This window comes from Haliotis rubra, unplaced genomic scaffold (genome assembly GCF_003918875.1).
Source record: "Haliotis rubra isolate DU_JTF1 unplaced genomic scaffold, ASM391887v1 Scf917, whole genome shotgun sequence".
Taxonomy (NCBI): Eukaryota; Metazoa; Mollusca; class Gastropoda; order Lepetellida; family Haliotidae; genus Haliotis; species Haliotis rubra.
In genome coordinates this window covers 284,400-356,488 of record NW_025767654.1, presented here as the reverse complement: position 1 = coordinate 356,488, position 72,089 = coordinate 284,400, and the positions used below count along the sequence as shown (strand labels likewise).

The window sequence follows — 72,089 nt, the reverse complement described above, 5'->3', positions numbered from 1 at the left end:
ATCACGGAAGCACCACCAAAGCGATTCCTCTCCAAGACACAGGCCTGTGCATAACGTTCTCCCACGCGTCTATAGGCACATTGACGTCCATCACTATGGGAAATGTTAAACCTGGACTCATCTGTAAAAACAACATTTCTCCACCAAAACAAGGGTCTACTGATATGATTTCGGCACCACATTCGGTGAGCTTGTCGATGACGTTGTGTCAGGATAGGCCGTATGGCGGGACGTCGTGGTCTGATCCCGTGATGACGTAAACGTTTTCAAACTGTGTTGGGGTGGATACGGCGAAGTCCTAGGATGGTCCGGGCAGTCATCACTGCAGTCTGAAACCTGTTGCGAAGATGGGTCACCCTTATCCATCTGTCCTGTCTTGGCGTTGTTACACGTGGACGTCCAGAACGTGACCGATCGATGACGTCATTGGTGTTTTGGTAGCGTCTCACCAGTGCAGAAATGGTGTTCCGGTGGCAGTGGAAATGTACAGCCACTTGTCGTTGAGACATTCCCCCACGGACCATCCCAATGGCCTCATGACGTTGTGCAGACGTGAGCCTTGGCATGCTATGCGTTTCAATAGCCGTTTAATTTTTTGAACGATCGCAAGGGCAGGGGTTGAGCTTTCCAAAGTGACAGTATTGTGTGGCATTCATTTGCTCTGTTTCTCTTTCCCGGACTGCACGTGCAACAACGTCTTGCACGTCTCAAGGACGAAACCACTGACATCACAGAACGTGGCACGTGCATGCATGTTGGATACATATCACTAATCTCTGACTTTAAATCCTTATGTGTCTACACAGGTTTGATAAATTTAGTTTTTAAATTTTTGTATGCACAGTTTCTTTATGTGCCTAGTATAATAAACATGGTGAATCAAATGATCTGTATACAAAAATACACACAAATATACAGCTCAAAACAATGAATTTGATCTTTCATATTACTAAACTGAATATATATAAATACAGTAACGAGCAGAAAAAATGCGACTTTTCACAGAAGTATTTACTGATAAATTCAGTTATATTTTTCATATATCCACTCTGGATACTGAAGTTTACATTTATGCAAGTCAATAGTCTGTTAGTCTACCGTTTCTCTCGATGCACTGCTGAATACGGCGTCCCATGCTGTCAATCAAATTGTCTATGTTGTCCTTGGGTAGGTCCACCCATATTTGACTGATGAGATTAGACCACTCAACGACACTCTTCGGTTCCAACTTGTCTAAGTTGTCCTTCATAATTTACCACACATTTTCAATTGGGTTCAGGTCTGGTGATGCCGCTGGTAATTTCTGTAAAGTCACGTGACTCGTTTCAAACCAGTTACAGGTGTGTCTTGACTTGTGTACAGGTGCATTGTCCTGTAAAAGTTTGAAAGGTATTCCACTCTGTCCTATATGGGATTCCACTATGCCTCCTTGTATAAGTTGACAGTACTTGCGTGAATCCATCCTTCCTGTAATAGTTAGCAGCGGCGTTACCCTGAGTTTGCCTATACCACCCCAAACCATGACATGGCAATACACTGGGTGAGAACTTCGGAACCATTTTGCAGCTACGTCCAGCCTGTCGCTCCGTCCCTAACCCTGCGTCAAATTTCTTCAAATTTCGGTAAACAGAGGCCCGATGCAGTCCCGTCAGTTCCACAAGTCTAGTTACGGATGTAATACCTGCTTCATAATATGCCAAGAGTCGATTTCTGTTGTTTTGTAACGTCATGGCAAAGCTTCGGTATCGTCTGCTAGCAACGAGGTCACGTGATCAAGCCATCCCTGAACCCAAAGGAGATAATTCCATACCAACGAGGCAAGCTACTGGCGGCTAGAAACAATGTATTTCGGCTTTTTTGATAGTAGGATCGAGTCTACAGAATAAAGTTTTGTCGCATTTTTTCTGCTCGTTACTGTACATGGTATGATCAGTATGTTAATACATTGGTAGAACATATATGTGAAGAAGAACTTTTTAGACAGATTAACATTCCACTATTTGTGAACTGTTGAATTAAGGGTATTTTTAACAATGAAACCTGTCATGAGAAGTGTAGTTGTTATGGCTTGAAGCCAGTATCAGAGTATACATTTGCTATTGATTTTGCTATTTTGCTATTGATTATTTTGAGCATGATAACCCTGGTGATATTAGAATCAATCTGATAGAAGTCAATAATCATATAATTTGATATCATCAATTATTCAGTCCGATAGCAGTTAACTAGTTTGGTAAATGCTGCTATGGACCCCTTGCTTTACTTTATACTTTACAGCAGCGCATGCATGCATAGATCAACACACCATCAGTGATTTGGCTTTGTATTGTGGAGAATTTGCTCTTTACTTGTTGCTCGGTTCACTGTTGTGATTTTATTTTGTTTAAAATCTAAATTTTATGGTATCTTGAAATTGTGTCTTCTATAGATATTTGGGTATTGTGTTAACACCTAGACTTATTTGGACTAAAGCACTAACTACTCTTGGTGCACACAGTAAAAAGGCTGATATGACAATGCACAGATGTCAAAAGATAGTTAAAAATATACCATGTCAAGATTAATTATGAAATTTGATGCTATGATTGTTCCTACAGTGCGTAATGGTGCAGAATTACAGGGAACCTCATATTGTAAAATTATTGAAGATGTACAGCATAAAATGTGTAAACGGTTTCTCAAAATGGGTAAAACAGCAAACAATGCTCTAGTTTGGGGAGAATGTGGCAGAACCCCTCTCCAACTTGTGCACACCACACGGGCTATTAGGTATTGGTGCAGGCTACTGTATTTGGATGAACACAAACTGACTCGCCAATGCCGTACCACATGGCTCCTCATATTAAAAATATTCTGTTTAGACTTGAATTTGAATATGTGTGGTTAACACAAGATGTGAAGATCTCTGTTCACCTTTTGAAACGAAGATCATTTGACAACCTACAACAATCATGGTGCAGTTCTATCAACAGTTTATCTGATTCCTTCTATTAACATCATTCTAAATCACTGTTAAATGTGAAAACCCTATCCCTGTACACCTAAGACTATTCATGGCTCTTTTTCAGATGTAGTATGTTAACATCCAGTCGATTTCGGAAGATACACAAAATGAATGTCCCATACACTGAATGACTATGTAAATATTGTATATTAAGGGGAAGATCTTTTGTTGAAGATGAATTTCATATACTGTATTGCTTGCATGTGAGCTTTACTAAGCCCTAAGAATTATGTATCTTAAACAATTATATATAAAGTCCTACACTGTAACATCTTTTATCTGATCAATGCTTATAATAATAATGATAATAATAATTGATTTATAGAGCGCCTATTTCCAAAAGATATTGCTCAATGGCGCTATGAAGAGAAAAGATTGTAGACAATGTCTATGGAAAAGAGAGTTTGAACAGATGAGTTTTGAGGGCAGTTTTGAAAGCATCTGCAGATTCTATTTCTTTTAGGGTGAGTGGTAGAATGTTCCAGAGATAGGGGGCTGCAGCAGAGAACGCTCTTGATCCCATGGCTGTTTTGACGTGAGGCTGTGTAAGCAGTAGGGAGTTTGACGAGCGGAGCAATCGGCTTGGAACATGGAGATGAATGAGGCTTTTAAGATATGCTGTTGATCACTGGATTGTCTGGTCCAGACTCGATTATTTACCGATCGCCGCCATATAGCTGGAATAAAGCCGAATGCAGCGTTAAACAACAATTTAACGGTCTGTCTATTGTGATTTTAATACCAACAGGTTCCAAAACTGAATGTTGTGTCTGTGTGTGCTTCACACAAGGCACGCTTTCCTTTGTAGGCGGTGGGGTAGTCTAGTGGTTAAAGCGTTGGCTCGTCACGCCGAAAACCCGGGTTCGAATCCCCACATGGGTACAATGTGTGAAGCCCATTTCTGGTGTCACCCGCCATGATGTAGCTGGAATATTGCTAAAAGCGGCGTAAAACCAAACTCAGTCAGTCAGTCAGTCCTTTTGATGAGTGGGCTCTTCCAGAACAAGCTGTCAAGATCACATATCATTTGGTTTAACTGTATGTGCGAGATGTTATTGTGGTTGAACTGTATTTGGGGACGGTGTAGTATAGGAGTGCGGGGAAAGAGTGCAAGGTATGCGAGACGTGTGAGGATGACGGGTATACACGTTAAGCGTGCGGGTTGTTTTATAAGGAGGAAGGTGGCGAATACTGAGAGGTTGTGTCAACGGAACGTTGGTTTATAGAGAGGTTGGTCGTATCATGGCGTGAGTTGTCAATGAATTATTTTATATTTTTAGGTAGGGTTGATATTATCAAAGGGTCGGCGTGGTACATGTAACGCTACTGTGTAAGTCTCCAGAATTAATCACAAGTAATATTGTTTCATAGCTGGCAGTCAGTTGTTTGTATGGCAGTCAAGGGTTTGTAATACATCGTGCTGACGATGTCGTGTTCAGATGATTATTGGCATATCAATTATCTGTGTTGGATAACGATGGTTGTTCTAAGTGAAATGTATACTAATCATGCTGAAAGTATAGTCATTCGTGAGTATGCAATACTCGTGTTTTGAATGAACATTGTATTATCATTCGTGAGTACGTAATACTCTTATGTTGAACGGTTATTGTGTAATCGTTCTGAGTATATAATACTAGTTGGTTTTATGAATGACTAGTATATCAAATACATCATTTGTATAGTGCCTGGGACCTCAGTGGGACCCGTATGTAAGGGACAGAGGCCTCGACCGTTTGACGAGCCAGTGCAACATCCGACTGACCAGCCAGTACAGTGTCAGGATGACTGACCAGCCAGTACAGTGACAAGATGACTGACCCGATGGGGATCATACGCCTTAGTTCAAGCGACGACAGATCCGCATGACCGTTGACCAGGTGTGACCTTGGCATGTGGTATTCTCATCTTGGACTGAGACCAGCGTGACCATACTGGACCCTGTGCGTGTGACCCACAAGTTAGACGCTAACTCTTGGGGAGGACTTTCTATAGTCACAATGTGGCAGATTATGTACCTAGCGTATATGCTATAGAATTCACTATGTAAAGATGTAAAACTATTGCTCATATATGTGTATGTATGTGTATGTGTGTATGTATATGTATATGTATATGTATAAGTAGTAGTATGATGGTGGTTCTGCGTCACTTCCTCCTAGGGGGTTATTTCTATGTAATGTTGCTCCCAGCGTCCATTAAAAATAATGATCCCCGAGCGGAGTCATCGTTCTATGTCCCGACTAGCTGTCCAGCCTAGGCCCGTTAAATTCGCAAACAAGATGGCGACCGAGCTTGGCAAGGGTGTGCCGACATTGCTAAGCTTTTTCGTCATGCAATTAACTCTTTCGTCGTCGTAAATATACAACACGTTAATTTGTTGTTTTAAAGGAGCTGTAACTACGGATACGGTTAATTGAGGGATTGTCGAAATTGCCATGCTACTAAAGCATACGGACAATATGTCGACGACACGGTCGTGAATCGATTGGGATAATAAAAGGGTATGAATGTCATTGTCGTCGATTGATTCTTTATACGGGATTAATTTTCCGTCGTCGTAAATGGGTTCAGTTTTATTATAAGCTACGTAGTACGAAAAACGTTAACCGATGGAATTTTCGCATATTTTAATAAACGCGATTGGATTAGGAAGTAGTACGCTGGGAAATTCAGCCGAAGACAAAGCTATACGTCATTGGATAATATTACATATTTTACTGGAAGAAGACACTAACGCGTATTTGGGAATAAGCTTGGGTAATTTATCGGCACGATAATTAAACATTTTAACGACAGAGTGAAATGCTTCAACTAAACATTAGAGTAACTGAAATAAATTGATTTCGACTCATCAGGTGATAAATAGGTTTGCCCTCCGCATCGAGCATATATTGTAGCCGATCATCCGTAATGGGTTTTTCTTTCCATATACGAATTTGCATGTTTATGTTACGATCCGATCGTTTTTTAAATTGATGTTGGGGATATTGTTGCTGAAGCTGTGCTACAGACGCATGTTTGGATCGATAAATCACCAGTGTTTAGTCGTTGAAACGGCATTTTAGTAAAAATTCTTTGGATTTCTGGTTTAATGCTCGGATTATAAGTTGATGGTCGAAATCGCATCCATTCGAATTTAAATACGCTATTCGGAAAAGAGTTTCCTCGTTTAGCCAAATACATCGGTCGACGTTTTTCTTAACTGTGGGAAGACGATTCATTATTGTGTTGGATATACTCAATAATGATCCCTATAATCTAATTGGACATCGCTATCGAGCGGAATTTATGGGGCCTGCCATAAACTCCTCGAAGTAGGCTAAGGAGTAGGTTGAGTACGGAGCCTAAAAATAGACCAGCCCACCAGCTTAGGTATGTTAAATTCGACGTGTGTCTGACAGCAGTCCCGACAGTGTCATGGTAGTTACCCTAGACTGGCCTAGACACAGGGGCGTGTCACGCTTAGAAACAGCGTTAGAAAGACATATAGGTATATAGACCCTACCCTCTAATTGCTCTTGGGTATACAACTAAGAAAATCACAGATGTTACACGCGCTACACAAGCTGTCAGTGAGATGTGACATCTATGACACTTGACAAATACCTTACGTGATGGGTGACCGAAGGTGATAGTTAAGAGTTAAAGTATCCTAAATATCCGTGTATACAATTGATTGGAGGAAAACATGACCTGACAAAAATGTTATGGATGTGGTAACAATTAGAAATTATTTTGAATACGTTGTGTGCCCAGATTTCCAAGAATCAAAGTTTGACTCAACAATTAACATTTTATTCTATATATGTCTGGTCAAGTGATGCAAAATGCATCTGCGTGGCAGTTGAAATTCAACAGTGTAAGGAGGGGAGTTCACATAGTGAGTGATTTAAGATTTTAAGTCACATCGGCAATATTTCAGCCATATCGTGACTAAAGCAAGTTATAAATATATCAACAATTTAAGTGAAATTATAAAATTCTGCCGACGAAGGACAGTAAAATAACTAGAGTATCACAGATATAGATAAAACTAGTAACTAAATCTAAAACATTTGAAGTATACAAGACGATACAATATAAAAAACGGGCTATTGATCGCCAACAACTGAAGGTAGATCACCATACTAGGGACCATGGGGACTTACAGTACATTTGCTTCCTGCATGGACACTAGCTGGATTTACACCATCCCTTCAGCCGTTAGCAATTTAGCAAAACTAGCCATACATTAAAAGAACAGGTATTCTACGATTAAAAAAGTGGAACATTTTAATTTACTTCGAATGTTGTGGGACTTACATACCCTCTCAGGAGGACAATAATTTTACAGTACTTTAACCCCCCTCGTGGATACAGCCACTAACAATCTTAGTTACTAATTTCAAACTTCCAATCTTAAAAGATTTATGTATTTACAAATCATTTAACAAATCTAATTCTTTTAAAAATGCAATAATTAAATGAGAACTGATACTATTAAAAAGATCCTTCATAGTTCGTGATTTAAAATATTTATCCCTTGTGATGGAATACTCAACACAGTCAAGCAAGATATGCTTGACCGTGATTCTTTCATCACAAGGGATACAAAATGGAGGATCCTCACCTTTCAATAGGTATTCGTGAGTATATCTTGTGTGGCCAATACGACATCGTCGCATAATGACCTCTTCAAATCTTGACTGACAACCCAAGTAAGTGTAACCGATATAGGGTTTTATTTCATGTAATTTATTGATACCTACTTGGGTATGCCACTTCTTTTGCATCAGATCACGGATATAAGATCTTATAGCAGCTTTGTAATCAGAATATGGGATCAGAAGTGGTGTCACAGATTTGTTGAGTGCTGCCTTAGCAGCAATATCAGCCATTGTGTTCCCAGAAATGCCAACGTGGCTGGGTAACCAACAAAAGACGATGTCGCATTGGCCAGTAGCAAGTTCATTGTACAATTCAATAATTTCTAATAAAAGTGGATGTTTGCAAGAAAGATTTTTAATAGCCTGAAGACACGAAAGAGAATCTGAAAAGATGATATATTGTTTATATTTACGCCACCATCCTTGGATCCATCTGTATATAAGGATTTATAGGTATTATATTTATTTCTTAATTGACTAAATTCTTGTTTATACTGTAAATCATTAGTTTTGGATTTTTTTAATGTGGTTAATGTTAAGTCAACTTGTGGCCTCACCAATTGCCAAGGAGGAGAAGAAAGAAGACGAGAAGGAGATATATTCTCCAGCTCAATGCCAGCAGCAGAAAGGAATGGTTTAATTCTGTGCCCAAAAGGCGGAACAAGAGAAGGCTTTTTGTTATACAAATCCTCATAAAGAGGATTGAAGACACAGTTAAATGCAGGATTAGATTCGTTTGAATATAGTTTGGTAATATATTGTAAAGATAATTTAATACGGCGTTGGGAAAGAGAAGGCTCATCTGCCTCAACATAGAGACTATCAACTGGAGAGGTTCTAAATGATCCAAGACAGAGTCGTAGACCTTGGTGGTGAACAGAATCAAGTAGTTTAAGGTTGCTTTTGCAGGCTCCACCATATACGATCGAACCATAATCAAGTTTAGATCGTACCAATGATCGGTATAAGTGAAGGAGCGTAGTTTGATCCCTTCCCCACTTTGAATTGGAGACAACCTTTAACAAATGGAGTGCCTTCAGGCATTTAGCTTTAAGGGATTTAATATGTGGCAGGAATGTTAAATGGGAATCGAAAATTAGGCCCAAGAATTTGGCCTCCTTTACAACTTTGATGGGAGTGCCATTTAAAGATAGTTCTGGGTCCTTATGAGGCTTATATTTACGGCAGAAATGTATACAATTAGTTTTGGATTTAGAAAATTTAAAGCCGTTTTCAAGACACCATTTATTCATTTTATTTAAACACAACTGCATTTGCCGTTCAATAGTATGCATATTTTTACCGCGACAAGAAATATTAAAATCATCCACAAAAAGTGATCCATCAATTGAATCGTTTAAAACCTTGGATAAACTGTTAATCTTAATGCTAAATAATGTGACAGACAAAATACTTCCTTGTGGAACACCCTGATCCTGATTATAATGGTCAGACAGGGTAGAACCCACTCGGACTTGAAATTGCCTGTCATTTAAAAAGTTGGATATAAAGTGAGGCAAACGGCCTCGTAATCCAAAGTCATGTAAATCTTTTAAAATCCCATGTTTCCATGTTGTGTCGTATGCTTTTTCTAAATCGAAAAAGATCGACACTGCATGCTGTTTATTAATTATGGCATTTTTTACAAAAGACTCTAAACGCACTAAATGATCGATGGTACTACGGTTTTTAAGGAAACCATATTGGATATTAGTTATAAGGTTATTGGTTTCCAAGTACCAAACAAGTCGATTGTTGATCATACGTTCCATGGTTTTGCAAACGCAGCTAGTCAGTGAAATTTGTCTATAATTAGAGGGATCAGTATGATCACGTCCAGGTTTAGGTATGGGAACAATAATAGCATCCCGCCACGACGAAGGAAAATTTCCAGATGTCCAAATGTCATCAAAAATATGTAAGAGCGTCTCTAAACATGATTCAGGTAAGTGCTTTAGGAGTTGATAATGTATGTTATCAGCCCCTGAAGCAGTATCATGTGCCTGATCAAGAGCAGTATGTAGCTCATGTATCGAAAAGGTTTCATTGTAGTCTTCCCCATTATCCGAATTGAAATTAAGAGATTTCTTTTCTTGCTGTTTTTGATACTTTTGGAATTCAGGTAAATAATTAGATGAGGAAGAATGTTTGGCCAGCGTCTCACCAAGTTTATTTGCAATATCTGATTTATCAGTCAATAACTGATTCCCATCTTTGAGATGGTGAATGCTAGACTGAGAGCCCTTACCCTTGATTTTCTGGATCATATTCCACACCTTTGATATAGGTGTGCGCGAATTGATTTTTGAGACATAGTTTCGCCAAGAGTGGCATTTATTTTGCTTGAAAGTACGTCGTGCTTTAGCGTTTAAAATTCTAAATTTGTCTAAATTGTGGACCATACGATGGCGACGGAAATAATGCTCAGCTTTCTTCCTTGCCTTCCTTGCCTGTTTGCATTGGTCGTTAAACCATGGTTTTCGTACGTGTGGAATTGCAGAGGACTTTGGGATACACTCGTCAGCTATGTTGTTAAGTTCATCAGAAAACAATTTTATAGCATCAGGAACGTTAATAAAAAGTTCAGGTTTAAGTTTGTCAGTACAGAGAGTTTGTCATATAAAGGCCAGTTGGCCTTTTTAAAATTCCATCTTGATGATGGAGGAACATCAGATGGGTTCACGGGGTTTAATATTGTTGGGAAATGGTCACTTCCACAGAGATCATCGTGGACTGACCATTCAAATTCACTCAATAGGTTGGAATCAGTAATTGACAAATCAAGAGCTGAATATGTTCCTGTGTCAGGATGTAAATATGTCTTTGAACCGTCATTATAAATACATAGATCATTGTTTGAGATGAAATCCTCCAGTAACTTACCTTTTGGTGTTTGTATTAGTACCACCCCAGAGTGGGTTGTGGCCATTTAAATCACCCATAATTAAACAGGGTTTAGGTAATTGATCATAAAGAACTTGTAGATCCGTCAACTGGACAGCAGATGAAGGTGGAACATACAATGAACAGAGAGTAAATGCAACTTGTAACGTAAGTCGCACTGCCACGGCTTGAGATTTGTTTTAAGTGTGACTGGGCTATGGATAACATTTTGGCTTACCAGGATTGATGATCCACCAGTAGCCCTATCACCTGCAGGAGAAAAATAGTGATATGCCTTAAAATGACGTAGGTCAAAATTATCCGTCTGCTTAAGATAGGTTTCTTGAATGCAGAATGCTGACGGTTTAAAATCTTGGACTAATAATTGCAAATCGTATAAATTAGTCCTTAGTCCTCTACAATTCCACTGAATTATAGGTGGAGACATTATTTCTTGGGTGGAGGATGTACAGGAGATCTACCCCTTACCTTCCTTGAGGGCGACAAGCTATGTGTCCTTCCATGGCTGTGGTCGGACACATCCATGTCCTCAAGGGTTCCAAACCTATTGAAGGTTTGGATCGGATTTTTTTCCCCTTTGGAGGCTCTGCCACTTTGATTCTTTTTGAATGTGTCATTATTTGCTTTGCTTTTAGCAACTGGTTTCACAATTGTTTCCGAGTTTGATGAATGTTTCCGAGATGTGGATCCATTTCGGAAGATGTCTTAGGATGGTTAACACTTGTAGATACAGTGATAGTTTGTGAACTGGAGCACACTTGTGGAGGCCTTGCCTTGACTTCAACAGACAGCAGGGTAGGAGCAGAAGTCCGCGCCCACGTGTAATCTGTTTGGCAGCCAACAGTAGTACATGAAACATTTTTCGGTTTTGAGGCTTGGATTGAAGCAGAAACAGTGGTAGAATATGTAGGACCACATTGTTCTTGGGCAAGTACAATTTTCTTTGCTTCAAAGAAGGAAATGTTACGTTGATGTTTTACTTGAGATATTTTTGACTGTAGTTTCCAAGTGGGACATTCTTTGGAAGAAGATGGATGGCTACCGGAACAGTTCACACAAGCAGGAGGTCTTTCACAAACAGTACTGTTATCACATGTTCCAGCACACCTATGGCAAGCAGATGCATTATGGCATGATTTCGATCCGTGGCCATATTTCTGGCAGGTGTAGCACCTTAAGGGATTAGGGATAAATGTATCCACCCTTAAGTTGCAATAGCCAGCTTTCAGTGACTGTGGATGTGTGGGAAGACAAAATGAAAACAGATATGTATTTGATTTTGTGATTTCATCATTCCTTTTAACGGTAAAACGTCGGACATCAGTGACTCCTTGTGAGCGCAATTCTCTGACGATGTCAGTCTCAGTCATGTCTGAAAGGCAACGACCGACATCACGGACGATGCCCTTACTGCAATTCAATGTCCTGTGAGGGGAAACCTCAACAGGAACATTTGCTAACAGTTTAGTTGAGAGGAGAACTTGAGACTGGATCTGTTTCTTGCATTCGATCAACAGAGAACCAGATCGTAGTTTTTTCACTTCTTTAACTTCACCTGCCAAACCTTCAATGCCCTTTGCTATTGCAAAGGGATTCAGTTTAAGTGGACCACCGTCAGGTGAAGACATGACAACGTAACGTGGCCAATTATCAGAATTAATGAGAGCTACAGGAGCCTCATCCTCCGATGAGAACGAATCATCAGATTCGTGCGATCGTTTTAAGTGGGGGTGCCATGGTAGAAATATATATGATTCACCCTCCTAGCTCCCCACCCACCATGGAGTGTCAACAAGGACGATGCCACATGTCTGTGGGTCTCCTGCAGACGGCACCAAGGATACTAGGAGGGTATACTCAAGCAGGATAATATCTTAAAAAGAAAGATCCTACCAGATTGGCCCATGAGCCATCGCCTTCTGGACATTTAGACTCTAGGCAATATAAATAAGATACGTCAAATAAAGTTATGTTAGATAAACAAAAGAAACCGAGACCTAAAGTCAACAATAGAGTTCAAAATAGAATTTGTGCAAATGCAAGTTATGCACAGGGCTCGACATGACCAGCCGATCGATAGAATCGGGCCCATTCTACCTCCCGTCTAGGTGAAGTAAGGGTCGAAGTGGTGTATTGGGCAAAGGAACGCTGTTCCTGGAACCTTTGCCCTCAACCACCAGAATCCCGTCCTCCACCGACACAGGGGCGCAACCCACGGCAAACGGGTTGGTGGACCAAATATCCCCCCGGGTCCACAACGGGGGTCGAAGGGCGCTTAGCGTGACCCAGCACCCACCACGAGGAGGTGGCCCTTCATGGGTGCCAGTTCACATAGACGAACACTGTGGTTGTTTAGGGTTAATAGATAATGGTTTAGAAGGCAGAGCCCCAAAATGGTGAAAATGCGGTGCAGTTCTGGCGACTGATTTTTCACAATCAGGAATGATTTACAGCCGGTTGTCATCAGCTACCGTGCATGACTACCGTGCAGGGGCCCTTTTAAGGTGCAACATGTCATGTCAGTTATGACAATGTTTTAACCGATAGCTGGATGGTTTAATTTAATAACCCTGGTTTGGATTGAGCGATTTTCATCAAGATAGTAGTTTTGGAATGCTCAGATCATGATGTACAAATTAACGGTAACATATCAAAATTGTTTTTTTCTGATTCAGCTATATCATTTGAAGATCATATATCTTTGGTTGGCATTGTATTCATGAAAACCATTACAAGATAACAAAGGTCGGAAATGTTAACAGAGAGATTGAAGATTTAAAAACACTGGTGTGATGGAGTTGGCAGAAGAAACTGATAACCAATTCATTTCAAATATATTCATTAGAAAGAAGAAAAATAACAAATATAGATTGATTTCACAAACAGTGAGTGAGTGAGTTTAGATTTACGCCGCACTCAGCAATATTCCAGCTATATGGCGGCGGTCTGTAAAAAATCGAGTCTGGGCCAGACAATGCAGGGGCCAACAGCATGAACATCGATCTACGCAATTGGGAACCGATGACATGTGTCAACCAAGTCAGCGAGTCTGACCACCCGATCCCGTCAGTCGCCTCTTAGGACAAGCAAGGGTTACTGAAGATCAATATTGTAACCCGGAATTTTGAACTTGAAGCAATTTAGCCAGTTTATAGAGTACCATCATTTTAAGATGGAAAATATTGCATTTGTTGAAAAAGAAAATGTACATGGCATCAGTTGATTTGACACATGCTTATTATACATAAGTGTACAGGCAGATCATAGAAAATATTTAAAGAACAAATAATCTGGTTTGTGTACTCTTTTAACCATTACATTTGAAAGATTTGTGGTTAGTCTTATGAGGAACATGGTTATGGCTTACTTTATTTTCCTTTCTATTTTCTTTTCATTGTTTCACTCAAAATCATGTTACACAGTGTCAGTTGACCTATACCTACATCAAATTACAACAAACATATTTACATGTATTAGTTACTTTAGTTCAGTTTGTGTGTGTCTACCTCCATGTAATCATCCACTGGAACCCACTGTCCTACCTGATACGACTATATGTATGATATTTGATTATGGCTGATATTGAGCAGTACAGACAGGCAGTGGGTTCCTTTGCTGCAAAACTACAGTCAAAATCTGCTGTCCGATTTATGAAATCCATACACAGTTTTAAGTTCTTGTGTCTCTACAGCACCCAAGTATCTGTAATTACCTCTCTCATCCTTCTCTGCTGTGGCGATATCCATCCGAATCCTGGGCCGAAATATTTCAGAGACCTTAAAATAATACATTTGAACGTACGCAGTTTGAAAGACAAAACTGATTTACTTGACGCAGAATTTCGATCTTATGACGTTATATGTCCTACTGAAACCTGGTTGCATGCAGACATTCGTAGTGTTGATATAGCAATACCTGGATATAACCTACCATTCAGGAAAGATAGGCAAACGCGTGGTGGCGGTGTCGCGATCTATGTCAAAAGCAACTTACACGCCAAGCATATGGACAACCTTGACACCCCCGGGCTCGAGGCGGTGTGGATACAGATAAAGTGTAAAAACCGTTGTTACCTAATCGGATCCGTCTATCGAGCAGATAGGAGCGCGGGTTACTGGGATTGAGGAATCTGTCGGTAACGCCGTCGACCTGAACATGTATACTATCGTTGTCGGTGACTTTAATATAGACGTCCTTCGGGAAAATCGAACTAAAATAGGTAACCTTCAATCGATGTATGACCTTAAACATATTATATCCGAACCAACTAGAATTACACCACATTCAAGTACCCTGATAGATCTGATTTTTGTTTCGAATATTAAAGCTGTAAATGACTCGGGAGTCCTTGACCCTATCTGCAGTGACCATTGTCCGATATTTGTGACCATCAGACAACCAATTCCCCTCCTTATAAATTATAAGAGGAGAGTTTATTACTATTCATTAGTTGATACTATAAGCATGAACAAGAGTGTCGATGATATTGATGGTGATATTTTATTTTCTTCCAATAATATAGATAAGATTGCAACCGATTTAACATCCACAATAATGAAAATCTGCATCAACATATACCAAATAAGACTGTCACTATTAGACCTGCAGATCCGCTCTGGATGACGAGCCAAATACGTTCTTTGATTCGGAAACGTAATCGCCTACATAAAATTGCAAAGAAATGTAACCATCCAACGAAGTGGGCTAACTTCAGATCAGCAAGAAATAAACTTACTTCCGCTATTAGAACTGCTAAACAAATTTTCGTTTCTAAAATTGAAGACCCTGTTAATACCTCGATCGGTACGAAAACGTGGTGGCGTCTGACGAAAGGGTTCATAAAATCACGTAACAATGACAATCAATTTGGGACAATTATCTTTAACGATACAATCTATAATGACCCTGAAGAAATCGCAAATGCCTTAAACAATTACTTTATCGCTCAGTCGACTATTGCTGATCCAAATCGAGATTTGCCCGATACCGAGTTTCCTTGCAGCCCAAAATTAACTAACATCACTCTAACCCGCGATGACGTCAGAGATATTTTAATGTCACTGGACACATCAAAAGCGACCGGTCCGGATGGGATAGGAAATAAAATACTTAGATATACCGCAAATAGTCTAACATCCATACTTACGAAATTTTTCAATTTGTCCCTTAGCCTGTCAATTATTCCCAGTCCATGGAAAGAAGCATCGGTAATACTTATTCACAAGAAAGATAGCGTACATGACTGTTCTAACTACCGCCCTGTCGCACTCACATCTTGTTTATCGAAAGTCTTTGAGAAATGTGTATTTAAATATGTATTCAATTTCCTAAGAGATAACGACTTAATGACAAATTTACAATCAGGATTCATGCCAGGTGACTCCACAACAAATCAATTAACCTTTTTGTACAACTTCATAGCCAAAGCTCTTGACGAAGGAAAAGAGGTTAGAGCAGTCTTCTGCGACATAAGTAAAGCCTTTGATAAGGTCTGGCATAGAGGAATTATTTATAAACTGAAAACCTATGGTATCCAAGGCGAACTATTACAATGGTTTGAAAGTTATTTAGAAAATAGAGTACAACGGGTCGCAATTAACGGCTATAAATCTGACAAGAAAACTGTACTAGCTGGAGTACCTCAGGGCTCTGTCCTTGGACCACTTCTTTTTCTTATATACATCAATGATATTGTATGTGATGTTGACAGTAACATTCGTCTCTTTGCGGATGACACCTCATTATATGTTATCATAGACGATCCATCAGTTGCTGCTACCTGTCTTAACAAAGATCTAGATAGAATTTCACAATGGGCCCGTAAGTGGCAGGTAACATTTCATCCAAATAAAACCGAAACTACTCAGTTCTCACGTAAAACGAAACCGTCTCTAAAACCGAACCTATTCATGAACGGAACAATCATAAAAGAAGTCAAAAGTCATAAACATTTAGGATTAACACTCCAAAGCGATTGTACGTGGAATGATCACACTAATGATATTGTACGCAAAGTTCGCCCTATGATCAGTTGTCTGAGGAGTTTTAAATACCGATTATCACGTAAAACGTTGGATATTATGTATAAATCCTATATCTTGCCAATATTTGACTATTGTTCGCATATTTGAGATAACTGTACTTCTGAGCAATCGCGTACATTAGAAAATTTACATCTTGATGCTCTGAGAACTATGTGTGGTGCCGTCCGTGGCACAAGTCATAACAAACTTTATAATGAAACCAAATCTCAGTCCATACAAGATAGACAGAATTGCCAGAAGTTAACTTTTTTCTATAAGATGTACAACAACCAATTGCCAAAATATCTTTGTGACCTGATCCCAAACTCCGTCTCCGGAACTACAAACTACAGCTTGAGGAATAACTCTGAAATACAAGGAATTTACAGTCGCACTGCCTCAGGCTCGGATGTAGCGACCTAAACGCCGATAAGTATAACAGACATTTAATAGACAGCCCTTGTTGTTCTTGTGGACATCAGAGTGAAAACGCCCTACACTATTTCCTCACTTGCCGTAACTATACTCGGATAAGACTTAATATGTATTTTAACACTACCGGTTATAACCTGGATACCATTCTTAAGGGAAACAAAGAACTTACTCCTGTGTAAACCAGAAATTAGTTGAATCCGTCCACGATTATATAACCAAGACACAACGCTTTAAATTTTCTCAAGAAAATAATTAAATTTACTCAACAACCTTCTCATGATTGATTTATATTTCTACAATGGCTTGTGAGACACACACAACTGTAACTCTCTAACTTATGACTACTTAGAGAATAGTTGTATTTCATGTAATCTGTATATATTTATACATTTTAAAAATATTATATTTATGCAATGGTCAGTATCGATGACGTCAAATCCTCCATTTTCATGTTGTATTATATGTTGCATGGGAGCGGTGTTAATATAAGCAGTAATGCTTGTTCACCAATCCCAATTCATCTTTATGAATAAAAATACATGTATGTTTAAATCGCACCAAATTCATTCTTAAAAAACTTGTGGTTAATTAATACCGAGCGATTAAAAGTTGCTAGAAAGTCGCCTGCTTCACTCTCGCCCGCCAACGAAACCACAGACAGGTTACGTAACTCTGTCGCCAGAGCACTGCAGTGACGTCATGTTTAGTTTAAACATATTTTTATTCATGAAGGTGAATTGGGATTGGTGAACAAGCATTACTGCTTATGTAAACACCGCTCCCATGCAACATATAATACAACATGAAATGGAGGATTTGACGTCATCGATATTGACCATTGCATAAATATAATATTTTTAAATAAATATAAATATATACAGATTACATGAAATACAACTATTACAGTTACAGTTGTGTGTGTCTAACAAGCCATTGTAGAAATATAAATCAATCATGAGAAGGTTGTTGAGTAAATTTAATTATTTTCCTGAGAAAATTTGAAGCGTTGTGTCTTGGTGATATAATCGTGGACAGATTAAACTATTTTCTGGTTTACACAAGGAGTAAGTTCTTTGTTTCCCTTAAGAATGGTATCCAGGTTATAACCGGTAGTGTAAAAATGCATAGTAAGTCTTATCCGAGTATAGTTACGGCAAGTGAGGAAATAGTGTAGGGCGTTTTCACTCTGATGTCCACAAGAACAACAAGGGCTGTCTATTAAATGTCTGTTATACTTATCGGCGTTTAGGTCGCTACATCCGAGCCTGAGGCGGCAGTGAACGATTTGGCAAAAACGAGTGCCATAATTAAGGTCAAAGTAGATCTTATTTTCGGTTTTTGTAATTAGGTTTTTAAATTCTGTGAGACTACATAACGCTTTGGAATTTGGTAGGGCATTCCATAAATTTACTCTGGCAGGTAAAAAGGATTTGGCATATGAGGCAGTTCGTGACTTTTCAAGGCGAAATGTGAGGAAGGATTTTCAGTTAGTTGTATATAAAGTGTGTAGAAAGCTCGTCATTTTGATGATTTCTCGACATCAACAAAGACATGCCGAATCGTTGCGTTATCGCCAATTGCTCCTAGGGGTCGGGCGATGGTGTCACCATGCACAGATTTCGACAGGACCCCGCAGTTCGTGCTAAATGGGTTATGTTTGTGAGTGCGGAGCGAGCGTTGTGGAAGCCTGGAACGATATCTTACTTGTGTTCAGATCGCTTCACGGAAGTTTAAGAATCAAAACTACTTACTAGTTGAAGTAAAATATGCATATAATGGATGACCAAAAAGATTTTCCATGACACAACTTGTAACATAACGATTTCTTCCTCGAAAGCGAGGTTGTGATCGAAGTAACAATAATATTGTAAGTAGTATTATATTGACACCCACCTCGCTTCCACCAGAGAAATTATGTTATAAGGTATGTCATGCAAAATCCTATTGGCCATCAATCAAATACATATGTTACTACCAGTAGAAAGTAGTTTTGATTTTGTAACTCGGTGGAAACAAACCTAAACAGCATATATCCTCAGACTAGCGGATGTTCGCGACAGGGCGCCGCCATTTTTGAAAAGTCACGGGCTAAAGTCTGTTAGAATTAATGAGATTATGGTTTGTTTTCATCAAGTTAGAAAATTAAAACTACTTTCTACTCGTAGTTAAATATGTATTTGAATCATGACCAAAAGGATTTTGCATGACACAACTTGTAACATAACGATGTCTTCCACGGAAGCGAGGTGGGGGTCGAAGTGACAATACTGCGCGATAAATTTCTTGCTACATTCACGTGGTTAACGTCCATTCACCAGTATGTAGATACTAGTCAATGTACGTCTTTATATTTGGTCTTATAACCCTAATTATAATTAGTTTATTATCATACTTGTATGCAATTCGAAACTTGATGAAAAGCAGGCGATCTGCTGATACTTATAGTGAATTAATAACAGGACTGTAATATCTAGACATTTTATAGTTTGCCAATGTGAATCATAATTCGCACACACGCCCTAGTGTATGTTGTCTGTCTCATTACACTTCACGGCGAAAACAATGATTCTGTTGAATGCTACGACAAATGAATAAAAACAAAATGCAAATATTCACATTAAAACAGATTAAAGTTATAGGAACAATGTCAGGCTATTACTGTGTTCGAGGAATGTATTCATCAATATCCACAAAAACGAGTGATATGCCATTCATCTGCAGCTGTTCCAAGAGATGCGTCTTTTAACAGTCTAATATACGAAAAAGTGATATATCGTTTCAGGTATTTCACATTGGTGTACAGTCTCATTGGTCACCCAAGATAGCACACCTGGCAACTAATTGCATAATGTCCACCATTCTTTAAAAAATATAGTAATTTAGTTAACCAATAATGAGCAATCAATCATGTATTGACGGTTAATCCTTTGAAAGAAGAACGTTGTTTTTACACAGACACAGACACGACAGAGTGTATTCAGTATAGATTAGTACATCTACATACATAAACACTACCTTTTGACAAATCCGCTGTGCAAGATAAAAGTAATTAATCAATCAGCGTGTTATCGGTTAATCCTTTGATCGATGTTTATAATGTTGAGTATTTACTCCAGACACAAGAAAAGAGAGGAAGAAGAAGAAGAAGAAGAAGAAGAAGAAGAAGAAGAAGAAGAAGAAGAAGAAGAAGAAGAAGAAGAAGAAGAAGAAGAAAATTAGTTTATTTCCATGTCACATACTTTCTAGATATATACATGTAAATACATTTCATCGACAAGTTGTATAAAATATCCGGCCTATTCTGGCCTACGAGACACGATTATACATTAAAATTGCGTTAAAATATATAGAGTGTAAAACTCATAAAATAATTGGCAATATTACCAAGAAGATGCATCAATTACAAAGCAATTACACCCTCTAGATGGATAAGGCATTTTATCAATGTTATTTTTGTTATCTTGACTGAATGCAATTACGAACGATGTTTAAGACGACGTTCATACAAACTGAGAACCCCTGACAAATGGGAACCTTTGTCGGGTAATCTAAGTGATGTTACCACTAATTATACCTGTTATAAATTCATTAACTGACCATCAAGTGAATGATGACAAATAACATGTGTATGTTTATACCACCTAACACGGGTTACAACAAGGGAGTATTAATTGCTGTATTGCATGTGAAAACTTATGGGCCGACACTGTTTTCAGAATACGAACAGAACTTCATTGCTGCATAAGAAATACATATAAGCATTTGCTGTGTGCTAAAACTGTATGTACCTATTTACCTAAGTTAATTTTCAGATTCGTGTAGCAATGGCAAGGTAGGGTTGTTAAGTTTACGGATTCAAATAAATCAAATGTCATTTTTTGATATCATACGTAATAGACGTCATATTTTTACATGACATGATTAAATATCGAGGTGAAAAAACCCACAGAAATGGAATCAATTTGGAGCAGTCATTATACCATCGAGGCATTAGAAAACCTGACTTGAAAAAGCCCACACTGCTTTGATACTTTATTACAATCAGACAAGAACTACCGGGGATATTTTCAATAACTGCATCTGATGGGCATCCACCCTCCTTAATGTCGCACTGTTTAGGTTGAAGAAATTAACCGTAACCGTGATGAGCGAGGCTGATCATCGTTTTCACTATCACAAGCGTCTGGCTCGAACAAATAAGGCCCAGCGACACCAAACGATCTTGACAGAATCGTCTATGAAAACAAGTTGTAACTCGGAAACTAGGCGAAGCAGGAGACAAAACTAAATGACAGTAGATTGTGAGAACATATAGCTTTCATTTTTCACAACTATTGTCACGATTTCAGGTTTATACAAACCGGTAAACAAGATAATTTACCCCCTGAAATGTACATGAATTCTGCATGGGCCCTCATATCTGTTCCTCACATGAGGGCGGTGGGGTAGCCTAGTGGTTAAAGCGTTGGCTCGTCACGCCGAAGACCCGGGTTCGAATCCCCACATGGGTACAATGTGTGAGGCCCATTTCTGGTGTCCCCCGCCGTGATGTTGCTGGAATATTGCTAAAAGCGGCGTAAAACCAAACTCAGTCAGTCAGTCAGTCCTCACATGACGTCACAAGACGCACCGCTCTGATAGAGGGCTTCGGGCTTTTCTACATTTCCCACAATGCATTCCAGGCGGCCATTTTGGAAGGCTTTGTTTACGCAGCTCATTGTTGTTGATCATTCATCCAGAGATAATGTCGACTACGTGTGCTATTGTTAACTGCAACAGTCGGGGTGGGAGAGATAAAAAGAGCTTTTATCGCGTTCCTAAAGTTATTTCTGGACAGGGGGGAGCAGCAGAAAAGAAGAGTGAACGGCGAAGGAGAGCATGGATTGCTGCAATCAACCGATCCGATGTGACGTGTTACGAACAGCTTCGTGTTTGTTCGGATCATTTCATTTCAGGTAAGCTATATTATTAACATTTTGTAGGTACATACGAATTTAAAATCTTCACAATTCAAAGCCCCATTTCATATTGAATTGATGTGCTAGGTCGAAAAATTCTGATGGTATTTTAATGTATGTTAGCACTAATAGGAGAGCTGGTCAGTCTTGGTAGTAGGAAGCCATGAACACCAAATGTTTATAGGGTATGCAGTATCTCATGTAAAGTTGATATTAGTACGAAATTATTTATTATGAATTCAGTGTCTATTGTTGTTTTATCAGAAAAATAGTAACATATTTTTTATGGTTTATTTAGTATCCTGTTTCAAAGCACAATGTGGAAACAGTATAAATTGATATTGAATCATGAGTTAACTTGTCTTCTTAGAAATCTTGCATGTAGAGAATTTTACAGACAGATAAACTGTAAGTAATGCCATTGTGTAATGAATAATTCATATATTTTCAGGAAAACCACATCAATATGATGAATCACATCCAGACTGGGCTCCTAGCAAGCATCTAGGCTATGAAGGGACAAAGTCACCAAGTAAAGCAGCTGTACGCCATGAAAGACTGAAAAAACAGAAAGGAAGCTGCTAAGACAACAGAAGCTGCTCTTAGTTTACTTGAACTTAGTGCATACATGGAAAATGAATCTGACAGAGATTTGGCTGAACCCACCCCTGAGTCACCTACTGTTGAAGAGGAACCAACCATCACAGAGAAGCTGGAGCTAGCTAATCAAGAAATAAGTGAATTAAAACAGGAAAATAAGCAGCTGAGAGAACAAAATGAGTGTTTAAAGAACATTGTACACAAAATTAAGGCCAATTCACCAGAGGCCTTTGAAGATGACAATGACAAAGTGAAGTATTATACTGGATTGCCAAGTTTTGTAACTCTTATGGCACTTAATCATCTTTTGGCCCCTGAAATGACTGAAAACAGAAATTCATCTCTCAGCAAATTTCAGAAGATAATCATAACCCTAATGAGACTTAGACTAAATTTGCCCATCACAGACTTGAGTTATCGTTTTGGTGTATCTAAAGCTACATTATCCAAGGCTTTCTTAGATACTTTGAACTTAATGTATGTGGCATTACAACCTTTAGTGCGTTGGCTTGATCGTGATGAACTAAGGGAAACAATGCCGATGGTGTTTCGTAAATACTTTGGAAGGAGAGTCACCTGCATTATCGACTGCTTTGAGATTTTCACTGATCGACCATCCAACATGACTGCAAGGGCACAGACCTGGTCCAACTACAAGCACCACAACACAGCCAAGTATTTGATAGGAATTACTCCTCAGGGCAGTGTAAGCTTCATATCGGAGGGCTGGGGAGGACGAGTAAGTGACAAACATCTAACAGCCAATTGCAAATTCCTAGACAATCTAATGAATGGAGATTTGATACTAGCAGATCGGGGATTTGACATCCAGGAAGTGGTTGCATTGGTTGGAGCCGAAGTGAATACTTCTCCATGCTACAAAATCAGGTGAACAGTTATTTTCCACTGAATACTTCGGAAATATCACGTATGTACTGGTAAGCGCTATAATGTGAGAATGACTCTTCAAACAAAGCCTACCAAAAAATGGCCGACCGTAAGGCCTTGTGGGATACTGTTACAATTTTTAGTAAAAAGGACGAAGCCCTCTATTGGAAATTTCGTTTGCGGGTGAGAATTGTGCACTGTTGTCAAAAAGGTCGATTTAAGTTAATTAAACATCGAAATGAGTAGTTATAATGACGGGGTTTAATTTATAACGATGCCAATTAGTGATTTATGTATTTGTACCCCCCTAGAGTATATGTGATCTTTAAGGCAACTTAAATTCTATTAATCAGTATTAATTAGTATTAAGTCATTAACAAAGGTAATCTACACACCGTGTCATGCTCTATAACAGTCAGTTAATTGCTCCAGTTTTATACAACACCGCTTCTCTCCGTGTGCACAGTTCAACCACTCGGTTACAGCACTAGTAGTTTTATCTTATGGTGTCGCCGCGACACTGCAAACTAGGTCGCAACTCGTGAATACACGAAGGCCCATGACTAACATTGTTCACCCAGAATCAGAATCTCTGTGAGGTTAAGTAATAGATACATACCTTTCGAGCCAATGAACCAAAACAACAGACAATTAGGAGTATATATCCAACACAGTCGACACCAGTCTCCCACAGCACGGGAACGGTTACTTGGTGACACCGAAGGTGGAGCGCTATAAACACAGATCTGTCTCAGGGCGTTGACATGCATGTTCAATACAAACCGTCTGGGCTCCATGATCCGAGATAAAACATATGTCTTGTATAACTCGAAGACGACACTGTACGAAGTGTATCTAAAGGTTTAGTCTCTATTCGCCTACATCTCAATTCGCCTACATCCCATTTCGCATACAAAACAATATAGGGTAATTGGGATTAGAAAATGCACCCCTACTCTTATAATGAACCTGACTCACTGGTCAGTGCCATACTAATCAGGTAAATCTTCCAAATTATCCTTACTCATATTTAAATTACTTTTTAACGACACACATTTTGGAAAAAGTAAGCATAAATGGATAATGAACATTAAACATATTTTTGACGAACTTCGACTTGGTTATATCTGAAATTCCCAAAATTTTGAACATTGGAATGAACGAAAAATTACAGTTAAATGGAAACTAGAAGGTGCGTATAAGCAAGTGTGGTTCTCTACGGTAGAACATTCATCAAAAGGTATCTTATATAGCTCCTTATCTAACGTAGATCTAAGGTTGAGTAAATATTTGGATATTTCATATGATAATTGTTCAAAGGCATTGTTACGTTATGAAACAGCAAATCATAACTTACTCATTGAAACAGGCCGCTGGAGCAATATTCAAAAACGTGATAGAATATGTAAACTTTCTAATGGTAACGACATTGGCGATGAATTATCATTATTTATTTATTTGTTCTCACTTTATAAATGCAAGAGTTAAATATTTAAAGCCATATTTTTATCCGAAACCAAATTTTCATAAAATGTATACATTATTTAATAACAATAAGAAAGGTATTCTTAGAAAACTCTCATTATTCTGTAATATTATTACAGAAATGTTTTAAAGAATCGTCGGTAAGAATACTCCATCTAAATATTTCTATTATCTTTATGCAGTCTATAGAGTTGCAATCTATCTATCTCTCTATATATATATAATGCATTACTTACATTGTATATAACTACTGAGTATATGAATATATTTAATTGTAACATATATGTAACCTCATATACCGCTGTCTGCGGCCTGAGTTGAAATAAAGTTCAGTTTGTTCAGTTAAAAAAAATGAAAGATGAAATGTAGTTAATTTCTCACTGAAAATACTCAGTTGTTATAGGGATATGTAGTTGAGTAAAGAAGATTGTTGCAGCCACTAAGAAGTTCAGCCATCCAACAAGAAGTTCAAACTACATGATGGCCACAAGTATTGACTGAATGTTGTGAGACAAGTAGCCACACACTGGAAGTGCGTCATAGATAAATATAAAGGTTAATGCAATAAAAAAATGTCTTTTTGTCCTTCAACTACTTCAACTAGAAGAGTCCACTTTTAGATCATAGGGGTGCCACTATAGTCCGTTTGGCTGAAAAGCGGACCGATGAATTGCAATCTAACTCGAAAAATAATAAACATATACACGTAATACTCAATGAAACGCTGATCATAATCAAAACATCAGACCAACTCCGTGATTTGTTTGCAGAATTTATGTCCTAAAATTAATAAAGTTGTTTAACAAACTATCATTAAAATTTTGACACAGTTCACTATTTGTTACGAGGGAGGAGTGCAGAGAAAGGGACAGCCAGGTGTTGGAGAAGCACGTGCACAAGTGCCGACAAAGTTATTGATTCATTAACCTGTGCTGTGCCGTCTCCATCCTTTCACGCACACCTGGCTGTCCCTTTCTCTGCACTCCTCCCTCGTAACAAATAGTGAACAGTGTCACAATTTGAGCCAAACTGACTATAGTTTACCATTGCGTAATCAACAGTCAACAGGTGGCGAATTGGGATATAGGCGAAATGAGATCATGCCGTATCTAAATAAAGGGTTAACGATACGGCTTACAGGCCTCGCTGCTGTCTTCAAATGGGTTTATTTTATCGATAAATGCTCTCGAGGTCGCCCCGTATTGTGTATGAAAAACGTAATCAAAATTTTCCGATCAATATACATGGTCGGCAACGACGGGACATTCTATGTGACTGCGGGTGGCGAGTTCGTGATTCAATATGGTCGCTGTACACAAATATTAGAGACCCGAATTGCTTCTTACAGTCTGATTGTGTCCAAATGAGAACGACGAGTCGCAAAATGACTCAAAATAAGGAATAATCTAGTGAATGTCAATATGTACACGGCAACGAATATCCTGTCCCCAGCAATATCTGCTGTTAGTTTGTTATCGGGACGGTGGGGTAGGTAGCCTAGTGGGTAAGGCGTTCGCTCGTCACGCCGGACCTGGGTTCGATTCCCCACAGGCGCACAATGTTTGAAGCCCATTTCTGGTGTAACCCACCGTGATATTGCTGGAATACTGCTAAAAGCGGCGTAAAACTAAACTCACTCACTAGTTTTATGTCCATCAGTGGAAAAGAATTGTTTCAAAGTAAACTCAAGCTTGTCCCGCCACATGGAATTTGGATCAAGCTCCATATTACTGATGCTAAATTCGACTTAGTTACTATATCTCCATACCGGCTTCTGTCTACTCGCAACGAATATCCTGCCCCAAGCAATGTCTGCTGTTAGTTAGTTTTATATCCATCCGGGCCCGGTTGTTCAATACTCGTTTATCTTAACTGCCGGTTAACTCCTAACCGAACGTATTATATGCGTTGTTCAAAAGATGGTTAGTCAAGCCGTTAGCTAACGTCGCCGTCAAAGTTTAATAGTGTGGTTAACGTCACTGGTTAGCTTTCATATATCCCACAATTCCGTTTTCTGTTTACTTCCGGATTACCAAAAATGGAATCGCGAAATGTCGCCTGCACCCCAAGGAAAAAGAGAAGTCGAGATTTCTCTGCTGACGATGAGAATGTAATCCAGTCAATGGTTGAGACCAACTCTATAGTTTATCATAGACATGCGAATGTCGTAGCGCTACGAACGTTTGTATTGGAACACAAGGTTCCAGACGTTTGCATATATATTTCAAAGACATATGATCCCAGTTCTGTGTGGGACTTACTTCAATTCCGACAACAGAAAAGACATTTTAATGAGAAACTATAGCACAGCTATAGATAAAATATGATGAATCCATGAAAATACATGTAATATTAATAGTAGAAGCATGTTTTCAGTGGATAGAATATTTACAAATATTACACACAGGAGTTACGCTTAGACGGCTACAGTCTTAATGAATCTTTGAATTCCCACAAGACCTATCGCTCACTTTTCACTCCTTAAATTGTCATGACTGTATGGCAAAGTCATTAAGATGCTATCAATATCATTTAATAATTATTTGCCAAGTCTGTCAAAAATTGTAATGTATGAACACACATTGCCAAATCTTTTAACATCAAACAATATAAATGTTGTGACAATAATACCATTAGCTTTTTATCTGAAATATGCATTCAATGCCAATAGAAACTTAATATGACTAGCACCACGTGCAAGTAATCAAACTGTAATTGTACTATAGGCCCCAGGGCCAACACTGCTGAATAAAATTCATCTATTATTCGACCTTACTGTTGACAGGAATCTCATGAATAAAACTGTGCAATATCGTCATTATCTGAACGCCTTCACAGACGCATATTCCGGAAAGATGTCTTGAAAAACATGAAGCTGCGTCTAATTTATAGATGAACATTATTTCCTCGATACTCATTAATCAGATGAACCTTCATTTATTTCAATTCACAAGTGACTGCAGAAAATGCATAATTCTTTTTAATGACTTCAAAGTCGGAAAACATGTATCATATTTCATAAGTGTATTATAGAACGCTGCAACGATTCGGCAGAGAAATACTATTGTACCAGTGAGACCTCGGATACCCGGACCCCAGATATCCGGAAACCTCGCCTTCCGGTCAATTTTTAGAAAAAAACAATCTCTTACGTTATAAAAGTGACTGTCTATAACGGATATTCGGTTTCCGTTTCCGGACGGTACATTTTACAAACAAACCGGCTAAATCAACACAAAATTGACTCACCTATCCGCACGAAGCTTTGATCTACCGCTAACCGTGTGAAGGGAAGTGCGAGAGTCCCACGTGTTTTGACACGAGACATGGTCGGCTAATCCGGATTAATGATCATAAAGGTATTGGTGGTGATTAGAAGGCCTAGCTGACACTGAGTTAACCATTGAGTTCTAACTGTTAAGTTGTTTATTCAGTCCAAGCAATAAAAGAGCAGTGTGTCGATATTCAGGTCAGTTGGTCTTTCAATTGATCACAAATGGCTAGTCAACCTACTAAACGCCAGCGCTACGCAGTGACAGCCAAGGAAAAGAAAGAGAAATGTCTTTACAAAGAACAAAATCCCAAAGTAAGCTTTGATAACATAAGCACACATTTTGGACCACGTTGTTTTGGAAGTGATTTCAACCCCGAAGTGTATGCTCGCTACAGATTCAACACTAAAGCCTGGATGACATCTGACCTGTTCAGCGATTGGCTGATCTACTTTGATAGACAGATGAGGTCGCGTGGTAGGCGTGTCATACTGCTTTTAGACAATGTCGATACGGAGGATCAGGCAGCCCCACTACCCTGTTCGTTTGCTGACGCAAAGAAATATTACGAAGGCCTACTCAGCTACTTTGAGAACAATGGCGACCGTGAAAACCTGGACAAAATGTTGTCCGTCGTGTTGCAAAGGACCGGCACCCAGTGTTAAGCAGTCCTCAATGAAAGAATTTTTCAAAACTGAATAATTGTAAAGGTACGATTGTTAAGTTGTGATGCTGTTTTTGAATGTCTATACATGTACAATAAACGCTTGATGATCGTAAACATTTTGGATTTTCCTTGAGGTGTATGAAAACCAAAAATCCAGATATCCGGATATTCAATTATCCGGACGATTTACGTAAAAACAAATGTGTCCGGATATCCGAGGTCTCACTATTCCTTACATAAAATACATCAGTGTATAACATTAGCATTCAGATATTGTTATAAAATAAGTTTAAAATTCCAAACATTATCGTGTAAAATGACAACAGATAGTGTTGTGTTCGATGTGACAAAAGGTTTCGATATTCAAATATAACATTTAATCAAAGTGACTACGAAGTAGTCCTTCATATCACTCACAACTCACAACGTTTCGCGAAGGCCGGTATTGAGACGCCAATTACATCACATATATTTCATATTCAGCGGCGACAAAGGCATCACTGAATTCTAAGGCTAGGACGGGTACTACGGTACTCGAATCCGGGTCGGGTACAGCTGGAATCGAGTCCTTTTTCTAGGAATCGGGTACCCGGAAAGGGAGAGAGCTCTGTAATGACAAGGGCAGACAATAGCAATAGCTTGTCTTTTTCGTTTTTGACGTAACACACATTTACATCAATGAGTGAGTGAGTGAGTTTAGTTTTACGCCCCACTCAGCAATATTCCAGCTATATGGCGGCGGTCTGTAAATAATCGAGTCTGGACGAGACAATCCAGTGATCAACAACATGAGCATCGATGTGTGCTATTGGGATACGATGACATATGTCTACCAAGTCAGCGAGTCTGACCACCCGATCCCGTTAGTCGCCTCTTACGACAAGCATGGGTTACTGAAGATCAATATTCTAACCCGGAAATTCACGGGTTTTTACATCATTGGTATTGTCCGATTAATGGAGCATAGTTTTAATGACTGTAATTTATCTTTGCATGTGCAGTGAGTAGTTAAGTTACAGTAGCAGCAGGAACGAAACGTTCGTTGTTATAACGAGGAATGTAAGTAATGGTGTTACTCTCTATATTGGTTAAACAGACGTAAATTCAATAGCTTGAGGTCAGTTTTAATGTCTTATTACCACTTTTTCAAGTTTTCTATAATAGTCTCTGTCAAATCGTGATTGAATATTCAGAGGTTGACCCGAATGTATTTCTTACATTTCCGGGTACTCGATTCCGATTCGGGTACGTACATGCGGGTACTCGATTCCATTTTTTCCTACTCGTCCCAGCCCTACTGAATTCCTCATACATTTTAGAATCTAATAACAACTGGTCTTTGTCACCAATACCAAGTGTCTAGATAAACTGAAACGAAAGATATTCGGGGTGGAAACAAATGCTGTCCTCGAAAGACAACACCTGTTTGAAATGTAAACAAAGAAAATTTCAGACTTTATACTGTGTAGCATTTTCTCAAATTTTCAGACACCCATTTGCATGGAAAGAGCATAGTAGCAAGAAATAGGAAATTAAAAATAGATACAATACAGGAATGTGATATGTTTATACGAAACTGTCAATGAAGTTTCTGTGCAGCGTGACGTCATGACTGACGCAAAATCACGCAGAACGACAACAGTAATAATCGGCATTTCTGACCGCTTCTTCTCTTTCTTAAAATGAAAACGATAAAAACATGTAACAATACACAGATAGTCAGAATCATTCTGATTACTTACATCACATATTTATGTACAAACGATGCCTGAATCAAGGGAAGGGTCCTCGCAAAACCCATGTCAGCCGCCATTTTTAAAGAAATCTCAACGGTAGTGATGTCATACGTCAACATTGTTGTACATACTTGGCAATTTCTCTGAGGTGAAGGTCGGTAGAATAAGAGTATACACAATCACCATATCCCGCCGATTACACTTTCAGTATCATAATGTAATCATTCGGATATTTATTCATGACACTAATTTAATTATCTACATTTAGTCTTGTTCAATATCATGTCATACGTGGGTATAGGGTGTATGTGTTTGATTCTTTGAAAGTGTTTGTTTGAATAATATTTACAGAAGAAATTCATACATTTAGTGTAGTAAAACATATATAAACCTTTACACAAGTGTTAAAAGATGAAACGTAGGCATCATGTTCTTGTACAACATGTATTTTAGTTCCTATGAAGTGCATAGTTACAGTTTCGTATGTAACTCTTCGTCAGAATAATTTCCAGTATCGAAGTCCAGTCCACGATACACCCTATCCTTTCTTTGCTGAACTGGCCTCATGAAAGGAGTGTTAGCCATGAACGCCATTTGCGAGTTAACCACACTGTTAAAAAGTTAGCGGCGGTCCTTAGGTGTGTTAACTTAACGTCACGTTGACAACCTGTTTAAAGTTAACAGAGTTTTGAACAACAAGATAACCCTCTGTTATTAGTTAACGATCGGTTAAATGTACTTAACGGCTGGTTAAAAGATAACCGAGGTTTGAACAACCGGGCCCTGAGGAAAAAATTGTTGAAGAAAGTATCAGGTTAATGGGTTAACAATGTGAGTGAGTGAGTGAGTGAGTGAGTGAAAGGAAAAAGTAAATCGAATTGGTGAACATAAGGTAATGCCATGAGCGGTGGAAGATTAAAAAACACACACGTTCGTTTGTTTACATAACGGCTCTCATGGGTATAATTGAGTGTATTTCTGCAGGGTTGTTTTGGAGATTGTACGTGCGCTTTCCAACATTGTTAGGAAAAATAATTATTAATCGCTGAGTTTCTGAACAATATATATATCTAACTTAATAAACTTTAATTTTGAACATAAGGCTTACATTCCACATTTCTAGGGATAGTCATTCTTATTTTTATAGCATATTCATTTTAAAATTCCTCCAGGGGTGTGGCAACTGGGTTACCCGAACATCAGTGTTAGGAATGTTTAAGTCATTTTGAAGTATCTGCTTTGGGATCTAATATGGCTGATTTTTCAAAACTTTTATTTGCAAATTCAATAAAACAAATCCCATTTGTGGTTCTTAATTCCTACTTAGAAATAAACATTTGGAAATATAACAGCTGGTTAAAATTACGTTAGAATATGTGTTAATAAATATTTTTCTCCTTCTTTCAATTGTGTCATTTCTACCTAGCAATACATTATACGAGTGATTCGCTGATATTAAGTACCATTGGAATGAAACAGGACTACATTTATCGTTTAAAGTAGTTCTGATGTTCATGAGCCAATATGAAATCCTTCCTTCGGATTGTCCCGGAATACCACGAGTTGGTCTTATTGGAGGTTACGGAAAAGGGCGAGTGGTGACGAATGATATATGAGGTCAACGGTGCCGGATGGCGCAGTTTGAAAAACTCGCTGACTGAAACTGAGGGTGAAAAATCCAAAGATTCTGGGTACTGCTGAAAAATGGAGCGGAGCAGGTTTTCCCTGTCTCTTACATGCGCCATTGTCTTCGGCTGTGATACGGTGGGAACCTTGAAATCGCCCTGGCAGGTATCGCTAAAGGATTTCAGAAGCAGCCCATCACAAGTTGTCATTGCGACACTTAAAATCTCTGAACTTTTTTAATGGATCAGAATACTAGACCAGCCAAGTCATCTCATCATAATCATCATCATCATCATCATCATCATCATCATAGCGAGTCCAGTGGTCAACCAAGGCAATACGCATGCTTAACACAGACTTCTCGCGACTGCCTCCAACAGTATGAGCCAGGCTAGGTAGTACCAGAGGCGGGAATCTTTTGTCATTGTCATTTCCACCTACCCAGTCGAAGATCAATGGAAAGAATAGAATGAAAGAAAGGAAAAGGACTGTGAATATGCACTTTATTGTTAAATTTTCAATATTCACAAATTAGTCAAAGTAATGTTACTTTTATTTCTTCTGGCGCTTTTGCATGTTTTTCAGTGTCGTCTGCGTCAGACTAAAAAGACACCTCTTTGATTCTGTTGTATTTTGTTGTGGGAAATCTGCATCTAGAAAAGAGAAAAGACCGGTTTTGAACAACTAATTTATTCTGTTTTCTTTTAATCGTAGAATACCTGTTCTTTTATTGCTTGGCTAAATTGGAGTATAATCGCCAACCACTGAGGGGATGGTGTAAATCAAGCTAGGGTCCATGGAGGTAGCAAAAGTTCTGTAAGTCCCCATGGTCCCTAGCGTGGTGATCTTCCTTCAGTTGCTGGTGACCATTTGCCCGTTTTTATATTGTCTTATTCTCTATAGTGATATGTTTTTCATAATAACATTCTAGTTTTATCTTAATATATGTGATACTATAGTAGCTTTACTGTCCATCGTCGACAGGTTTTAATCTTCAAAATATATTAATCTCCCATTCATAAATTGTTCTCGTCACGATATGGCTGAGATATTGCCGATGTGAAGCTAAATATTAACTCACTCACTCTTTCGTATTAAGAAAAAATATATATCCATAACACAGATTGCACTTCACAGAAAAGCAGCACGGAACATCAAAAAGATCAAAACAGATGTTACTGTCACAAAGTAATACAGCTCGGTCCTTTTACTGTAAAGAAATAAGAACGTTTATACGAAGCGTTTAGCCTTCTTTGGAATATTCGCTTGCTCCCTACCTACACCATTCAATACAGCACTGACACAGGAAGGAAGCAATTGAATTAGAAGTCGGTAGTTCCTGAGTTGGGTCCGTGGGAAAATAATAAAAATAAAAATATATATTTCGCATTTTCGGGTCTGGCAATAAGAAACAAAGAACTTAAAACAGTGTTGGCCTAACTGCGTTAAAAATTCTTAGTTTATATAATTAAACAACTTACATTTCTCTGCAAGAAAACCTCGTCGAAGACAATAACATATAAATCAAATTAAAGCTGTTCTTTCTTTAAACAAAAATCCCTTCAGTATAGACTGAAATGTCTTTCTTTCATTCAGCTTCTGCTTGCGTTTTAATTTGTGCGTTTTAAATGAAGATGTTAAAATGTAGTGTACATTGTCTTTGTTTTATGAAATAATACTTTTAGTTGTTTCTTTTTCTGCTATGTGTTTCATTATGTCCTACTGAATGTATTCCCTATGTTCAAAATTATTCAATCTATACAACTTCCCTGCACTAATATAAATCTTTCCAATTCATATTTAACCGTAAAGAAATGAACTCTATGTTACGCATACCGTTCACTCCGATTAACGATTTAGCTTTGTTTATCCCCCAACTTATCCCTCGCCATGTTTAATGATCAAATAATTCAACGTCTATTGACTGTTGCATGTGGATTTCACAAAACTGTCCCCACCCATTGCGTCTGTGCTTAATTAAGTAAACTTACGTTCAGTGACTTTGTTATCCCATTAATCCTATTATTATATTCACTACGTCCATTCACTGACTTAACTCAGTTCTTGCTCAGTCACCAAATCCGATATTAATCCCTCATAAATCAGATGGGCATTTTCCTGTCAACTAGGACTTGATGTTTACACTCGCTATTTACTATGTAATCAATGCAGTTTTGAACATTCATCTCAAATTATTGTGATATATGTACTTATAGTTCCTGCGCATTAGAGTTCAGGGAAGAGAGTTATTTTGTTTTTGCATGGATGCCAACTTCTTTATTATGAGTAAGTGAGTGAGTGAGTTAATATTTATCGTCACATAGGCGAGAACATTTAATTGTTATACATAGTTATTTATGGTAAATTATAAAAAACTGTCATCTAAGGACAGTAAAACCGACTAGAATATCACAATATCAAGAAACAAAACTAGCATATATCTCTAAAATAGGATTTCAGATCAGGACAATACAATATAAAAAAGCTGATGATCGCCAACAACCGAGGTAGACCACCACTATAGGGAGCATGGGGACTTCCAGTACTTTGGCTACCTGCATGGACCCTAGCTGGATTTATACCATCCCCTCAGCCATTGAGTCTATGATTAATTAAGTAAACTTACGTTCAGTGACTTTGTTATCCCATTAATCCTATTATTATATTCACTACGTCCATTCACTGACTTAATTTGTACTGATAGTTCGCCATAATAAAACAACAAATATTCTACGATTAAACAGTGTGCAGATCTGAATAGACTTTGAAAGTTGGGACTTACCCTCTCAGGAGGACAATACTTTTACAGTACTTTAACCCCCTGTGAGGGTACAGCCACTAACAATCTATGTTACTAATCTAATCAATTTATTTTAAAAAACAATAATTAAATAAGAACTAACAGTCGTAAAAAGATCCTTAAGTGTTTTTACATTGAAATATTTATCCCTTATGATGGAGAATTCAACACAGTCAAGCAGGATATGCTTGACCGTGACTCTCATCACAAGGGATACAAAACGGAGGATCTTCACCTTATAACAATTACTTGTGAGTATGTCTAGTATGGCCAAAACGACATCGTCGCAGGATGATCTCTTCAAATCTGGACAGACAACCCAAGTAGGTGAAACCAATATAAGGTTTTATATCATGTAATTTATTGATACCTACCTGGGTATCCCACTTATTCTGCCTCAGATCACGGATGTAGGTACTAATGCTAGCTTTGTAATCAGAGTATGAGATAAGAAGTGGTGTCACAAGATCGGCCAATGTGTTCCTAGAAATGCCAACATGGCTGGGTAACCAACTAAAGATGATGTCGCATTGGCCAGTAGCAAGTTTATTATACAATTCAATAATTTCTATTAAAAGATTTGTATGTACTATATTTTAGTTTTAATTGATTATATTCTTGTTTATATTGTAATTCATTAGTTTCTGATTTCTTCAACTTTGTCAGAGTTAGGTCCACTTCAGGCCTCACCAGTTGCCAAGCAAGAGAAGAAAGAAGACGGGAAGGAGATATATTTTCCAGCTGAATGCCGGCAGCAGAAATGGATGGTTTGATTCTTATCCCAAGAGGCTGAACAAGAGAAGACTTTTTGTTGTACAAATCCTCATAAAGAGGATTGAAAACACAGTTAAATGCAGGATTAGAATAGTTATAATAGAGTTTTGTTATATACTGTAAGGATAATTTTATACGACGATGGTTAAGGGATGGTTCATAAGCCTCAACATAGAGACTGTCAACAGGAGAGGTCCTAAAAGATCTAAGACAAAGTCTCAGAGCTTGGTGATGGATAGAATCTAAAATTGTTTAACTGATAGCACTATTTGGACAATACAATAAAAAAACAAGCTATAGATCGCCAACACCAGAAGGTAGATCACCATACTAGGAACCATGGGGACTTATATTACTTTTGCTACCTGCATGGACCCTAGTTGGATTTACACAATCCCCTCAGCCATTGGCGACAGAAGAGAAATCTAGCCATAAATTAAAAGCACACATATACTACGATTAAAAACGTGGCAAGCCTAAATTTACTTTGAAAGTTTTTGGGACTTACGTACCCTTTCAGGAGGACAATAATTTTACGCTACTTCAACCCCCTTTGAGGATACAGCCACTAACAATCTAAGTTGAAAATCTGAACTACCAATTATAAAACCTCATCTATTTACAAAACATATATCAAAATTCATTTAACAAGTCTATCTCTTTTAAAAAATCAATGATTAAATGATAATTCACTTTACTAAAAAGGTCCTTTACTGTTTTGACATTAAAATATCTATCCCTTATGATGGAGAATTCAACACAGTCAAGCAGGACATGCTTGACCGTGCTTCTCTCACCACAAGGGATACAAAACGGAGGATCCTCACCTTTCAATAGGTACTCATGAGTATATCTTGTGTGGCCAATACGACATCGTCGTATGATGACCTCCTCAAATCTGGACTGACAACCCAAGTAGGTGTAACCAATGTAGGGTTTAATTGCATGTAATTTATTAATACCTACTTGGGTGTCCCACTTCTTTTGCATCAGAGCACGGATGTAAGGTCTAATGCTAGCTTTGTAATCAGAGTATGGAATTAGAAGTGGTGTCACAGATTTGATGAGTGCTGCCTTAGCAGCAAGATCACCCTGATCCTGATTATAATGGTCAGACAGGGTTGAACCCACTCGGACTTGAAATTGCCTGTCTTTTAAAAACTGTGATATAAAAAGAGGTAAACGACCCCTCAAACCAAAATCATGTAAATCCTTTATAATGCCATGCTTCCAGGTGGTATCGTATGCTTTCTCAAGATCAAAGAATATCGATACAGCATGTTGTTTATTAACTATTGCATTTTTACAAAGGATTCTAATCGTACCAAATGATCAATGGTACTACGATTTTTCCTGAAACCACATTGAATATTTCTTATAAGGTTGTTGCTTTCAAGATACCAGGTTAATCTATTGTTTACCATTCGTTCCATGGTTTTACAGACACAACTCGTTAAAGAGATTGGTCTGTAATTTGATGGATCAGTATGATCCTTGCCAGGTTTTGGAATAGGGACAACAATGGCATTACGCCACGAAGATGGGAAATTCCCTGAAGTCCATATTGTGTCAAAAATATTTAGAAGTGTTTCCAAACATGATTCAGGTAAATGCTTCAAGAGCTGATAGTGTATATTATCAGCTCCTGTTGCTGTATCATGAGCTTGCTCAAGGGCGGTATGTAGCTCATGTAGTGAAAACAATTCGTTATAGTCTTCACCATTGTCTGATTTAAAGTTAATTCTTTTCTTCTCCTGTTGTTTCTGGTGTTTCTGAAACTCAGGAACATAATTGGATGAAGATGAATGTTTGGTGAGAGTTTCGCCAAGTTTGTTCGCAATATCGGTTTTATTAGTTAATATATTGTCACCATCCTTCAGATGGTGAACAGTAGATTTGGAACCTTTGCCCTTAATTCTTTGGATCATGTTCCACACCTTTGAAGTCGGAGTGCGTGAATTTATTTTAGAAACATATTTCCTCCAAGACTGACGCTTATTCTGTTTAAATGTACGTCGAGCCTTGGCATTTAAAATTTTAACTTTATTTAAATTATGAACAGTAGGATGTCGCCGAAAATATTTTTCAGCTTTCTTCCTGCTCTTTCTGGCCTGTTTACATGCATTATCAAACCATGGCTTACGAATGTGTGGAACTGCAGAGGACTTGGGTATAGTTTGGTCACCCTGGTTCCCTGGGTCCGTTGCGCCTGCGCTACGCTCCGACACTGACCCAGGCAACCACTGCCGAATGGCGGCCTTCACTGCAGGGAGTGAGTGAGTGAGTTAATATTTAACGTCACATCGGCAATATTTCAGCCATATTGTGACGAGAACATTTTACATTGTAATGGAATATGTATATATTATAAAACCTGTCATCGAAGGACAGTAAAACAACTAGAATATCACAATTAGATTTAAAACTAGTGTGGAAGGTTAAAACTAATAGCACTATTAGGACAATACAAGATAAAAACAGGCTATAAATCGCCAACAACTGAAGGTCGATCACCATACTAGGGACCATGGGGACTTACAGTACCTTGGCTACCTGCATGGACCCTAGTTGGATTTACACCATCCCTTCAGCTGCTGGCGATTGTAAGAAATGTTAGCTACAATTAAAATGACAAAAATGCTACGATTAAAAATCCTGGTAAGTTTAAATTGACTTTGAAAGTTTTGGGACTTACGTACCCTCTCAGGAGGACAATAATTTTACGCTACTTCAACCCCCTTTGAGGGTACAGCCACTAACAATCTCAGTTACTAATATAAACTACCAACAATAAAATATTTAGCTATTTACAGATCAGTCAACAAATCTAATTCTTTTAAAAATTCAACTATTAAATGATAATTTACATTGTAAAAAAGATCCTTCAATGTTTTGACATTAAAATACTTATCCCTTGTGACGGAATATTCAACACAGTCAAGCAGGACATGCTTGATCGTGATTCTTTCATCACAAGGGATACAAAACGGAGGATCCTCACCTTTCAATAGGTACTCATGAGTATATCTTGTGTGGCCAATACGACATCGTCGTAGAATGACCTCTTCAAATCTGGACTGACAACCCAAGTAAGTGTAACCGATATAGGGTTTTATTTCATGTAATTTATTGATACCTACTTGGGTGTCCCACTTCTTTGCATCAGATCACGGATGTAAGTTCTAATGCTAGCTTTGTAGTCAGAGTAAGGAATAAGAAGTGGTGTCACAGATTTGTTGAGTGCTGCTTTGGCAGCAACATCGGCCATTGTATTCCCAGAAATGCCAACGTGGCTGGGTAACCAACAGAGTACGATGTCGTATTGGCCAGTTGCAAGATCATTATATAATTCTATAATTTCTATTAAAAGTGGATGTTTACAAGAAATATTTTAATAGCCTGAAGGCAAGAAAGAGAGTCTGAAAATATTATATATTGTTTATATTTAGGGTGTCTATTTATATATTTAAGAGCTGTTAGTATTGCGTTTGCTTCTGCTGTGAAAATTGAACTGTCATTGGGTAATCTGGAAGATATTGTTTTGGACCCAATGACAGTGGCACAAGCCACTGCGCCACCATCCTTGGACCCATCTGTAAATAAGGATTTATATGTATTATATTTACTTTTTAATTGATTATATTCTTGTTTATATTGTAAGTCATTAGTTTCTGATTTTTTAAATTTAGTGAGTGTTAGGTCGACTTGTGGCCTAACCAATTGCCAAGGAGGAGAAGAAAGAAGACGGGAAGGCGATATATTCTCCAACTCAATGCCAGCAGCAGAAATATATTGTTGGATTCTTATCCCAAGAGGTGGGACAAGTGAAGGTTTTTTATTATACAAATCCTCATAAAGAGGATTAAAAACGCAAGTGTGAGCAGGATTGCATTCATTAGAATATAACTTTGTAATATATTGTAGGGACAATTTGATACGGCGAAGTTTTAAAGATGGCTCATCGGCCTCAACGTAGAGACTGTCAATGGGAGAGGTTCTGAAAGACCCAAGACAAAGTCTTAGACCCTGGTGATGGATAGAATCAAGTAGTTTTAGGTTGCTTTTACAGGCTCCACCATATACGATAGAGCCGTAATCAAGCTTCGAGCGGACAAGTGATCTGTAAAGGTGTAGGAGCGTAGCTTGATCCCCTCCCCACCTTGAATTAGACACGACTTTCAATAAATCGAGTGCCTTCAGGCATTTAGTTTTTAGGATTTAATATGCGGAAGAAAGGTTAAATGAGAGTCGAAAATGAGACCTAAGAACTTGGCCTCTCTTTACAACCTTGATGGGAGTGCCATTTAAAACAGTTCTGGGTCTTTATGTGGTTTATATTTACGGCAGAAATGTATGCAATTAGTTTTGATTTAGAAAAATTTAAAACCGTTTTCAAGACACCATTTATGTATTTTGTTTAAACACAACTGTAGTTGCCGTTCTATAGTATGCATATTCTTACCGCGACAAGAAATGTTAAAATCATCCACAAAAGTGATCCATCAATTGAATCGTTTAAAACCTTTGATAAACTGTTAATCTTAATACTAAACAATGTTACAGACAAAATACTTCCCTTGTGGGACACCCTGATCCTGATTATAATGGTCAGACATGGTTGAACCCACTCGGACTTGAAATTGCCTGTCGGTTAAAAACTGTGAAATAAAAAGAGGTAAACGACCCTTAAAGCCAAAATCATGTAAATCCTTTAAAATGCCATGCTTCCAGGTGGTATCGTATGCTTTCTCGAGATCAAAGAATATCGATACTGCATGTTGTTTATTTACTATAGCATTTTGACAAAGGATTCCAAACGTACCAAATGATCAATGGTACTACGGTTTTTCCTGAAACCACATTGAATATTTGTTATAAGTTGATTGGTTTCAAGATACCAAGTTAATCTATTATTTACCATTCGTTCCATGGTTTTACAGACACAACTCGTTAAAGAGATTGGTCTGTAATTAGACGGATCAGTATGATCCCGGCCAGGCTTTGGTATGGGGACTACAATGGCATTACGCCACGAAGTTGGGAAATTCCCTGTAGTCCATATTGTATCAAAAATATTCAAAAGTGTTTCCAAACATGATTCAGGTAAATGCTTCAAGAGCTGATAGTGTATATTATCAGCTCCTGTTGCTGTATCATGAGCTTGCTCAAGGGCGGTATGTAGCTCATGTAGTGAAAACAATTCGTTTTAGTCTTCTCCATTGTCTGAGTTGAAATTAATTCTTTTCTTCTCTTGTTGTTTCTGATGTTTCTGAAACTCAGGAACATAGTTGGATGAAGACGAATGTTTGGCGAGTGTTTCACCAAGCTTATTGGCAATGTCAGCCTTATCAGTTAATAAATTATCACCGTCCTTCAAATGATGAACGGCAGATTTGGAACCTTTTCCCTTTATTCTTTGTATCATGTTCCACACCTTTGACATCGGTGCGCGAATGTATTTTGAAACATAGTTTCGCCAAGACTGACGCTTATTTTGTTTAAATGCGCGTCGAGCCTTGGCATGTAAAATTTTAACTTTATCTAAATTGTGAACTGTAGGATGTCGTCGAAAATATTTTTCGGCTTTTTTCCTACACTTCCTGGCCTGTTTACACTCGGTATTAAACCATGGTTTGCGAATGTGAGGATTTGCAGAGGACTGAGGTATGGTTTGATCAGCTATGTCAGTGAGCTGATCTGAAAATATCTTAATTGGATCTTCAGTATTATCAAAACGATCAGGTGTAAGGTTTGAAGTACACAATAACTCATACATTTGCCAGTTTGCATTTTTAAACTGCCACCGAGATGACGATGAGTCAGCAGTTGGGGTCATGGCTTTTAGTACAGTGGGAAAGTGATCACTACCACAAAGGTCATCATGAACTGACCATTCAAATTCTTTAATAAGTTTGCATCTGTGAGAGAAAGGTCAAGGGCTGAATAGGTCCCAGTGGCAGGTCACTGCAGGGAGACGCGCCATACATTTACTATAGGTCGGTTTAAAATCCGAGAACAGGTGGTTAGAATTTTTTCATAGCATTTTCATCGATACTATGGGAAAATATACGCCACCAGAACAACGGGTGGTCGTTACTTTCAGTGTACAAACACGTTATTTAAGCAGTTTCAAAGACACGAAAATCGTCGTTACCTTGGCGATATGTAAACAATGACACACACCCTATTTTCATCACCGACATGTGCTTTGATATTTCGTGTCAGCTCGCTATTGCCACGAAATCGTACATATAAAACATGGATCTGAACGACCCCATTGATTGAATATAGTTAGCATCTTTATTTTAGCAAATGTGATCACGTGTAATTCGATGATTTGGCCCCCATTTCTCCTGTTTTGTGTATTGGAATTAAACTGAACGCCCAGTAATAGTAACTAGAAAATGGTTGTTACCACATTATATAATTAATAATAATTATTTCTAATACATTTGAAACACATAAATGATTCATTCAACAATGGTTTTTTTAACAATATATGTGCTTTCAAAAATGGAATAATAATAGAAGAATAGGCCTATATATTATTTGTATTCATTTGGCATATATCATTTAGGCATTGATCTTAAAAAGTTTAACAATAGTTATAGTATGGCAACATCTGCATGATTCTACTGGGAAGTCGATTACACATCGGACCATTATATATATACTGAGTGAGTGATTTAATATTTAACGTCACATCGGCAATATTTCAGCCATATAGTGACGAGAAATGTTTTACATAAACAATAAATTAAAGTTGCTAAATAATCAGTCATCGAAGGACTGTAAAATCACTAGAGTATCACAGATGGATTCTATAACTAGCATGAAAATGTAAAACTATTTTATTTATGAAGACAATACAATATAAAAATGGGCTATAGATCGCCAACAACTGAAGGAAGTTCACCATACTAGGAACCATGGGGACTTACATTACTTTTGCTACCTGCATGGACCCTAGTTGGATTTATACCATTCCTTCAGCCATTTGCGACAGAAGAGAAATCTAGCCATAAATTAAAAGCACACATATTCTACGATTGAAAACCTGGTACACTTAAATTTACTTTGAAAGTTTTGGGACTTACGTACCCCCCTCAGGAGGACAACAATTTTACGCTACGTCAACCCCCTTTGAGGGTACAGCCACTAACAATCTCAGTGACTAATATAAACTACCAACAATAAAAAATTTAGCTATTACAAATCGGTCAACAAATCTAATTTTTTAAAAAATGCAATAATTAAATGAGAACTGACATTATTAAAAAGATCCTTCAGAGTTTTGGATTTGAAATAGATATCCCTTGTGATGGAATATTCAACACAGTCAAGCTTGACTGTGATTCTTTCATCACAAGGGATACAAAATGGAGGATCCTCACCTTTCAATAGGTATTCATGAGTGTATCTTGTGTGGCCAAAACGACATCGTCGTATGATGACCTCTTCAAATCTGGACTGACAACCCAAGTAAGTGTAACCGATATAGGGTTTTATTTCATGTAATTTATTGATACCTACTTGGGTGTCCCACTTCTTCTGCATCAGATCGCGGATGTAAGTTCTAATGCTAGCTTTGTAATCAGAGTATGGGATCAGAAGTGGTGTCACAGATTTGTTGAGTGCTGCCTTGGCAGCAAAATCGGCCATTGTATTCCCAGAAATGCCAACGTGGCTGGGTAACCAACAGAGGACGATGTCGTATTGGCCAGTTGCAAGATCATTATAGAATTCTATAATTTCTATTAAAAGTGGATGTTTACAAGAAATATTTTTAATCGCCTGAAGGCAAGAAAGAGAGTCTGAAAATATTATATATTGTTTATATTTAGGGTGTCTATTTATATATTTAAGAGCTGTTAGTATTGCGTTTGCTTCTGCTTTGAAAATTGAACTGTCATTGGGTAATCTGGAAGAGATTGTTTTGGACCCAATGACAGTGGCACAAGCAACCGCGCCACCATCCTTGGACCCATCTGTGAATAAGGATTTATATGTATTATATTTACTTTTTAATTGATTATATTCTTGTTTATATAATAAGTCATTAGTTTCTGATTTTTTAAATTTAGTGAGTGTTAGGTCGACTTGTGGCCTAACCAATTGCCAAGGAGGAGAAGAAAGAAGACGGGAAGGAGCTATATTTTCCAGCTCAATGCCGGCAGCAGACAGGAATGGCTTAATTCTGTGCCCAAGAGGCGGAACAAGAGAAGGTTTTTTTGTTGTATAAATCCTCATAGAGGGGATTGAAAACACAGCTAAATGCAGGGTTAGACTCGCTAGAATATAGTTTAGTAATGTATTGTAAAGACAATTTTATACGACGTTGTGTAAGAGAAGGCTCATCTGCTTCAACATATCGACTATCAATAGGAGAGGTTCTAAAGGACCCAAGACAAAGTCTTAGGCCTTGGTGGTGGACAGAATCAAGTAGTTTTAAGTTGCTTTTGCAGGCTCCACCATATACGATGGAGCCATAATCAAGTTTCGAGCGGACCAATGATCGATATAGGTGGAGGAGGGTAGCTTGATCCCCTCCCCACTTTGAGTTGGAAACAACTTTCAACAAATCGAGTGCCTTCAGGCATTTGGCTTTAAGTGATTTAATATGCGGCAAGAAGGTTAAATGGGAGTCGAAAATAATACCCCAAAACTTGGCCTCCTTCACAACTTTGATGGGCGTGCCATTTTGAGATAGTTCAGGGTCTTTATGTGGTTTTTATTTACGGCAGAAATGTATGCAATTAGTTTTGGATTTAGAAAATTTAAAGCCGTTTTCAAGACACCATTTATGTATTTTGTTTAAACACAACTGCATTTGCCGTTCAATAGTATGCATATTTTTACCGCGACAAGAAATATTAAAATCATCCACAAAAAGTGCTCCATCAATTGAATCATTTAAAACCTTGGATAAACTGTTGATCTTAATACTAAACAATGTGACAGACAGAGTACTGCCTTGCGGGACACCCTGATCCTGATTGTAATGGTCAGACAGGGTTGAGCCCACTCGGACTTGAAATTGTCTGTCATTTAAAAAGTTTGATATAAATTGAGGCAAACGGCCTCGTAATCCAAAGTCATGTAAATCTTTTAAAATCCCATGTTTCCATGTCGTGTCGTATGCTTTTTCTAAATCGAAAAAGATCGACATTGCATGTTGTTTATTAATTATGGCATTCTTAACAAAAGATTCTAAACGCACTAAATGATCGATAGTACTTCTGTTTTTCCTGAAACCACATTGTATATCTGTTATTAAGTTTTTGGTTTCCAGGTACCAAACAAGTCGATTATTTATCATGCGTTCCATGGTCTTGCAAACGCAGCTAGTTAGTGAAATGGGCCTATAATTGGACGGATCAGTATGATCACGTCCAGATTTAGGGATGGGCACAATTATAGCATCATGCCACGACGAAGGGAAATTTCCAGTTGTCCAAATGTTATCAAAAATATGTAACAGTGTCTCTAAACATGACTCTGGCAAGTGCTTCAGGAGTTGATAATGTATGTTATCAGCTCCAGAAGCAGTATCGTGAGCCTGATCAAGAGCAGTATGAAGCTCATGTATCGAAAAGGTTTCATTGTAGTCTTCCCCATTATCTGAATTGAAATTAATAGCTTTCTTTTCTTGCTGTTTTTGATATTTTTGGAATTCAGGTACATAATTTGCTGAGGAAGAATGTTTGGCCAACGTCTCACCAAGTTTATTTGCAATATCTGATTTACTAGTCAATAATTTGTTCCCATCTTTTAGATGGTGGATGCTAGATTTAGAGCCCTTACCCTTGATTTTCTGGATCATATTCCACACCTTTGATATAGGTGTGCGCGAATTAATTTTTTGATATATAGTTTCGCCAAGATTGACGTTTACTTTGCTTGAAAGTACGTCGTGCTTTGGCGTTTAACATTTTTAATTTGTCCAAATTGTGGACCATAGGATGGCGACGGAAATAATGCTCGGCTTTCTTCCGTGCCTTCCTAGCCTGTTTGCAGTCATTGGTAAACCATGGTTTTCGTACGTGAGGAATTGCAGAGGACTTTGGGATACACTCGTCAGCTATGTTATTTAGTTCATCTGAAAAACATTTAATGACATCAGGAATGTCATTAAAAAGTTCAGGTTTAAGTTTGTCAGCACAGAGAGCTTCATATAAAGGCCAGTTAGCCTTTTTAAAATTCCATCTTGACGATGGAGGAACATCAGATGGATTCACAGGTGTCAGTAGAGTTGGGAAATGGTCACTTCCACAGAGGTCGTCGTGGACTGACCATTCGAATTCATTCAATAGGTTGGAGTCAGTAATAGACAAATCAAGAGCTGAATATGTTCCTGTGCCAGGATGTAAATACGTAGTTGAGCCGTCATTATAAATGCATAAATCATTATTTGAAATGAAATCCTCCAGTATTTTACCTTTGGTGTTTGTATGAGTGCCACCCCAGAGTGGGTTGTGGCCATTTAAATCACCCATGATTATACAGGGTTTAGGTAGTTGATCATAAAGAGCTTGTAAATCTGAAAGTTGAACAGCTGATGAAGGCGGAATGTATAGAGAGCACAAAGTAAAAGCAACCTGTAATGTAAGGCGAACTGCAACGGCTTGGAGATTTGTTTTAAGTGGGGCAGGGCTATGTATAATATTGTTCCTCACCAAAATTGATGCTCCACCAGAAGCTCTATCACCAGGAGGAGAGAAATAGTGATACGCACTGAACTGACGTAGGTCAAAATTATCTGCCTGTTTCAGATGGGTTTCTTGTATGCAGAACGCTGACGGTTTGAAATCTTGGACTAATAGATGTAATTCGTTTAAATTAGTCCTAATTCCTCTACAATTCCATTGTATTATAGGTGAAGACATTATTTCTTCGGCGGATGGACAGGAGATCTACCCCTCACCTTCCTTGAGGGGGACAAGCTATGTGTCCTACCATGGCTATGGTCGGACACATCCATGTCCTCAAGGGATCCAAACTTATTGTAAAGTTTGACCTGGTTATTCGACCCTTTTGGGGCTCTGTGACTTTGATTCTTTTTGTTTTCATAGTTTGGTTTGGATTGATTTTTCACAGTTACTTTCACATTTTTGTCAGATACGTCAGATGGTTGCTTCTGAAATGAGGATGTGTCTTTCTCAGAAGGTGCCTTAGACTGAATGATGGTTTGCGAAGGCATGGTTTGAGCACTTGAAGTCACCTTTGGAGGTCTCGCTTGAATTTCAGCAGTTACCAAGGTAGGAGCAGAAGTGCTAGCCAACGTATAGTCGGTTTGGCAACCTACTGAAGTATATGAAACATTTTTTGGTGTAGAGGCCTGAACCGAAGCAGACACAGTGGCAGCATAACTCGGACCTGAATGTTCTTGAGCAAGAACAATCTGTTTAGCTTCAAAGAAGGACACGTTTCGCTCATGCTTCACTCGCGAAATTTTGGATTGCAACTTCCAGGAAGGACATTCCTTGGAGGAAGAAGGATGGCAACCTGCACAGTTGACACAAAGAGGTATTTTGTCACAAAGATTACTGTCCGCGCATGTTCCAGCACATCGATAACATGCAGCTGGATTGTTGCAAGACTTGGCCCCGTGACCATACTTCTGACAAGTATAGCATCTTAAAGGATTGGGGATGAAAGTATCCACCCTCAGGTTGCAATAACCTGCTTTCAGTGATTGTGGGTGAACTGGCATACAAAACGTGAATAAATAGGTATTTGTTTTGAAGGTTTCATTATTCTTTTTAGCCGTGAATCGTTTGACATGAGTTACCCCTTGAGAGTGCAATTCGGTAACGATTTCAATATCGCTCATGTCTGATAGGCAACGTCCATTATCACGGACGATGCCTTTGCTGCTATTTAATGTCCTGTGAGGGGACACCTCCACAGGAACATTTGCTAAAGATGTTGTTTTCAGAAGAATGTTGGATTGTATTGGTTTCCTGCATTCGATTAGCAGGGAGCCAGATCGCAACTTTTTTATTTCTTTAACGTCTCCGGCCAAACCTTCAATGCCCTTTGCAACAGCAAAGGGATTCAGTTTAACAGAGCCACCATCGGGGGCACACATGACTACAAAGCGAGGCCAATTGTCAGGGTTGGTGATACTGTTTTGAGCTTCATCCTCTGAAGACAATGAATCATCTGATTCATGTGAGCGTTTTTTTGAGTGGGGGTGCCATGGTAAAAGTATATATGATTCACCCTCCTAGCTCCCCACCCACCATGGAGTGTCAACAAGGACGATGCCTCATGTCTGTGGGTCTCCAGCAGACGGCACCAAGGATACTAGGAGGGTATACTCAAGCAGAACATATCTTGAAAAGATAAATTCTACCAGATTGGCCCATGAGCCACCGCCTTCTGGGCATAAGACTCTAGGCAAATGAAATAGATCATATGTCAAAATCAAGTAACGTTTTATAGACAAAAAGAGCCGAGACCTAAAGTCAATAAATACAGTTCTAAATATAATTTGTGTAAGTACAATTAATGCACAGGGCTCGACATGACCAGCCGATTGATTGAACCGGGCCAGTTCAACCACCCGTCTAGGTGAAGTAAGGGCCGAAGTGGTGTGTTGGGCAGAGGAACACTGTTCCTGGAACCAGTGCCCTCAACCACCAGACTCCCGTCCTCCACCGACACAGGGCGCAACCCACGGCAAACGGGTTGGTGGACCAAATATCCCCCCGGGTCCACAACGGGGGTCGAAGAGCGCTTAGCGTTACCCAGCACCCACCACGAGGAGGTGGCTCTTCACGGGTGCCGTTTTGTATATAATAGGAAAGCGGACACATTATGAAATATTCATAACTGTGTGTGTTTTAGCTTGTTTTGAAAGAGCACACTCATAAAAAGGAAAGTGTGCATTGTCTAAAACACACTGATACACAATACTCCCAGATGGGGCTCATGTTTGTTAACGACATGTTTAGTAAAAAACAGCTATTAATATTTCAGAATGTGTCCATTTCCTATTACATAAAAACACTGTAGCTATATCTTGGGTTGGAGAGGGGTGGGGAATGGGGTACATTCAGTTTTGAAACCTGTTGGTATTACAATCACAATAAATAGACAATTTAATACAGACTATCTTTGATTGCATGAACATGCATGCCAATGAAGCCATTCTATTACAATTCCCTTAGATGTTTAATATAAATATAGACATGAGTTATATACAACATCAAAGTTGTCTTGTCTGTCTGTCGAAGTTTTCAGATGAAAGAATTTCGATAAATGATGCTGGTTGGTTTGTTGTTTAAGGCTGCACTCGGTTCTATTCCAGTCTGGACCAGGCAATCCAGAGATCAACAGCATGATCATCGATCCGATAAAAAATGCTACAGTGTGTTACAGACACATACATAATTCTTATGGCTGAGTAGTGAGTGAGTGAGTGAGTATGGTTTTACGCCGCTTTTAGCAATATTCCAGCAATATCACGGCTGAGGACACCAGAAATGGGCTTCACACATTGTACCCATATGGGGAATCGAACCCGGGTTCTCGGTGTGACGAGCTGGGCTACCCCACCGCCCCTATGGCTGAGTAATGCTCACATACAAGCAATACATGCATATGAAACTCATCTTCAACAAAAGATCTTCCCCTTAATATACAATATTTACAGTCATTCAGTGTATCTTCCAAAACCGACTGGAAGTTTAAACCTACTACATCTGAAAAGAGCCATGGATAGTCTGAGGGGTAAGGGATAGGGAGTGTAAAATTCTTTTCCACATTTAACAGTGATTTAAAATGCTGTTAATAGAAGGAATCAGATAAACTGTTGATAGAACTACACCCTGATTGTTGTAGGTTGTCAAATGATCTTCACATCTTGTGCTAACCGCACATATTCAAATCAGAATATTCTAAATATGAATGAGTCTAAACAGAATATTTTTAATATGAGGAGCCCATGTGGTACGGCATTCGCGAGGCAGTTTGCGTTCACCCAAATACAGTAGCCTGCACCAATACCTTATATGGCCTGTGATGTGAGAGGGGTTCTGCAACATTCTCCCCAAACCAGAGCATTGTTTGCTGTTTTGAGAAACCCTTTACACATTTTATGCTGTACGTCTTCAATATGTTTACATATGAGGTCCCCTATACTTCTGCACCATTACACACTATAGAGCAATCATAGCATTAAATATCATAATTAATCTTGACATGGTTTATTTTCAACTTTCTTGTGCACCAAGAGTAGTTAGTCCTTTAGTCCAAATAAGTTTACAATACCCAATATCTATATAAAGATTTCAAAATACACACCATAAACTTTTGATTTTATCACAATAGTGGACTGGTACAGAGCAAATTATCCAAAATTCAAAAGCAAAATCACTGATGGTGTGTTGAATTATGTATGTATGCACTGCTGTAAAGTATAATAAAGTAAAGAAAAGAGTCCATTGCAACATTTAACCAAACTAGGTAACTGATATCTGACTGAAAAATTGCTGACATCAGATGATTTGTATCAGATCTATTTTAATAACACCAGGGTTATCATGCTCAAAATAATCAATGTACAGCAAATGTATACTCTCATACTGGCTTCAAGCCATAAAAACTACAGTTCTCATGACAGGTTTCATTGGTAAAAATCACCCTTAATTCAACAGTTCACAAATAGTGGAATGTTTTCTGTCTAAAACGTTCTTTTTCACATGTATGTTATACCAATGGTTTAACATACTGATCACACCATGTATTTTTATATATTCAGTTTTGTTATACAAATTCATTGTTTTGAGCTGTATATGTGTCTGTATTTTTGTATATAGATCATTTCATTCACCATGTTTATTATAATCATAAACATTTGTGAATGATATTTATACCCATGGATATTTGCTTAAAGGCGAAGATCCTCCGTTTTGCATCCCTTGTGATGAAAGAATCGCAGTCAAGCATGTCTTGCTTGACTGCATCGAATATTCCATCACAAGGGATAACTTTTTCAAAGTAAACACTATGAAGGATCTTTTTAATAATGTCAGTGCTCATTTAATTATGCATTTTTAAAAGAATTAGATTTGTTAAGTGATTTGTAAATTGATATATATTTTATTATTGGTAGTTTGAATTAGTAACTGAGATTGTTAGGGGCTGTACTCTCAAAGGGGGTTGAAGTAGCGTAAAATTGTTGTCTTCCTGCGAGGGTACGTAAGTCCCAAAACATTTCAGTTTAAGTGTACCAGGTTTTTAATCGTAGTATTTTTGTGTTCTTAATGTATGGCTAAATCTCAGCATCAACGCCAATGGCTGAAGGGATGGTGTAAATCCAGCTAGGGTCCATGCAGGTAGCAAAAGTAATGTAAGTCCCCATGGGCCTTAGTATGGTGATCTACCTTCAGTTGTTGGCGATCTATAGCCCATTTTTACATTGTATTGTCTTCTTTAATTGGAATATTTTAGCTTTGTTCGCTAGTTTTATATTGATATCTGTGATTATCTAGTACTTTTACTGTCCTTCGTCGGCAGGTCTTTGTAATCTCTATATATATTCTATTTCAATGTCAAGTGTTTCGTCACGATATGGCTGAAATATTGCCGATGTGACGTTAAATAATAACTCACTCACTCACTCAGAATTTGGTGGCGACGTGAAACACATGTAAAACATGATTCCCATACTTGTGTTAGCCATGTTCTTCGTACTTTCACTGTGACGATATTTAAACAATCACATAATACCATTATTATAACCCACTACCCCTAGAAGCAAAATATCTCCAGAATGCAATTGCCAGCCATCAGTTCTGATCTATATATTATCTATAGGGCGAAGTCAAAGGACACGCTGTGTTAGACAGCTCTGCCAGTTGTGCCATGTGCTGTCGAAGGAGTGGACATGACTCCTTCAAATTATCTTTTGGGGGTTGACAAAATTCGACTATTCTCTGAAGACTTTCTCATATGTAGCATCTGTGAATAATGTAAGTGAGTTTCGTTTAATGCCGCGTTAAGCAGATTCTCAGTTACATCAACGCTTTGGGCTTTGCAGATCCTAGACGTTTGTCATTATTGTGGTGTGGTTGGAGTGATTGAGTATGGTTTCCGTCGCTTTTAGTTTTTCGGGAATCGAACCTGTGTCTTCGGCGTGACGAGCGAACGCTTTCACCACTAGGCTACCCCACCGCCCGTGATTGGGACCCGTGAAGATCCGGGTTAGAATTGATTTTCAGTAATTAATGCTTGTCGTAAGAGGCGACTGAGGGATCGGGTGGTCAGGCTCGTTGACTGGGTTAACACATCGTATCCCATGGCCAGTTCCGTAGATCAATGTTCATGGTGTTGATCGCTATCCCTGGATTGTCTGGTCCAGACTGGATTATTAATAGACCGCCACCATATATCTGGAATATTGCTGAGTGCGATGTAAAAATAAACTTACTCACTCACTCGCTCACTGTATGATTGGAAACCAGTTGTGCCACACCGCCGGGCTTCTCCATCGAACCTCATTTGTAGAGTGAACTTGGATGTCTCAGGGTGCCTCAAAACCTTGACTACCCTTTGCTTATCACCGACAATGGTTCCGTTTGAATAACAATGACTACCTCCAGAGACATTTGACCACTTTCCTTGTGGTGACATGCGTTTTAACTCTTACTTCCACCGTCACATATGTCCTAACCACAAAACATTGGCACATACAAGTTGTGATTATCGGTTTGGTGGAGGATGGGGGGAGCATTTTGATTCAGTTTGCGCGATCCCGGATATATATTCTGTGCTTCTTATTCAGCCGAGGTATTGCTTTGACAACTAGATAATGTGTCGCTAGGATTTCTTCATAAATTAAAAAACGTTAATGCAACAGAAAAACCAACATTGACATTTGGACACGTAAATCAACCATGATTAATCTATTTCTGCCGATAGTAAAGAACTGGTATTTTTAGCACTGACGTTTTATGTTTACGTGAACTTAGTTCTGACCATGCAGAAAGGTCTTCTATAAATGAAATGGCTGAAACGTTTGCTGGTCTTTCTGTCGTTGCAGATTCTGAATTTTGCGAACCTCCATAGTCCAAGGCAGATTCTCTCCACACCACTTTCAACTGTGCCGATGGTTGCAGCATGAAACTAACTGCGACCGATGCAGAACCATAGAAGATATGTTGGATACTGCCGAGAGGGCCTTCCCATGTCACTAGTCCTATGTCTCAGTGTAACTTTCAGACACAGCTACATTTCAGTTTTAGTATATTTTCCAGCGACAGTTCATCTATTGTGAATAGAAGAAGATTCCGGGTACATTTTGTGAATCATGACACTTCCTCGTGTTCCTTTACTTGTTCCAAGCCCTGAGAACTATTGGGTAGAACTGGTCTTTCATATATGTATTTCGTAAGAGACGTCGAGGGTCGAGTGGTCAAGATTTGCCAAATAGGCTGATGCGTGTCATCGTATCCCAGTTGCAAAGATCCATGCTGATGATGCCAACTTGATTGTATGGACCAGACTCGGTTAGCTACCGACTTCACGTCCTATAAGATTGATATTGTGTACAGCAGTATTAAACTACAGGCTGCCGTATCTTCATTATCGTTGAAAAGAAGCCATTGACACAGACTGTACATGTAGTAATAAATACAAGTTGAGTTACAAAATCGAACTTAACTGTGGTCAAAGCCAAACATTAGATTCTGAACTAAACATCAGCATAAACGCCAATGGGTGAAGGGATGGTGTAAATCTAGTTAGGGTCCATGCAGGTAGCAAAAGTAATGTAAGTCCCCATGGGCCCTAGTATGGTGATCTACCTTCAGCTGTTGGCGATCAATATCCCATTTTTATACTGTATTGTCCAAAAATAGTTTTCTACTTTTAAAAATATGTGCTAGCTAGTTTTACCTCATTTTGTGATAACCTAGTAATTTTACTGTCCTTCGTTGACAGGGTTTTATATATTATTTGTATGCATTATGAATTTACAAGTAGTCACGATATGGCTTGAATATTGCCGATGTGACTTTAAATCTTAACTCACTCACTCATTACACATTAAAACATCAAGATTGAACATTTTAAGATGCTTTGATGAAAGATCAAAGGCGCCTTAGTACTTTATCAGACGACAATAGGGCTTCAACGAGTCCATTTTTATGTGACTTTAAATCTTAACTCACTCACTCACTCACTCACACACTCATTAAAACATCAAGATTGAACATTTTAAGATGCTTTGATGAAAGATCAAAGGCGCCTCAGTACTTTATCAGACGAGAATAGGGCTTCAACGAGTCCATTTTTTTGGACGCGAGTACTCGAGGGGTCAGACTCGACTCGGTTTATACCTTTCAAGCAAACGATGGCGTAACTGGCATGACATTACACGATGGATGACTGTTTGATCAATACTGAAGTTGGTAACTTAGCAATACACGTATATTACTGGCGTAACTGGCATGACATTACACAATGGATGACTGTTTGATCAATATTGAAGTTGGTAGCTTAGCAATACACATATATCACAGTTTAAGGTATGACATGTGTTCCGATCATACACGTTAACACTTACTTCATTCCGACTTGATATCGTCATGTGACGTACATTTCCTATTACTCAGAATCAGTGTTTGGATGTTTACATGACAAATGCTTTTGTCATCATATACTGGTTGTACTTCCTGCATAACGCAGTGATATACCGCACAGACGGCATTTGTTTTGGTTTTTTCTTGTCACCATCCAGATTATTTGATTGTTAATCTTTCTCCATGTATATCAATTGTCAAGATAATTACCTAATCATTTTAAGAAGTGAAGTGTTAAACTATATATATTCATCTGGAGGTTTTGAACAACTATATAAGAATCCTCTTTATTGATTTTTCTTGCGCCTTCAATACCATCCAGCCACGCCTTTTTCATGTGTATGCTGTTCAATCTAGGTGTTAATGGGAACATTATCAGATTGGTTAAAGAATTCATGGTACACAGAACTAAGTATGTCAGTGTCAGTGGCTATTTATCTTCTTTTCTCTCAACCTCTGTGTTCTTTCACTGTATAGCAAATTACCACTGACTGTTACTTGTCATTAAATGACGTGTTTACTGTCAAATTCGCCGATGACGCCGCTGTTACTGGCCTAATTTCTGATTCTGAATATAATTATCGTCAAGGCATTGACAAATTTCTAAACATGATTTTGGTAAGTACTTAAAGAGTTGATAATGTATGTTAACGTGAGCTTGTTCAAGAGCAGTATGAAGCTCATGAATCGAACATATTTTAACTGTTCCCCTTTGTCTGAACTGAAATTGATAGCTGTCTTGTTTTTATATTTTTGAAATTGGGTTACATAATAACAAAAGAAATAATGTTTGGTTAAAGTTTCACCAAATTTATTTGCAATATCTGCTTCAGTAGTTAATAATTGGTCCCTATTTTTGAAATGGTGAATGCTAGACTTTGAGCCTTTAGCTTTTATTTTCTGTATCATATTCCACACCTTAGGCATCGGCGTAGTGAATTGACTTTGGATACATAATTTTGCCAAGACTGACGTCTACTTTATTTAAATGTTCGCCGTGTTTTAGCACTCAAAATCTTAAACTTGCTTAAATTGCGGAACAGGGTGGCGACGGAATTATGCTCAGCCATTGAAGCAGACCTTTCAAATGTGAGAAATTGTAGAAGTCAGGAATATCAATGAAACGTTCATAAAAGGGCCAGTTTGCCTTTGTAAAAAGTTTATCTTGGGGATGGATGATTCCCGTATGTTACCCTCAGTGTTTGTAGAAGTACCATCGTTTGCTCTCCGTCGGCTTCGATGACAGCACGTGGAGCCGTACAACCTATGTAAACAAAGGACCGCTACGCAAATCGAAATAGTGTTACATGTTTTAGGATATTTTCTCAGTGAAACTAAACCATTCTATCAAAGATGTTTACTTAGATGTGTAGACTCGTCAAAAATAAAAGAGTTGAGAAATAAGTACATTATATTAATGGACTGTGTAAGATGTGACGATTCGTCACATCTTTCTGGCCAGTGGCAGTGGTACTATGCTGGCTGGCCGCATGGAACTCTGGGTAGGAGAGTGAGTGATACTGTGTGGAATAGGAAGGGCGATATCTCCGATATGGGATAAGGTGTATTCGGACACATGAACACGTGTTTTTGTTAATTGTAATGTCACATTGATTGACGTTTAGTTATAATAGGTCACAGAAGTTCCAAGCGCTGAATGTGGATTTGAACTCACACCTTGAACTTAGGCTATTCATTTTCACCTGTTGGAAGTGGCTGGGGAGTTGTCTCCCCTTTGTTTGTTTTGCTTCCGGTTCGGTGGAAGACGGTCGGATTCCAGTAATTTCTAAATGATTGTAGTGTGGCATGGCTGTTGCTAGAAAATTCTAAAACTGTATAATAGGTACACAAGGGATGGTTGCTGAGATATCTGGAGGGACTACTTTGGATATACGCTCATCTGTCTGAAAACATAGACGTTTCAAGAGGCCTCGTCTTCATTGAACTTTCAACAGCTGTCAGGAATCTTCTGTCAGCGTATCTGTTTAGTGGAAATATCAAGACTTTTGAGTTAACATTTTAGATTTGTGACCCAATATTTGAGATTTGTGATCCAATTATATTGTATTAGAAATTGTACTGTCATTCATTGTAACCTTGATTGTTTGTTAATGTATAATTGAACATGATAGACTTGTTTGTGTTTTATTTTACTGGTTTAAAGGGGACTCCCAATCTTTTATCTCAGTAATTTCTAAACCGTAACAACACCCAAGGGATCCGTATTTATTGAAGACTATTTTCTTATACACGTATACTTCACACATAGCAATAAGAACGCAATGGGCGACTATACAAATATAGGCTATTCTGTACCCAATATCACTGAATATATTTGCTGAAATTCAATCGTGACATTATATCTATCCACGGCGTGATGCTATAGTTGGTTTAGTACATGCACCGTGATGCGATCGTCAATGAAGGAAACTCATTTAACTGACCTGGGACGGTGGGCAAGCCTAGTGGTTAAAGCGTTTGCTCGTCACGCTGAAGGTCCGGGTTCGATTCCCCACATGGCCACAATGTCTGAAGCCCATTTCTGGTGTCCCACGCCGGGATGTTGCTAAAAGCGGCGTAAAATCATATTCACTCACTCACTTATGCTCAAGGTTGCTCACAATATACTCATTTCACTGACCGCAAGTATTTGGAAGGGTCACCATATCAGTCACTTGATTGTGTGGTCAAGATTCGCTTATCTGCAGGTTCTCGTCTCGTTCGACATTAATGCATGATGGAATGCAGATAGGCTGTGTGCATGAATCCGTGTATCAATATTGTGCACGCGAATGAGCTGAGGTGAGGTGAATTTGGGTTTAACGTCGTGCTTGAGAATATTTCGCTCATATGACGACGTACATGCGTGTGTATGTGTAGTTACGGCTGCTTGTACTAGCCCATACTGAAGCTGGTTTATAGTGCTAGCCTACTGAGATACCATGCCGCAGTGAAGCATGAATACCCCACTCAGACACATTATACTGACTCCGAGCCGACCAGTCCTTGGTGTACCCATTAATGCCGAGCGCCAGGCAGGGACCAACTAGTACCATATTTTAACGTCTTTTGGTATGACGCGGCCGGGGATCGAACCCACGACCTTCCGCTCTCCGGGCGGACGCTCCAACCACTACACCACGGAGGCGGTCTGCACGCGAATGAAAGCGACAACATTTTCGGATGTTGACAAAATTTATACTCAAGGAGTACCTGTTTTCCCTGTTTTGACTACAACACCTACTGTGATAGCTGGAGTCGTTCAAACACTTAATTGATATGAGTTTTATTCAATGCCAACCTAAAAGTCTATGCTACTGACTTCTTTATTGCACAAAGTACAGGTTGTTACTGACAGCCGTTAAGATAGACGTCTAGCAACTCAACCCTGACCACGTTAACTCTGTAAACCAGTTTCCGGCGGTTGAAGTCCCAGACAACCAGTTCAGCCTCCTCTGGTTTTGCTGTTACAAAATACATCATCTACAAAAATAAAACAACCATGATGAATCTTTCTTCACTTTGAAGTGGTTTACGTTAGCATGAACAAAATTCATTATTTCATTGTAAATGCGTTCATTGAAATGACACTGATTACATACTGGACAGATGTTTTCATTATATCATAGACAGTCAGCCTCAGAATAAACCTGTGACTGTTGCTTTTTTTCATCTGTGGTTTAAACCATATTCCGGTTTGTAAATAATTGATCTTGGACCAGGCAGTTACTGAAAGCAGTTAGCAACGATCCAGGCAAACAGATTTTTATCGAGTCCACAATTTACCTGAATAGGAAACCCTCCGAGAACTCTGTATATGACACTCTGGTGATTTTCCAGTCTGAACTTGATGCTGTGCTCCAGATTGTCTCGTATTTCCTCTTTGTATTCTTCACTGTTTAGACCTGATATACACAAGGAAATATGGTGACTTAAATAATATTGGTTGTATAATCACATTACAGAGTGAAGGGTTGTTTTCGAAAAGAAATACATCATGACATCATTATTGCTGAATACAGGACTTTTGTCTATGAATCGCAACCTTATAATATATTGCGCAACTCAAAACAGTTTTTACCTTCCATTCTGAAAATTGCATCCCATAAGTAGATGTAGTCTCCAGTTAGGTCTGCTGAAGGCGGGGCACTTGCAATAACGGTCTTGTTCACCCCCAGATCAGCTGCAAGTTTTTCACCAAGTATCAGAGATTTCACAGTGATGTCCAGATTAGCCGCCAACAACTTCTCTTCGAGAGGACGCATATCGCACAGGCTGGGTATATTCAGAACTGGAAAGTAGTTATAGAGAGGTCACACTCAACAGAGACCCCGAGTCAGGTAAGTATAACACGGTAAGTATTTGGTTATTTGTGAACAGAAAAAAGAGAAACTATGGGATCATGAAATTTCTCCAACGGAAATCAATTCCTTCTTTTACAACCCATTTATGGTATTTCACACAGTATAATTTGCATGTGTCCACAAACCGTCGTGTTGATCGGGCGCTTGTCCGATATCCCAAGTTGCATGTATATTCGGCAATTCAAAATATGTACTTTCCTGACCATAGGACTGTCAGCCTACATGTTTGTGAGTGAGTTTAGTTTTACGCCGTATTCAACACTATTCTAGCTATATGGCAGTGGTCTGTATATCATCGATTCTGTACCAGACAATCCAGTCATCAACACCATGAGCATAGATCTATGCAATTGGGATAGGATGACATATGTCAACCAAGTCAGCGAGCCTGACCTCCCGATCCCGTTAGTCACCTCATACGACAAGCATGGGTTACTGAAGACCAATTTAACCTTCATGTAAGGGGTTGCACTTCGACCTGAGCTTAGCAGGACAAAGAAGAGATGAAGATCATTTTATTACAGCAATTGCCTGTGGACAGGTTCAAATCTGTTTTCCTGATATCAACAATATATTGTTAAACAAGGTTTAAAAAATAATCAAAGAACGTCCACAATAACAATCTGACAAAGTAAGTGCTGAAGGCCAACTAGGTACATTATTCAGCTCAGTTTCCTGCCCACTGGGTTTTCTTAACTGTCGGTACCCGTGAAGAGCCACCTCCTCGTGGTGGGTGCTGGGTAACGCTAAGAGCTCTTCAACCCCCCGTGTGGACCCAGGGGTATATTTGGTCCACCAACCCGTTTGCCGTGGGTTGCGCCCCTATGTCGGTGGAGGACGGGAGTCTGGTGGTTGAGGGCACTGGTTCCAGCAACAGTGTTCCTTTGCCCACCACACCACTTCGCCCCTTACTTCACCTAGACGGGTGGTTGAATGGGCCCAGTTCGACCAATCGGCTGGTCACGCCAAGCCCTGTGCTGCAACTACGTGTTGCTCAAAATTAATCAAAAATAATAATTTAATATTTCAGGCTTGGCCACACTATCTTGAACCAAATGAACATAATTTCATGTGTGTTTTTGCCTGGAGTCGTATGCCAGAAGGCGGTGGCTCATGGGCCATTCTGGTGGGAAAATAAACTTTTAGTATCCTTGGTGCTGCAAGTCGGAGATCTGCTTGTTTTTTAGCATTGTCCTTGATGCTCCGTGGTGGGTGGGGAGCTCGGATGGTGAAATCTAAACACTAACCATGGCTTATGAAACCCCAACCAAAAAACCCAAACGTCCTCTTGAAATTGACCTTGTTGATAACGACCTAAGACTGCCCATACCAATTGATTACTGGCCACGTTTTGTTCTCATTGAGACACAAGATGTGACACCATTAAAATTGAACCCTTTAGCTGTGTCTAAGGGTATCCGAGGCATTGCCGGCGATGTGAAGAACATTAAAAGATTACGGTCTAGTGCGCTGTTTATCGAGTGTGGCAAAAGACAAGAGTCAACCAACCTATTGAACACCGAAACTTTTGTCGGCATTTTTGTCACCGTAACGGCTCACAAAACCCTTAATACGAGCAAGGGAATTGTTAGAGATCGTGAGCGATTGCTTGCTGACATGTCGGAACTAGATATCGTCTCCAACATGAAGGATCAGGGTGTACTCTATGTTAAACGTTTCTCAACCAGTAAAAACGACAAAACCAGTAAAACCAACACGTATCTGTTTTCCTTTTCTCTACCTATGCACTAAATCACTGAAGGGAGGTTATTGTAACCTCAACGTTGAGACATACATTCCAAACCCTCTTAGGTGCTTCCAAGTCAAAAGTTTGGCCATGGCGTAAATACTTGCACATTGTCTGTTGTGTGTGCTCACTGTGGTGAAAAGACACACACAACAGAAGAGTGTACCAGTAATGTCAAAAAGTGCACCAACTGCTCAGGGAATCATCCAGCTTACTCTAAGGACTGTCCTGTATGGAAACAGCAAATGGCAATCAAATAAAATTTACGTAAAACATTAGTTTTGCAGATGCCAAGAAACTAGTCCACAGCTCAGAACAGACAGACAGTTATGATTCCATTGCAAGAACAACGGCTGAGGCAACATCTAGAGTAACTAAAGTATCTGCAAGTTGTCAGACAAACTTAACTTGGGTAAAAACAGAATCTCCTAAACCTTTCTCTCCTGCTACATCTACACAAAGTGTAAACTCACTTCCTGGTACATCTCGAATCCAATCAGAGACATCCCCTTGTCATGAACCATCTTCTCAGTCGTCCACAAAGTCTCAACAAGGTCTCGTTAAAATCAAAAGTAAAACGCCAGATTTTTCAAAACAAATCAGTGGCAGAGCCCCAAAAGGGTTAGAAAATCAAATTCAATTATTCAACAAATATGGATCTCTTGAGGATATGGACGTGTCCGAAAATGTCTGTTGTAGGGCACACACCAAAAAGTTAGGGGTAGATCCCCAATAAATCCCCCCAAAAGGTAGGTTATCAGAATAATATTATACAATGGAATTGCAGAGGACTCACAACTAATTTCAATGAATTGCAGTTTTTAGTCCAGGTTTTAACACCATCAGCATTTTGTCTGCAGGAGACATATTTAAAACAGACAGACACTTTTGACCTGCGTCATTACAAGGCATATCATTGTTTTTCACGTCCCGGTGATAGGGCAGCTGGAAAATCTTCGATCCTAGCCAAACATAATGTTATCCATAGCCCTATTACACTTACTACTAATCTGCAAGCAGTTGCAGTGCGACTTACATTACACGTTGCATTTACATTATGTTCTATCTATATCTCACCATCTTCAACCTTTCAGAAGACTGATCTCCAACCTTTAAATGACCAACAACCAAAATCCTGTATTATTATGGGGGACTTAAATGGCCACAACCCTCTCTCGGGTGGTACAAATACTAATGCTGAAGGTAAACTATTGGAAGAGTTCTGTTCAGATAATGATTTATGCATATATAATGACGGTTCCAACACATATTTACATCCTGGCACAGGAACTTATTCAGCACTTGATTTGTCAATTACAGACTCAAACCTATTGAATGAATTTGAATGGTCAGTCCACAATGTCCTCTGTAGAAGTGACCATTTTCCTACAATATTACAGCCTGTGAACCCATCTGATCTTACCCCATCATCAAGATGGAACTTTAAAAAAGCTAACTGGCACTTATATCAAACTCTGTGTTGTAACAGACTTAAACCTGAACATTTTATAGATGTTCCTGATGCTATAACGGATTTCTCTGATAAACTCAATAATATAGCTAATGAGTGTATACCCAAATCCTCTGCAATTCCACACATACGAAAACCATGGTTCAACAATGAGTGCAAACAGGCTAGGAAGGCACGGAAGAAGGCTGACAATTATTTCCGTCGCCATCCTATGGTCCATAACTTGAATAAATTTTAAATTTTAAATGCTAAGGCACGGCGTACCTTCAAGCAAAGTAAACGTCAATCCTGGAGAAATTATGTATCAAAATAAATTCACGAACGCTGCTGTCAAATGTTATGGAATATGATCCAGAAAATAAAAAGGTAAGGGCGCTCAATCGAGCATTAAGCATCTTAAAGATGGAGACGAATTATTAACTAGTAATCTGATATTGCAAATAAACTTGGAGAAACTTTTGGCCAAACACTCTTCCTCATCGACTTATCTACCTCAATTCCAAAATTATAAAAAAAAAAACAGGAAAAGAAAACTATTAATTTCAATACAGATAATGGGGAAGATTACAATGAAGTATACTCATGCCAATAATGGTTGTCAACCCCCTCCCACCCCCCACCCCCACCACCCCCCTCTCAATAAAAAATTGAAGGGGTGACAACCATTATTGGCATGAGTATATTTTCTATTCATGAGCTTCATTGACCAGGCTCTCGATACTGCTACAGGGGCTGATAACATACATTATCAGTTTCTGAAGCACTTACCGGATTCATGTTTAGAGACCCTCTTAAACATTTTTGATGATATTTGGACATCTGGAAAATGTCCTTTATGGCGCGATGCTATTATTGTACCCATCCCTAAACCTGGACGTGACCATACTGATCCTTCGAATTATCGACCGATGTCACTAACTAGCTGCGTTTGCAAAACCATGGAACGCATGATAAATTGTTTGGTACTTGGAAACCAATAACATTATAACGGATATTCAATGTGGTTTAGGTAAAAACATAAGTACTATCGATCATTTAGTGTGTTTAGAATCCTTTGTTAAAAATGTCATTATTCAAAAACAACATGCAGTGTCGATCTTTTTCGATTTAGAAAAAGCATATGACACTACGTGGAAACATGGGATTTTAAGAGATTTACACGATTTTGGTTGCGAGGCTCTGTGCCTCAATTCATATCCACGTTTTTAACTGACAGGCAATTTCAAGTTCTACCCTGTCTGATCATTACAATCAGGATGAGTGTGTCCCACAAGGCAGCATTTTGTCTGTCACACTTTTAGTATAAAGATAAATAGTTTGTCTAAGGTTTTAAATTATTCAATCGATGGGTCGCTGTTTGTGGATGATTTCAATATTTCTTGTCGTGGTAAAAATATGCATACTAGTGAACGGCAACTGACTGCAATTGTGTTTAAACAAAATAAATAAATGGTGTCTTGAAAACGGCTTTAAATTTTCTAAATCAAAAACTAGTTGTATACACTTCTGTAGAAAATACAAGCCACACAAGGACCCAGAACTAAATTTAAATGGCACTCCAATCAAAGTTGTCAAAGAGGCCAAGTTCTTGGGTGTAATTTTCGACTCCCATTTAACTTTTCTGCCGCATATTAAATCCCTTAAAACTAAATGCCTGAAGGCACTGGATTTATTGCAAGTAGTTTCTAATTCAAATTGGGGAGGGGGATCAAACTACCCTCCTACACCTATATAGATCACTAGTCCGCTCAAAACTTTATTATGGCTCCATCGTATATGGTGGAGCCTGCAACAACAAACTAAAACTAAAAGTGGCATGTGCCACTGTCATTGGATCCATATCTTCTAGAATACCGGATAACAGCTCTATTTTTACAGCAGAAGCAAACTCCATCTTAACGGCTCTTAAATATATTCAAAGACACACTAAACATAAACAATACATAATCTTTTCCGATTCTCTTTCATGCCTTCAGGCTATTAAAAATGTGTCTTGTAAACATCCACTTTTATTGAATTGTATAATGATCTTGCTACTGGCCAATGTGACATCGTCTTTTTTTGGTTACCCAGCCATGTTGGCATTTCTGGGAACACAATGGCTGATCCTGCTGCCAAGGCAGCACTCAACAAATCTGTAACACCACTTCTTATCCCATACTCTGATTACAAAGCGAGCATTAGAACCTACATCCGTGATCTGATGCAGAAGAAGTGGGACACCCAAGTAGGTGTCAATAAATTACATGAAATAAAACCCTATATCGGTTACACTTACTTGGGTAGCCAGTTGAAGAGGTCATCATGCGACGAAGTCGTATTGGCCATGCAAGATATACCCATGCATACCTATTGAAAGGTTAGGATCCTCCGTTTTGCATCCCTTGTGATGAGAGAGTCACTGTCAAGCATATCCTGCTTGACTGTGTTAAATTCTCCATCATAAGGGATAAATATTTCAATGTAAAAACAGTTAAGGATCTTTTTACCACTGTTAGTTCTCATTTAATTATTATTATTTTTTAAAAGAAATTCATTTCATTGATAAGGTCTGAATAATGTGTTTTGTAAATAGATATATATTAAAGATTGGTAGTTTAGATTAGTAACTAGATTGTTAGTGGCTGTACCCTCAAAGGAGGTTAAAGTATTGTAAACTTGTCCTCCTGAGAAGGTATGTGAGTCCCACAACTTTCAAAGTAAAATCTAAATTTACCACATTTTAAACGTTATATTTCTGTTGTTTTAACTGTTGGATAAATTTGCCTACAATCGCCAGCAGCTGAAGGGATGGTGTAAATCCAGCTAGGGTTTATGCAGGTAGCAAAGGAACTCTAAGTCCCCATGGTACCTAGTGTGGTGATCTACCTTCAGTTGCTGGTGATCTATAACCCGATTTTATATTGTGTTGTTTTGCAATGACTTACAATTTTACACTGAACTCAAACTAGTTTTACTCAATTTGTGATAGTCTAGTTGTTATACTGTCCTTCGCTGACAGGTTTTTAAATAAGTATAAATATTCTCAGTACAAAACTTTTTATCGTCACGATATGGTCGAAATATTGCCGATGTGACGTTAAATATTAACTCGCTCACTCACTTCTTAACTGTCTGTGTCACTCTTATATTCATTAAATATTTCCCGTTGTTTGCCAGTGTGACAATATAGGATCAATACATTTTAAAAGTGTTTCAGGATGTATAAAACACGTCGCCACAAGGTTAACTTATTTGATGCTAACGTTGTCTCAGCATTCTATATAACATTGTATTGGTCGTATGTTTTCTGAAGCTGTAGCTGAATAGTAAAGAAAGAAGATCAAAGTGAAAAGTTTTACAGAAATCTCTATTGTGACACCAAGTTATAAAAAACGTTGTTATAACGTTTTGACATAACATTATAAAATGACGTAATACTAACGTTGTGACATAGTTGTGTCATAACGTTACCAATCTACAACCTTCCCACAAAGTTGGGAAAACGTTGTGTTTTAGATGGGTATGTGATCACAATCATTATGGCCCTCCTACGCCCAAAAGGATCTCTGGTGGAACTATGGATGGAACCCCGTGACAAATCAACAGAAGCAGTTTTACGTCAAGTGTGTACTTACTTGCTAATACTCTTGGTTCACCAACCACCTGCAAAAAGACACAAATACACATCAGTATGTACATTCTATCTCTTAATCATCTTTTGTTTTGGTTATACTTCATTTGACAATATATAAGTCAATTAATCCATTTATGCATATTGTCCCTTTTTGGGACTTCAAAAAAACATTTCTCTCTTATTGTTCAAGATAGAGACTTGCAGTATAGAAGTGAATGACGATGAGAAACCTTTTAGTGGTTGAACCATTCACATTACTTGTAAAGGCATGTCTCTTGAAGCATGGCGACCTCCAGTGGTAAGGCAGTTCCTCCGATTCGGCGAAGTTTGGGGTCAGATGAGTGTTTTCTTGGTCCCAATTTTAACTACGTAAATTCGTTAGAATGTGTTTAAATATGTCGTTATTCAAACAGAAAAATAACACTACATTCAGCTACTGGAACATATTGTGCCCTTGATCTGGCACTCACCGATTCAACCTTTTATATTGAATTTGAATGGCTGGGCCATGATGACCTATGTGTGAGTGATCGCTTCCCCACCATTCTTAAACCTCTCAGCCCTGGTCCATGGTTCCTAGTATGGTGATCTACCTTCGGTTGTTGGCGATCTATAGCCCGTGTTTTATATTGTATTGTCTTCTTTACTTAAAATCTTTTAGCTTGACATGCTAGTTTTATGTTCATATATGTCATATTCTAGAGTTTTACTGTCCATCGTCGACACGTTTTCCTCTCTAAAATGTGTTCATTGTTTTGTACAAATTGTTTTCGTCGCGATATGGCTGAAATATTGCCGATGTGACGTTAAATATTAACTCACTCGCCCCTGGTGATGATTCTCCTTTATCAAGGAGTGAGTGAGTGCAGTTTTACGCCGCACTCAGCAATATTCCAGCTATATGGCGGCGGTCTGTAAGTAATCGAGTCTGGACCAGACAATCCAGTGATCAGCAGCATGAGCATCGATCTGCGCAATTGGAAACCGATGACATGTGTCAACAAAGTCAGCGAGCCTGACCACCCGATTTATCAAGAAGGAACTCCACCCAGGCTGATTGGTCACTATGTAAGACTCCATGTATTGAACACTTGAAACATGACCTTTTCATCAACAGCGAGGATGCAATACAGCCGTTGTCGGATATACTTAACAATATTGCTGACAAAACAATTTCACTGTCCTCTGCAACTCCACATATTCGTAAACCATTTTTCAATAATATATGTAAACAGGCCAGAAAGTGAAGGAAGAAAGCCGAAAAGTAGTTTCGACGACATCCTACCGTGCATAAGTTAAACAAAGTTTAAAATCATAAATGCCAAGGCTCGACGCACAAAACGGGAAAGAGTCATTCTTGGCGAAATTATGTTTCCAAAATAAATTCCTCAACATGGATTTCAAAGGTGTGGAACATGATACAAAGAATAAAGGGCAATGGTTCATCATCTACCGTTTACCATTTGAAGGACGGTGGTAATATATAAACTGATGGAGCTGACCATGCCAACAAACTTGGTGTCACTCTCGCTAAGCATTCGTCTTCATCCAATTATGTCACTGAGTTTCAGAAACATCAGAAATAAAATGTAGTTCACAACTTCTGAAACCTGGTGTGGTGTACTCTGAGTAAAAATTACTGTTTAATCAAGCAAACTGAATCAATCATTATATTTTAGCAATATAATACTTACTATGACATAGCAAGAAATACTGAATCAAGTCCCTTCATATTCTCCACGAAAGATGCATACACTGGTGCTGCCATTTTATCGCGCGTGTTAATGCACCTACCCAACACTGGAAAATAACCCTGTACGCATATGTGCATATCGTCCCATTTTTAGGACGCACTTTTGCGTCGTAAAGAAAGTACTGAAACAAATTATTTAATGGTAAAATGACGCCCCATTCCTCCCATTGCTTGCCAAAAGAAGCAAGCTCACAAAATTTGATGAAAATATAAGACCCTATGCATATATGGGTTAATTATTTGAATACTCCTGAATCCACACAATGCGTTTTGAGCAAATGTATCAAAAACTGGATCTAACCTTGAAGATGAAATCAACACTAGCTGTTTCTTGCAAGATGCTGTTTACAGAGGACATGGTGGTCTTTACATCAGCGAGGCCTGTTGGTTCAACGATGTCGACCAGGAAACGAGCGTTGTCTTGGCATCTTGCCAGGCCCAGCATGAGCATAACGGACAGAAAGGCAAGCGTAGGATGATCCATCGTTGTAGGTTAATCTGGAACAAACGCTTTACTGATTCATCACAGTTGGACTTCCCATATATATAGGTGTAGCAATAGACAGGTCCATTTACGAAAAGGGGTGGTACGTTGCGTAATGCACGAACACAAATCCTATATCTAAGGAATCACATGATCAGACGCCCATGAAACTAGGAATGGTCTCTACTTCATCTGAATGAAGGTCACGCCACGTCACGTTTCAAGATAATTCTTTGCCAGTTTGTTACTACAACCAATCACAGTCCAAAGATCACAGTATTCCGCCTTCGCATCAACTGATTGGTGAACTTTCTGTCTCATAAAGCTTCATGATGCATGTACAATTGATGGAGCGATGAAAATGTGTCATGAACATAAAAAATGAAATACGATATTTGCAATATGGCATATTTCGATAACATGACAAGTGTAGGCTGTTTCATCGCTGTATGTAAAGCGTCAACACTTCATGAAATGATATCTGTAGTTTAATCACAACACTAACAGCTACTTTCTAAAACGATAAAACCGAAAGATGGTCGCATATGGTCTCGCATTTAAAATGAAATGATTTTGGCACACTGGTTATGTTGTTCTATCGCCCGTGAAAAGACCAATTTATGAGTGAGTGAGTGAGTTATTATTTACCGTCACATCGGCAGTATTTCAGCCATATTGTGACGAGAACATATATGACATTGAAATGGAATAGATGTATATAATAAAAACCTGTCGACGAAGGACAGGAAAACAATTAGAATATCACAATTACAACTAAAACTAGTGTGGAAAGTTAAAACTGATAGCACTATTTGGACAATACAATATAAAAAACGGGCTATAGATCGCCAACAACTGAAGGTAGATCACCAAACTGGGCCAATTTATGATAAACAACGGGTAGGGGTCTGTGGATATACAACTCCCTTATGTCCTCCAAAACATGAATTTTGAGCAAAGTCAAATATTCTCGCCCGTAGGTTTTAGACATTTTTCTCATTTTTTCAACCTAGCATATATTCACGATAACTGCACGTTGAACTTTGTCAAATCCTTTGTCAGAAAGCAGGCGCTCAACCACTTCTCAACTGGCACAATACACATGAATGACTACAACATTATACATATTTGAAATATTGTACATGAAACATACATATTTATGAAACGAGTGAAGCGTAAACTATCATAACATTGGCACTATTAAGGATGGTATTGACAACTTACATTAATAGCTAAGTGAGTGAGTGAGTGAGTTTAGGTTTACGCCGCACTCAGCAATATTCGGCGGTGATCAACAGCATGAGCATCCCCTATTTATATCCCCTATGTACTTATACAACAGGCTTCACTTCCCCCTTGTGTACTTTGCAGGCTTCATTTGTATTGCTTTCATCTATGCCCTTGTGTTGTTATTGTGTCTGGTTTCCTAATCTTCATTGTACTGTAGAAACATCTGCTCAAACTTGTAGATATGCTCCATCATCCTTATGCTGTTCACCACTTGCTTGATAACGGTGTTAGAACCAACGCCGAAACGTCGCTCTCACAGCAATAAAGACGTTGTTCGTCCATATATTGTTATCCTTCCTTACTGTCCCAACTTCTAAAAGCATGAGTATCGATCTGCGCAATTGGGAACCGATGACATGTGTCAATCAAGTCACCGAGCCTGACCACCCGATCCCGTTAGTCGCCTCTTACGACAAGCATGGGTTACTGACGGTCAATATCCTAACCCGGACCTTCACGGGTATAATAGCTACGAATGGAGTATGTTTCAACGGTGTTCAGATCACAAGCAAAAACAGAAATTCATGGTGACATGTCAATATATAACATCGAATGTAAAATGTAGTAAGTTGATTGTAAATAATGATATTCTAAAATAATAAATACACTAAAAGAAAGACACATTTTGATCATAAGGCCTATGTCCCACGTGCCCATCAGAACCAGCATTAAAAACAGATTTTATAAATAAAAGAAACTTGCTCTTACATAACATGTGATGTCACTGGAAATATCAATTTTAGGATTCTCTGCGCGTACGATTAAAAAATGGGAGACAAACGTCAGAGATCTCACACCATTGCGAGATTTTCTGTTTTTAAACTGAACGAGCATAATATTTTTGTGAGTTTTGGTTTTTTTCCCCAAACAAACATTAGTTGCTTGATGTCCTTAAGCAGAAGATCCTGACATTTCATCAAAATATCTAAATAGTTCAACTTCAATTAATATGCTTGGCACACATAGACCCTACTTCTGGTCCAAGTGACCCGTGAAGGTCCGGGTTAGAATATTGATCTTAGTAACCCATGCTTGTCGTAAGAGGCGACTAACGGGATCGGGTGGTCAGGCTCGCTGACTTGGTTGACACATGTCATCGTATCCCAATTGCGCAGATCGATGCTTATGCTGTTAATCACTGGATTGTCTGGTTCAGACTCGATTACTTACAGACCGCCGACGCCCGAATCATTTCGTTACTGTCAAAATCATGTCGCATTACTCCAGTCCTCAAATCACTTCATTGGCTCCCAATTGAATCACGTATCAACTTTAAAGTTCTCTGAACTGTCTACAAATGCCTCCACAACCAAGCCCCATCCTATCTCACTGACTTGATCGCTGTATACACACCAGTCAGGACTCTTCGATCTCAGAACCAGCTCCTACTTACTGTACCTACTTTTCGACTTTCCTCATTTGGTAAACGATCGTTCTTTCATGCAGCCCCAATAGTATGGAATTCATTGCCAGTCCACATCAAAGACTCTGATTCTCTGACAGCTTTCAAATCACTACTTAAGACTTACCTTTTCTCCTCTGTATAAATACCTGACTCTCTCCCTCTTCCCCCTGCGCTTTGAGCATGTACTAGTGTGTGGATTATAGCACATAACAAATGTCCATTATTATTATTATGTTTTACAGATTAAAGATAGTATGCAGCAGAGAGGGTTCGGGTGATCCATGCCATGCCATCATGTCGTTTAAGATATGCTGTTTGTGCCAAGGAAGGGCATCCACTGACAAGGTGTTGGACAGTCTCTGTGAATTCATTGCAATGTCGACATTTCATGTTAATATTCTCTTTAAGAATCACATTTAGGCGATTACGAGTGGGAAGTGACTGGTCCTGAGCAGCAAAACGGAAGCCCTCAGTTTCACATTTAGGACCAGCCGACTTCATCCAGGCGAAGGAGTCGGTGGGATTGCTATTCTATTCCACACACTGCATGTTCCACACACTGCATATTTTATTATTATTATGTTTTACAGATTAAAGATTGTATGCAGCAGAGAGGGTTCGGGTGATCCTGGCACAGTCAAGCTGGTAAGGCTCATCATCAGCTCAGGGCCCTTGCCCCCCTCTACACGCAGCCCAGACAGCGAATGGGACTTCTCCCAGGAAACGCTGCCTAGTCGAACCCACCAAGAACCTTCCGGAGAATATGAAGGCTCCCCAACACTGCAGCCTTCTGCATTACCCAGAGTGTCAGAAGGGCTGTACTCCCGGTGGAGAACCCGGGCACTCTCCTGATCTGCGCCAAGAGATCAGGAGGTACCAAACCAAGGGCACCGAGAACAATGGGGAGCCTGACGACAGTGTACTTGGGATGCAAGCGAGACATTTCAAAGGCGAGGTCCGCATATTTATCATGCTTTTCCTTAATCTTGCCAATCACATTGGTGTCAAAAGGGACAGAAAAATTCTATGATATAAATAAATTCATTGGCTTTATCAAAAAGGACAAGATCAGGTTTGTTAGCTGGAATTCTTCTGAGGCTGTATATGGGCCTATTCCACAGAAGTTTGAAAGCATCATTTTCCATGACGCCCTGGACATGTTCAGGGTCGTACCATGGATGGACCTCGGAGTCAAAGCCACAGGCATGTCGGAGACGGTAGTAAAAAGCAACGCGCCATGCCATCATGTCGTTTAAGATATGCTGTTTGTGCCAAGGAAGGGCATCCACTGACAAGGTGTTGGACAGTCTCTGTAAATTCATTGCAAAGTCGACATTTCATGTTAATATTCTCTTTAAGAATCACATTTAGGCGATTACGAGTGGAAGTGACTGGTCCTGAGCAGCAAAAAGGAAGCCCTCAGTTTCACATTTAAGACCAGCCGACTTCATCCAGGCGAAGGAGTCGGTGGGATTGCTATTCTGTTCAACACACTGCATGTACACACGATGCAATGGCTTCTCAGAAAGCTTCTCCACAAACGACCGA

General features: G+C 38.8%; 1 protein-coding gene and 1 long non-coding RNA gene across 2 annotated transcripts; one reads left to right on the top strand and one right to left on the bottom strand.

Annotated features, from left to right (window-relative positions):
• Positions 1 to 4,044: 4,044 nt before the first annotated feature.
• LOC124264265 lies at positions 4,045 to 5,222 on the top strand. Its single transcript, XR_006895088.1, has 2 exons — positions 4,045 to 4,251; positions 4,690 to 5,222. It is a non-coding gene; the product is annotated as an uncharacterized LOC124264265 (long non-coding RNA).
• Positions 5,223 to 57,723: 52,501 nt separating this feature from the next.
• LOC124264260 lies at positions 57,724 to 67,882 on the bottom strand. Its single transcript, XM_046699001.1, has 5 exons — positions 67,664 to 67,882; positions 65,611 to 65,638; positions 58,493 to 58,702; positions 58,198 to 58,316; positions 57,724 to 57,894 (listed from the first exon to the last, which is right to left on the bottom strand). The coding sequence occupies exons 1-5, from the start codon at positions 67,844 to 67,846 to the stop codon at positions 57,760 to 57,762; spliced, it is 675 nt and encodes a 224-aa protein (XP_046554957.1). The 5' UTR covers positions 67,847 to 67,882; the 3' UTR covers positions 57,724 to 57,759.
• Between the last annotated feature and the right edge of the window lie 4,207 nt (positions 67,883 to 72,089).

Bases quoted from the DNA above. Each gene is read 5' to 3' on its own strand.
- LOC124264260 (XM_046699001.1), bottom strand. From the start codon at position 67,846: ATGGATCATCCTACGCTTGCCTTTCTGTCCGTTATGCTCATGCTGGGC. The intron at 65,639-67,663 runs GTTAGATCCAGT...GTCTTTTTGCAG, and splicing joins GTGTTGATTTCATCTTCAAG to GTGGTTGGTGAACCAAGAGT. The intron at 58,703-65,610 runs GTAAGTACACAC...ACTACTTTCCAG, and splicing joins TGAACCAAGAGTATTAGCAA to TTCTGAATATACCCAGCCTG.